This window comes from Idiotropiscis lumnitzeri, chromosome 10 (genome assembly GCF_059441095.1).
Source record: "Idiotropiscis lumnitzeri isolate Australia: NSW breed Sydney's pygmy pipehorse chromosome 10, RoL_Ilum_1.0, whole genome shotgun sequence".
In the NCBI taxonomy this organism is placed as follows: domain Eukaryota; kingdom Metazoa; phylum Chordata; class Actinopteri; order Syngnathiformes; family Syngnathidae; genus Idiotropiscis; species Idiotropiscis lumnitzeri.
The window spans coordinates 3,176,759-3,248,552 of record NC_142400.1 but is presented as its reverse complement, the minus strand read 5'-3'; the positions used below and the strand labels follow the sequence as shown (position 1 = coordinate 3,248,552).

The following is a 71,794-nucleotide window of genomic DNA, read 5'->3' as shown; positions in this document are numbered from 1 at the left end:
GCACTCGCTTCTCTCTGGGGGTGTCTCTCAACGCCTGCCTTTCTGTCGACGTGCCGTGGCCTCAAGCAGCGAACCACTGAGCCCACAAAGCCTTCAAATGCGCAAAGGAAGAACCATGAAAAGAGTGGCCATGAAAAGTCAGGTCGCTTCAAAAAGAAAAGCTGCGTCAGGTGTATCGTCGCTTCTTATAGTGCCGCGTGTACTCGACATACTGTATAGCGTACATGTACGTACTATGGAATTGTTTTCCTCTAAGTTCCAAGATTATCTGCGAGCATTCGAATGCTCTCTGATGCAAATCTATGTTCCAGGGTCACATGATGCTAATTGCTCTGTGCCGTCGCAAAACGTTTTTTTTTTTCCTCTGTTATACTCGGGTAAAATATTTTTTCCCCCTGAAAAAATCGTTTATTCCTTAATTTTAAATACATGGAGATGAATAAAATAAATAATTTTAATATATTCTTTTAAAAATTTGAAATGGTTTTGAATTTTGTTATTGTTTAATAAAAAAACAAAAACATAAATGGGGAAAAAAGTGTTCTTGTTAAAAGTCAACTTCAATTCTCGGCTTGAAATTTAAATTTTCCAGGTATATATTTGTAGTAGTACTGTATTACAGTAAATAAACTCACTCAATTTAATGGTTTTTAGTAATATTTTTGAAAAGAAATTCAAACATGAATAATAATTTATAGTATTTATAAATTCATAATTTAGAAACATGAAATATGTGTACTATTTTACATTTTATTCATATAAATATATAGATAAAATAATGAATGTTTCAAACTTTTTTTTCAATGATTTAAACAAATTTAAATCCTGAAAATATTTATAATATGCAGTACTATTCAAAATTTTGGAAACACCCTCAATTTATTTTTTCATTATTTAAACAAAATCATGAATTGCAGATTAATACTGAAGTCATCAACATGAAGAAATATTGATGGAATCATTTGGTACACACAAAAAAAAACAATCAATTTCTAATTTCGATTCTTCAAAGTCAGTACAATTTTGCACATCTTGGTATTTTCTCAGTCAGCTTTTTAATGTTTGTGATGCTTTATGACCTGAAATGACTTCCAGTTCCCAGCTGTGCATTATCAAAAGTTGATTTCTTGACCTCTTAATGTCTTGAAGGTGTTTCCAAACTTTTTCATTATATTTTTATGTTTTTGCGGAGTGGGTGGGGCCAATCCCCCCCCCAAAAAAATTCTATTGCCACACTGTATACAATTCTCACTGCTGTCCAGTCCAAGTTTGTGGATGCAACTGGCTGCAACACACACACACACAATATTCTTATCCTATACGTCTTTCCCGCCACCCACCAGCAGTTTGCGCCACCCCAGCCTTGTTCTACGCAGACTGTGGCCTGGAGAGATGCACGGAGAAGGGCGCCCAGCGTACAAACCATCCATCACATCCCACCTCGCAGTGCTGAAAAGACCACAGTTATCACTCACCCCTGACACGGCCATCGACGTTTGCCCTTAGAAGCGCACACGCGCACCCCCCCTACACACACACACACACGCCATGTGCAGTCACTCCCAAATGTCCCGTCACCCCGTATCGTTCCCTCCATTGAACCCTCATCAGCATCCATCAAGCGCGTCATTCACAAAAAATGCCAGCGCGATCAACTCCTGGCTCCGAAAACCAATGCCAGCGTGACAAATGGCAGGTGGTTGCCAGCAGGGACCAATCGCGTCTCATTGCGTCCTCTACCGGGAAGCGGTTGTTTGCGTCGCGGCAGTTTCGATCCGGGTGGGGAATAGTTGTCCTTTGTTTTGCCTTGTGATCCGAGTGCCACAATGGCTGCGATTGTCCCGTCGCGTTCTCAGCTTGATTACGTATGGATGTGTTGATGGGTGCGCATGGCATTAAGTGGCAACAATAACTGTGATGTTTGCAGCTCCTACTCGGCTTTGGATGTTTACTCAGGAAAACTCTTGTGCGTACGCCCAGGGGTGTGAAATTGCAGAAGAAGAGGCAAATGAGCAATGTCATGAATGGCCTCCGGCACTACATTTCTTGTTTATGTGATTTTGTCTTATTTGTTAATTGGGACTTTTCCATGGGGGTGCGCCAACTCTGTCAGGATGTTTAGTAGGCAGCATGAGATAAAAAGTTAGAGGAATTTGAGTCGAGGACAGTATACACACGACTGTATTAGGATTTGTTTTTTGGGTTTTTTTGGGCGGGTGTGTTGGGGTAAAAGGGGGTGCGCCAACTGCCAAGGATCTGGGGATCTTGAAGGGGGAGCCTCACTTGAAATGTTTGAAGACTTTTTATTAGAAAAAGTACTGCTTGTTTTGGGCTTTTTTTTTTTTTGCTCATGGGTGAGAGGGGGTGCGCCAATGCTATCGGGATGTTGAAGGCGTTATGTTACTTTGAAAGTTTCAAGAAGAAAAACGCTCTATTCTATGAAGTATTGTATTATTGTTTGTTTTGACTTTTTCGTTGGTGTTTAGGCAAAAGACGGGGTGCGCCAACTCTGTCAGGATGTTGAATGGTGCAAAGACTCGGCTGGTAATTCTTATTACTAGTAGTAGTATTTTCTTTTTAATGTGGAGAAGGTGTGCCAAGCCGAGATATCGAAAGCACCAGTAGACAATTTTTAAGGTACTTATTTGCGTGACAATTAACCAGCTAATTTACAGAAGATTTAAAAAAAAAAAAAAAGCCCCAAATGAACGTGTGGGTGTGAAACCGTAGTAGAGGGGCCACATTGTTGCCGCCGTTGAATTCCATCCATTCATCTGACTGGAGTGCGTAGGCCAGGCCTCCAGCGCATTTCCCCATGACCATCACAACAGTTGCCATTCATGAAGTGCTTTCTAGCTGAGAGGACATCTGCACCGCAGCGTTTGTCCCCCCCCCCGACCCTTCACACCCCCCCCCTGCTGCGCAAGCGTCCACATACGCACACACGCGGGGCTAAAGATCTGCCGCTAAATGCCAGAGCCAAGAATCAGAAGGGCATCAGAGATGGCCGTTATGTGCGGACGCCCATGTGCGGCTTTGGCGTGAATGGGATTGATTGGGGGGTGGAGGGGTCCTTTGATAGCGCGCGTCGACCGGCGGGGGTGGCGCATAGCGAACACTGGTTGGGTGACGAGCCCCTGAGGTTTTGCAGCGGAGCGACCCCGTTGGCATTCCACGCTGGCTTGTTGCACCACAGTGACGTGGGTGGCCCGCGGGGACCTCTGACCCAACGGCGCACCCCTCCCTTTGTGGGTCCATTGTGCCAATGAATGAAGTGTGTGGTAGAATCATGTGAGATTTTGTCAATGTTCATTTTGTTGGGGGGGTGTGAGGCTAAAATGCGCAGACGCTAAGGATGGACGTCAATATCTTGGACATCGAACTGGACAGACGGAAGAGGAACGGAGAAGAGGCTCCCTCGGGGTGTTTTGTCTTCTGAAGCATCGGTTGAACGAATGTGGACGTTGTCGTCTCAGTTCTGTCGGCGTCATATCTGATGCACGGACGTGACTGATGCTCGCTGACAAGCGCCTGACGGAGGCAGAGATGGATGGCATGTGTGCTCGGAATACATCCGGCAGAACGAGCAGCAGCTGGCGATCACGTTCACGACGTATAGTCAGGATACGCGTAGTGGTCCCCTTGCCTGATTTAAGTGCAGGTGGAGTCGGTTCAATTCCCCACAGTTAGAGTTCTGTCGATGTGAAGCCGCCGAACTGAATCTATGATCAACTACAGAACTTAAACAGTATCAAGCACCGGCTCTAAACAGTTCTTTCATTATCCATGGTTGTCGGTATTTGGTATCGGTGTTCACAGTTTTTGTACCGTTGTGAGACTAGGAAGTGGGGAGGTTCTGGTGTCCAACAACTTGGGTTTCACATCAGATGGCTGAGCAGTGATGAGGAATGTCACCGCGGGTCGCATATTCTTTTAAATCCCGAGTTCTGTAACAATTCCAGGAAACTGACATTCATGCGGTGCTTCTCAACTATTTTCTGTTACGCCCACCAAGCAAGAAGAACGCAATTTGTGCCCCCCACCACCACCGCCCACTCTCCGCCGCAATTCTAAATAATAGCATTTTCGTTGCAAAGCGAACCTAAACCTGCGCATAATGAGCAAGGAGAGCGCCACTGCCAACTACTGGAGTGGATGTGCAATTACACTTTAATGAAGTTCGGCGAAAGAAAAGCACGTTCCTCAGGGTCACACGTGCCCCCCCCCCCCAGGGGGTGGCTGCACCACTGCATTAATAAATGTAGAAGACTTGGGCCAAATCCGATCTAGTCCCGTCTCTTGGTATGAACTGATCTCGAACTGAAGTCTTCAGACCTTCTGCGAGTCTTCAGAAGTATTTTTTTCAGGGAACTTATAAGTGATTAAAGGGCAAGTTGTGGCACCCAATGGAGATCCTGAAAAACAACTTGGGTTTGACATCACCATCAATGAGGTTCTTGTTCTGACCAAGCAGAGTAAGGCCCTCAAATGACGAAATAAGCAGTTGACTATCGTGTATGTTCAGCGAAGACGAGGAATCAATCCCAGTCGATTTCTATGATTGGATGTCGAAGAAGCTGATCAAAGTCTTTGAATCCTCAAATCTCTAATCACAGCCAGGAAGAGGTCCAGCGAGAGAGAGCGAGACAAAGGAAGGCTTCTTGCCGAAAGCCGGAAGGCCTTATTCATTGGCTGCCAGGACGTGGGCAACCCAGGCACGGATTTGCAACAGGGAAATATTATCTCTCCAGTTTACAAGACCCAGTCTGGTTCTTGTTCGGCCATTAAGGTACTTGGTGTTCTGAGTGTCTGTTGTCCCCCATGAGAACAAAGTGAGCACTTGTTGGCGTGACACAGAGGGGTGAGTCCTCGCTTTCTTCCCAGTCCTCCTCCAGAACACCCCCCTCCCCCCGCCGCCCTCTCCGGATCAGCACCGAGGCCGGGTGGAGTTCAACCTCGGCCACGTGTCGGCCATTTCACTCCCACGATGACCCTGTTGAGCTCAACATTTGGAGTCCCATAAAAACATTATTGTCCACTCCTGGGATCATTTGTCCACAATTACAAAAAGCAAAATGTTAAGCACTACAGTTTGGCCGGGGCAGATTTTTCAAATTCTGCCCCCCGCCCTCTCTGCCATCCCGCCCACCTTTTACCCCAGAGCACCCACGCTGACGTAATTCGTTCTGGTCCAACATTTATCTCCTCCATGCCTGTATGCATTTATTATAATTTCCTCTTCTGGTTTGTTGTCATGCACGCATTTGCCCATCTCTTGTTCCCCTTTTTATGATGCGTCTCTACGACGAGGGCCCGGAACTGCTGAAAGTCCCTAATGGTCCTTTAGCCTCTAAATACGTCCATTCGGCGTCATCTGGGTCCTTTTACCTGCCGAGCGAACGGGCAAGGTCGTGCCAGCCGATTAGCCATATTAAAAAGCAGCCCATTATGGTAATCGGGGGAGATCTAATGCATGTACTGGTTGCTTAGCGCCCGCATATTAGCGCTGATAGATGACTCTGTGATGAGCACAGAGAGGTTCATCGCAGTTCAGCTCCCGATGCTCGGTGCGTTGACCTCTACGGTGGTCACTTAGGCCAGTTCGTTCCTGACCAAACATCGACGGCATTCTGCACAAGGACATTTGCAATTTGCTGCGACGATGAAAGAGATTTGTCTTGGAAGGCTGTTGTCGAGCCGGTGGGTGAATGGTTAGCGCTGTCGCCGCGCAGAAGGAAGGTTCCAGGTTCCTTCTATTGTGGGTTCTGTGCAGGGACTCCGGTTTGTTTGTTGATTGATTCTTAATTGTCTGTGATTTGGAATGGTTGTCTTTTACTGGAGCCTCATTTCCGCCAGGCAATTCGTTTTTAGTATGTCAACAATTGTCTTTACAGTCATATTTTCTAAGTGCCTCCACGAGGTACCGAAACACTGTATTCTGATTAATATTGTGCTTGTGGAATATGAAGTGCCGTATTTTCCCGATGTTGAGCCGCTACTTTTTTACTAGATTTTGAACCATGCGGCTAATACAACGGTGCAGCTTTTCTGTGGATTTTTCTTTCACCACTAGGGGCGCTCTATAGTTCAGAAAATACGCGAAATAAATCTGGATTTTTTTTTTTCTTCTCTAGGTTCTGTTTATGTTGTTGATCTGTTTATGTACCTTTTTGTGCATTCACAGTAAAAACATTCACGGCAAACTACTCATTTTTTTTCAACATGGAAAACTGCGGCTTATAGCCTGGTGCGGCTTGTATATCGTTTTGGATGTCACGGGACATAACCCAGAAAATGAGTGAGCAAGCGTTACATCAAGATACTGAAATATTCTGAGGGAATCTTTGCCTGGTTCTTGTATCTTGAATGCTCGCTGTGCTAAAATTATCTTCCAGAAGATTGCATAGTAAACGGATGCCAGATATACCAAGACCCTTTCTGCAAAATTGCGGAAGAAAGTCTAGCCCCCTCCCCCAGGATTCCTTCTCTTGGACTCTTGGTCGGGGGCTGACAATTTTTAGGAATGAAGCCGGAGGGTCAAGTTAATATTCACTGCGCACAACAGGCAAGGAGAGCACCACTGCCAACTACTGGAGTGGATGTGCAATTACACTTTATTGTAGTACGGCAGAAAAAAAGCATGTTCCACAACCCCAAAAAATCTGTTTATTGTTTAAATTGTCCAAATATTGGGACACGGTATCTATAGGTTCACTTGCAGTAGTACAAGTCGTTTTTTTTTTAGACTGTCCTATCTGAGAATTGTTGAAGGTTCTATAGTAGCAATCCAATCTGAAAGATGCTCATTAAGTAAATGGTGAGTGTCGTCGGCAAGTATCAAGATCGCATCCCTCGTGACGACAGCGCTAACACTCCGCTTACAAGGTTTTAATCTCAACATCCACAAAGGAAAACGCCACACAAATCGCACGTCATTAAACCCCACCATCTGTCCTGTGCCATCCTGTGCCCTGCATCCCGTTTTTTTTTCCCCCCCAGTCTCGCTGGCAATCCCGACCAGCGTTCCCGTTTCCCCGGCCTGGGAAAAGGGAGCGCATTCCCCTTTCATCCGCTCTTAGAGGACAAACATCAGTCCCATCTCGCCGCCCATCCATATTCATGAGCCGCTTATAAATATCTGATAGCGGCGCGCTACAGCTGTTTCGCTGGAGAGCGCACAAACAACACTTCCACCGAGAGTGTGCGTGCATTTTCGCACTAAAAACTGGTCGGAGACCCCCCCCTCCGCCCCCGCGCCCCTGTCCCCGAGTGATTCGACCCCCTCGCCTCCTGATAGCATCGGCTCATTGCAAGGATATCTGCCGTGTTAATTAAAGTGCGATGGCCAAAAAAAAAAAAGAGGGAAGAATCCTTAAGTGGCTTTAAGTATTTACCGTTTGTTCCTCTGACAGGCCTCGCGCTTATCGGCGCGGCGAGATAAGCAGAGTCAGGAGACTTCTCAAAAGGCCTGACTAATCGCTTTGGCCTCAACATTAGGTACCCAAACACAATCGAATGCAATCCAACATCACCAAAATACAGTTTTATGCAAAATTGACTTTTTAATGTTTGGATACAAATAGTTGGGGGCCTGCCAGGTGTGAGATTGAGCAACCAAGTAAATCTTTAATTATCCGCCTGTTTCCTGAAAACGTGTCGGTGAGCAAGCCAATCTGCATTTGGGCGCACTGTTACAAAACGGAGGAGCTAATTAACATAATAAGCAATCCAACAATTAAGTTTCCTTCAACAATGTCTTCACATTGGTGGTTGCTAGACTGTTGGATGACCTAGCTTCTCTCGAAAGGTCCGTCTTGAAAACGGCCTTGCAAGTGTATCTGCAATTAAATCCACACTTTTCCCTCCTTTGGCCATTGTGGCAAAAAGAAAAGCAAAAATATATTTTATATTTTCGAACGGTCGCCAGTGACGACTTTCGGGTGTGTTGATTCCGCATAGCGCTGCCCCCTCACGAGTGAGTATCCAATCACAAAACGCGTTCATCACTCAACTTTAGGCCAGCGAGAAGGCTCACTGTCACCAACTCGTGATCTGATTGGCTATCGCAACTGTCTATCAACGGTAAAAGCCCCCGTGAGACACAGAACAGACGCCCGCACGATTGTATCGGAAGGCCTCGGACGAATAGTGCGAGCCGCTGGTATTGTGAAATCTGCCTAGCAACACGAGCGAGCTGAATTCTGATTGGATAAAAACTCTAACCTCAAAATTCAACACTAGGATATAACATGACATCAATGTGAAGAATATGATCGTGATCTTTTGATTATGTTAGGCCAGCAGAGAAGGCCTTGAAGGCCCGCCTCTAGCTAACAGTATTGCCTGCATTAGTTTTGGAGAATAATAAAAGAAATACTTTTCTGTTCAATTGTCTTCGGGGCGCTAGTGATATTTGTGTTTGGTGACGTCATGTAGGTAACTGCTAAAATAATTGACAATTCATTTGGTGGTAAATTCGGTTTGTTTGTATCGCTTCTATTGTGGCCTGAGCATGACATTAAATATTTAGAATTATTTCAAGGATTTGCTATAAAAAGGGGGTGCGAAGGTGCTTTCAGCTTTCATTTTGCTTTAGAATCACTTTGCCCAATGAAGGAAACCCGGCTTTTATTTTTTTTTTCCATCTCTCTCTGCGCAATGAGTGTCAGAAGCGTTATTTCCTTTTTTACATAATTCCGTCTCGTCCTCACAGTAATTGAATTTGACGTTATGTTTGCCCATTTTGTTTGTGTTTAACCTTTCCCACGGGATAAAAAGCATGGAATGTAAAGTTATGTATCCATTCCTTTGGGGTTTGCGATGCAAGATGCATGAGAGGGAGGTCGGCCCCTGAGAGAGGATGGAGGGGTGTGTTGGATTTGGAATGACAGCATCGTATTGGCGGCGGGTGGGGGGGGCGTCGCCTCAAAGTGCACTTCTGAGCAACTTTTCGCTCACTCTTTGACTTTTTTTTTTTCATTTATTTACCAATAGCACACTGATTTGAGTCTCTCCTCAAACTCATTAAGAGCAGCAGAGTTGCTGATGCCGGCAAGAAAAGTAAAAAAAAAAAAAAATTGCACGTTTGGCTCGGGCCTGAAGGATGGATGTCTTTGTTGTGTTCCCAATACAAATAGATGGAGATTTGAATATTGCTCTTCCAAAGTGTGAGGGTGTTTAAATTGTGTGTAACTTGACAATCTGTTCCTGTGAGGTGAGCGAGAAGAAAAACAAAACAAGATTTTTGGTTTTGGCTGTGTTCTGTCACGATGCTAGGCGGCTACACATTTTATTTTTTTTTTTTAAGCGGCTACACATTATTAGCATGACTACCGTCACTGAAATGGTCATTTTTAAAAGGTCCCGCAATTTAAGACATTCTAATAATAAAGTTATGTTTCTCGAATGTCATTAAAACTTAACTAAGTTTTAAGAATTGAACATTCCTGTCATATGAGTGTAAAAATAAGTTAACCACGGTGAAATTACAAAAACTAAACTTGCTTACTGTAAAGTCAATTAAATGTCCCAGACTTGTTTGTGTAACAATTCACTTCATCTTTACTATATTGCTGAAAAATGTTCTGAAGTGTGGAGCGGGAGTTTGTCAGCAGCAAAAAAATGTTCAAGAATAATTGGTAAAAATAAAAAAATAATGAAATAAATATTTTTTAAAAATTACAAAATGTTACTTGCACTGTCTCAAATTCTAAAGGGGCATAATTAATAGAATATCGGTTTAAGTCAGTGTGTAATGGAGAATGTAATTCTCTCAGTTTATTTTTTTGTCTTGCTTTCAGTGTAGACGTCATTAAACCAGTTTCCGATTCCACAAAATATAACCAATTTCGCATTCCTTTACTGTACCCGATGCGAACCGAACCAAGAGCCATCTGTGAGTTTTCGAGGGCTCATGCAACAGGTCCATTCATGAAAAATCAAAACAAAACAAAAACTATTTTCAAAAATGACATTTAAAGGAAAGATTCAATGTGATAATGAAGTGTGTGTGTGTGTGTGTGTGTGTGTGAGGGGGGTGCGAATGGGAGAGTGAGAAAGAGAGGAGGGAGGGAGGGAGGGATTGTTTTCAGCTAGCTAGCGCTCCTCATTAGCCATGCACAGCATCTTGGCTCCTCTCCCACACCTCACGGCTCATCATCATCATCATGGCCTCGGCCCTGGCTGCCAGCGCACCCCCCCCCGCACACACACACCCAACCAAACGGCGCCCCATCCCTCCCCTTGCAGCCCCTATAATCACACCCGCAATCACAGCATCTAATTAGGTTAATTAATTTGTATCAGCCCTTGTAGGGACTTGGCTGATGAGCCAGCCATAATGGCCTCCATAGCGCACCACCCCACCCCCCTTTCGCTCCACTGCAACAAAAAAAAAAAAAAAAAAAAAAAAAGGGGGTGCAAGCCTCACAAGATGAGACGGGTCACGTTTACCTCCCCCACCTCCTACTTTATTTTATTTTATTTTTTTTTTTAGCACCCGCGCACCACACACATTACCCCGCTTCGTTGTGTCCACCGCAATGAAAATTTGCACATGGCCTGGACAAGTGCTTGTTTGTTTACACTGTCATCGTGGTGTTCCCAAAGAGACCCGGCAACACCACACACACACACACACACACACACAAATGTACACCAGCACACTAATGATTCACTTGGCAGTTTGTCTCTGCGGTCGTCAGCATCACATTACAATCAGCGGCCCTCATCAGGCCACTGACGAACAAACCCTGATTAACACCCCGCCCCTCACTCCCTCCCACCCTCCCTCCTTCGTATGATTACTGCAATCACCCGGGATAACCACGCAAGCACTGTACTGAATACCCCGACCCCTCACCACCACCCATCTAGTCATACACACATTAAAAAAAAAAAAAAACTTGCTGAGAAGAAATGCAGCGTTAAGTTAACATAAAAGACAATAACACTCAAAATCCATCCGCAATGTCATCAACACCACAGATGGCATTTTCTTCAACATTTCATTTTAAACTCAAATTTACAAATGAAAATTCAGATTTTGATGACATCATTGCTTTTGGGCCTGTCACTTGTTGCTAGGCAGAATTGCCTCTTTCACACACACGCGCAGACACAAAAAAAAAAGATAATTTACATCCAATATGTCGTTTCCAAGGCAACATGTGTGGCTGAGGGATCTGCTGCACAACAAAGCTGTGAATGGACAGGGAGAGGCGGCAGGGACAGGAAGTCAGACACGCATGAAATGATATCAATCAAAATAAAGTGCGTCTGAAGTAAAACATAAAAATATGAATAATACAATAACTCCACAATTAAATTGAAATTCTGTATTCTGAACATGTAAACAAAAAATGCCTTACATCTGTGTGATCTAAATAAAAAAAAAAAAAACCTTTTTTTATAGAAATATTTTTAAACTATAACACTGATTGAAATGTACTTATAAATAATTTTAAACAAAAAAATATGTATTAGAATAATTTCAAGATCGAATGTAAAAAAACAATGAGGACAAACACTTTTTAATTTTGATAAAATTTTGGCGATCTAATAAAAATATTTTTTATGAAGATTGTTTTTTGTGTTCTATTGAAAAATAAAATAATTGAAAAAGGGTGATTATAAAGTGCTGGAAGGAAAAAAATAAGATTTTTTTTATTTTTTAATATTTTGACCATTTTTTTATCGAATCAAAAATCAAAAACTCCCAAAATTTAAATACAAACATTGTCATCAGAGCATTTATTTGCAAAAAAATTAAAATACTTAGTTAAAATTATGTATATATTTTAACTAACCCCTTAATTTTCCAAAGATCTATTAGTAATATTATGCTCATTGTAATTTTTTTCAATATTTCTTAACATACCACATAAAGTTACCAAATATGCTCCTATTGAGGTGCATTTAAAAAGAAACGAGCATGTTGTATTAGGTTGGATTATAAACACACACACACACACACACACACAATCAAAGAGAGACAATGACACAAGGAGGCTGCGAGACAAGGACGCATCCGCTAGTTAAAACCTAATGAACACCTCCCCAAGGCACGCGCTTGGCATCTCCCTGAATGATGGCCTGACAGTAATAGCGAGGCAGATGGGAGCGTTACACGCCCTGCCTACACACACACACACACCCCTATACGCACGCACGTGCACACACACACACACACAAACACACACACACACCCCTGCTGCTGCCCCTCGCCCCTGCAGAGAGTTACCCCCTGATGTGGAGGTGCAGCGGCAAGTCACGTGTGTGTGCGGGGGTGCACGCGTGTGTGTACCTAAGGGCGGGTGGAGTACTGAGGGCCCCCGTCATGATTTAGACTCCCATGCAAATTTAATCAATTGGAGTACTTGTCGCCAGCCAGAGCTCATTAGCAACCCGTTTTTTTTTTTTTTCTTTTAAAAGAAGGTTTGGTGATCCCCAACCTTGCCAGACGTTGCGCTAAACACGCACACACATTCAAACGTTGCCAGAAAAAAAGAAATAACACGCGTCAAGGGTTTCTGTCAAGATTTTCCTTCACGTGTCTTCCCCCTGGCACGGTACTCAGCCCCCCTCCTCTTCCGCTTATCTACCTCCTCACTATCCGCTACTTCAAAAGGCCCGCGACACCCAACGTCAAGTTAAAGGATGCGAGGGGAGCCTGCAGGATCATAACCTGCCCCCTCGACCACCCAGATCCGCCCCCCCCCCCCCCCCCACTCACGTTTAGAGAGACTCAAACCTCACATCACCCCTCTTTGTCATCCTCGGTTAATTGGGGGATCGATTAGTAGTGTTCTTAACAGTCATTGACCTGCCGTCTGAGAGCTGGCGAACGAGTGAGGAGGAGAATAAAGTGGCAAAATGAAATGAGATTTAGAAACAATCACTGTTTTGTTCATAAAAAATTTTAAAAAACTTGCGGACATAAATGTGTTCCAGCCGACTTTCCATGTTCTTTTTCTTATAGCATACAAAGCTGTCAAATGCCAATTCCTTTATTGGCTCAAAGTCTGCCCGGCAACAAGTGGCCAATCAAATATGCAACATGAGCATGGTAAAAAAGGAAAGAAAAAAAATCTTCATTTGTTGCTGCTTCATCGAGATGATTTATGTTTCACTCGTGAACTTTTCCAATGAATTGCAAATGATTGATGTTGTCGCAACTGGAATGCAACTTGTCTCCAGGGTGAATGACGTCCGCATCTTTCGCACGTCACCCCCCCCCTCGAGAGAGAGAGAGAAAGAGAGAGCATGCGTGCATCGAGACCCTCCGTAAGCCGAGGGGGTGGAGGTCAAAACACTGTGTGCGCAGTTCCGGACCCCCGCTATCTCTCCCGGCACAACCACGCCACTGTTCATGCTTAGGCTGTCCTTTCATTGTCGTGCATTGCCCCCCCCCCGCGTCCCACCATCCCACCATCGCGTCCCACCATCCCCCGCACCCCATCTCAAGCCGTGCGACTCTTCGCAATGGTGGCAGTGGGCGACTTTCTGATTTTAAAGATATAGACGTGCATTCCTTCACTATTGCTTCATAATTCATAACTAGGAAAATCGTTTCTTTGTAGTTTGCTTGTTTAGATTTTGATATTTTCAGGAACTCATTCCAAAAGATTTTTTTTCTCACTTTCAGCTATTTTTTGTGACTTTGATTCTCAGAGGGACTTGCATATTTACCTTTTTTTTTTTTGGCTTTTTCTTCTTTTTTTTTTTTTTGCAACGTTTACTCCAAAAGATGTGCTTGTGTTTCACTTTTTAGTGTTTTATTTTTTTGGGAGAAACAAATTCCAAGAGGGATTTTTTTTTTTTTTGCATTATTTTAAAATTTTGAAGAACTCATTCAAAAAGACTTTTTTTTTTTTTTTTTTTGGTGACTTCGATTCCCAGAATGACAATTTACCTTTTTTGTTGGCTTTTCGAGGCTTTTTTTTTTTAAACACTAATTTCAAAAGATGGACTTGGGACTTCAGCTTTTTCTGTGGCTTTTTCAGTCATTTTCCCTAAAATCAACTTGTGTTAATTTGTTTTCTTTTTTTTTTTTTTTACACCGTCATTACATACGATCAACTTACACTTTTAGTTTAGCTTTTACTTTAGTTCATGTACTGCTTTACAAGACTAACTCCACAAAAAAAAAATGGACTTGCGCGTTTAGCTTCATGTTTGGCTTTTTTGCCTGCTTTTGCAAAATTCAATTCTAAAACAATAACCAACATGATGCATGACGGCACCATGACTCTGTTTTACAGAACCAATCATGTCACCACTGATCAATTCAACTTTTCATCTCGATGCAACCGAGCGCACGCGTTCTCTTCGGTCATTGTACGAACCCAAAGCGGCTCTTTCCCTCATCTGTCCCTTCATAAAGACACTGGCTCACCTTTAGTCCGATCATCAACGTTTGGACCGAGGCCTCCGCTTCCCTCCTCTCGCTTGCTGACATTTGTGCATCTCTCTCTCGCTCTCTCCTTTCCCTCGCCGAGGTTCCCGGGAGACTTTGATGGATCGGCCACGTTTATGAAGCCGCTGCCATGCCGGCGATCAATCACGCCTCGATCTGCTGCTGGGACTTGGGCTCGCCCTCACGCTGTAGCGCAGGTAGACACACATACACGTTGTTAGTACGCATCATCATGATGAATAAATCACATTACAGTCATCAAAAATGGAACGACTTAGTTCAGGTAGACCGGCACTCTCGTGTAATGACATCTAAAAGAAGAGTTGAATCAATGATCTGCCATTAGAAGATAATGCTCTTTTCTTTTACATCACAACGTACTTCGTATTGTAGGGGTGTACAATTGTATCTTATCATTCTGAGAGTGGTTACTTTGCCAATTGGGGAACGTTTCAATCTCATATGATGACGCACGTGTGCCTAATGTTGTGTCCATTCAGCGTTCAGATTGGGTTTTGAAAGTGACATTGCCAGACAGCCCAATGACGCCATCTAGTGTTAGAAAAATACAACTGACGGCAAAGGTGTTATTTTGCAGCCACATCGGATGAACCAATCACAAGTGAGTCATTTCAATGTAGAATATTTAATTTGTCAAGAAAAAAAAGAACATGGATGTACAAAGGTTGTGACACTGTTTGAGGGATAATGTCCACGATTGTGCAACTCAGCGTTTCCTCTTGGTCTCAAACTTGTAGATGGCCGCAGCATTTGGCGTCTCCTTCCTAACTTTGATCTTCTTGTTTTTATCCTGTAAGAAATACGGGAAATATTCACTTTATAGGTGAACCTTCATTACAGACAACCGTACGCAAGCCCGCGAAAGGTGGAAAAAAAGAAATGCGACCGCATGAAAACAAATTTCAGATGCAGTAATGTTTTCTAATAGTCAGTATTTTTCTTTGTTCCTGTTTTAAATCACCCAGTAATTTTCTCTACTGCTGAAGGTCAGCCTCCACCATCTCAGGAGACAAAGAAAATGTTTGTTTTTACTACTGTATTGTATTTATATTAATGAAAAAAAAGCTACATAAATAAATAGAACAATTAAATAAAATCTATCGATATACACATGTCACAAAAGTAGACCTAAAAAAAAATCCACAATATGGCAGGTCCGTGAGCTCTGTAGAGAATAAATCCTCATGTGAAAATGCGCTGCTGTGAGTCCTGACCTGAAGGTCCTTGCGCGTCTGGAGCTTCTGGCTGATGACAAACAATTTCTTCTCCCGGTCGATCCGTTGAGAGAGAAGCTGATACTCGTGCCTGCGTTGCTTGGCCAGCTTCTGCAATGCCCGAGCGGGAGGACATGAAAATGTCTTAAAACAGGGAGATTTTTTTTTTGTTTTTGTTTTTAAGGAGTGAAGAACATTGAAGCCCGGTGCAAACCCTTTGACTCAGAGGCTCCACGACTCCCAGGATGTGCTTGTTGATCAACGTGTCCATCGTGGGCCTGTTGTACACTCGATCGACCAGCGCGGGGACGGTGTTCAGGTGGTCGGCCAAGTCGAACGACTGCACTGTAAAACACAAGACAACATTACGGTACATGGTCCTAATAGTAGTTAACTACGAATCTTAGCCAACCAACATTATGCATATTAAACATTTGATTAATTCTTATGTGTAACGGCAGCTGATTACATGGCATAATTTAAAAGTTGACCGTAGTTCTATATGATAACATACCAACTGTTAGCATAAAAGCATCAAAATGTTTTTATTTGTAATCACACTTGACTATAGGGTAATTACAGGAAACCAATTGTTACCATTTGTGAATTCTTACCTTCTTTTTTGGAATCCACAAAGAAGGTGTGCTTGTTTTTCTGTTTGCTGTGCGCATCCAGAAGATGGAGACTTCCTTTCAGCCTCTCAATTTTCTGAAAAAAAAAAAAAGGGGGGTGAAACTGACATGTTACTCAATTACTCAATTTGGGAGTTCCACTTCCGTTCTATGGTTAGCATCACAATTTTTCACCAACCATATGAAAACTTACGCTCGCTTCCGCCACCCTCTTCATCTCTATATATTTAATATCTTGCGTGGTCATCACTTTCTTTTGCTCCTGCGTCACCACAAGCTCATCATCTTTTTTCCCCCTTTTGGACACGTGGGTTCCATCCTGTCAACAGCACAAACGATCAACTAAACCGAACAGGATCTATCAAATGGTAAGAACATTTCTGTTGTCATGTTACCTTTATTTGCGAGTTGATCATTTGGTAGTAGAACTCATCCGGGTTCTTCTCCAAAGCCTTCTTACGAAGAGCGAGGAGCGTGTTTTGTTTCTTGTGGTAGTCACTGGGAGAAACCAACATAATGAATGAATATCAGCGGTTTTGGATTGTAAACATGAATGGATTTCAGGTAACCTACTCTGCACGTTTTTTGTAGTCTTTCTTCTTCTCCAGTAAGCCCAGGTGCTTCCTAAATTCAGGCTGAGGAAAGAAAATACGTTCATGGGTCGATTTAGGTGCGTATGTGAATAAACTACAAAAACGCTCGTGGGGTATGATTGCTATTTACGTTTCCATTCAAATTTTCTTCGTCACATGAGATTCTCACGTGCAATAATGATGTTACAATGGGTATGCGTTTACCCATTTTATGGTACGTCCGGCTAGCTTAGTCGGCTAGCAGGTCGCCTAAACTCCTCCAAAAATCGTACCTGAGATCTTTCTTGGTGGTTTCTCTGCCGGGATTTCAGCGCTTTCCTGAACGACGACATGTCTGAGAAGTGTTCTAAACAGTTGCTTGAAAAAGATAACCCCTTTCTAATTTACAATTTTACACTTTTATTAATTCGAGAGGGACCTCTACTCCATGTTGTTTTCCTTCAAGCAGGCACACGTGTTTTCCTGTTTGCTCGTTTCCCTTCCGCATATTCGTCACAAAAAATAAAATAAAAATTAAACCGTTTATCGGTGATTGTTTATCGTGAGTGGCACGCCATGAATAATATGTATAGTCATTTATAAAGTGTCGTTTATAAAACGAACTTTTATAGCAGAATAGACTTTGAAAAAGTAATTTAGCCCACGTTTAAAGTGTTGTAATACTGCATTAAAGTCGAGAGAGGTCGCTAGTGTACAATTTTGTCCTGCTTCGCTTGGAATTTGAAGCAGGGAAGCAGTTATTGAAGCAAAAAGGTTATTTAAAAAAGTCATTCTATGAATACAATTGTGAATCTTCTTTGATTGAAAAATGGTTACAGAATTTAAACACGTGGCAGGCCCATTTAAGTTTCTTAAAAATAATCCTACACAATTCTGATAGTATTAAAATGATATTCATAACTAAATCCAGGTACAATATGTCCTTATTGGTCAAATATATTTTAGTTTTCCTTTAAATAATTATTAAACAATAGAAATGTGATCTATTACTGTCTTTATAGTTTAGAAATTATGACATCATTTAAATGTTGCTTTTTAGTGCTTTTGTGATGCCAATCAATCTACTGTACAATTTTGTGTGCGTGTGCGTGAATGATTACATTTGAGAGAAGGCGCATCGGCACCAGTGAGCTCATCTCACCCAGACTCCCCCCATGGATGTGATATCCCAGCAAAGTCAGCCCCCCCAGAGCCCCCCCCAAATGGCATCTCACTACAACCGCGAGGAATGTCTGTTACACGTGTGAGATTTGCCCAGCATGCAGAATGTTTGCGGCTGATGAGACCAATGAATGGGATCAGTGTTTCCACATGATGTCACATGCTTTGTTTATCGTCAGCACTGCCGGTTAATGACCCCCGAATCCTTGCGTGCACGTTTCAGCCCCTCTCTTAAATGTCTTCAATCAGACGTCTTGCTTTTTATGTTATAGCGGCGTAAGATAATCATATAAGATGTGATGCCAGGGCTGTTGCGCCTCTTCTGAGTCTGATGTGATGTGAATTTATGTAGTTTTGAATATCAATTTAGGATTATGGCAGGGACAAACGAAACCCTCTCGCTTAACTTTAACAAGTGACAGTACGTACAGTGATGCTTTCGTCTTGCATCATGAACTTTTATGGCACGCTTTTTAATCACATTTTAAGATTCATGACAGTCATGTGTCAACAGAAATTAACCACACTATTGACGTATAAAATTCTTAACCGCTAAAATAACCAGCAATAAAGGCCGTTTTTTTTTAAGTCTTATTTTTAACAGTTCTTCTCAATGGACCCAAAAGTGTAAAAAGAAGTTCATCCATAAAACATTCAACTGCTGATTTAAACACAAACAAAGTGTCCAGTGCAATGGCGTAAAATAGTGAGTGGAGCCGATGCAGAGACGTTTGGTTTTCTTTAATGAACGCAGAGGAAATATCAGCGTTGACATTTTGTTGGATCAGACCAAGTGTGTGTTGTGAGCTCAACACTTTGGTTTGTCTCGGTTGTATGATCGGGACTCATCGCGAGTGACCGACTCACACTTGGAGTAAATTCTTAAAATGATCATCAAATGGACAGATTCCATAGTAGGAGTAAGTCTGGAGTTCTCTCAAAAAGGTTGCAATCCTGTCCTGTCCTGTCTTTGGCGTTGTTGTGCCATTAATAAATGCCGCAGGTAAAGAAAAAAGAAATTAGCTTCACGTTTGGCAAAGCTCATCTGCCTACAATAGCCGCCTCCCATCGGGGCTCTTTTGGATAAATTAATCGGAGTTAGTTAAAGTTCAAATCCTGGAATTTGACCAAAAAGTGTTCAATTTGGGGCATTGGTCCTGGGGACTTTTTAAAGTTTCCTGTAGGGATGTAACGAGTCACTCAAGCCCCAATTCGATTGGATTTTCGATTTTCAGTTCCCGATTTCGATTCGATATTTTATTGTTCGATATTTTTTTTTTATTATTTAATGACTGCAGATGCTCGTTACAGTTCACTGCAGTTTATGTATTTTATTTATTTTTTTACTTTCTGCAACTCCTCCAAATGTCAATCAATGTTTAACACCAACTGCTTACAATCGGGGCTCCTTTCGTCGAATTACGTAGTTAAGGTTCGTAAAAGTACAAGCCATGGAATTCACTCATAATTGCTCCGTCAAAACAAAATGGCCGACTTGAAGCGGATGGGACGCGGCAAAAAAAGTTACCCTAAAATCTTTTTTTTAAGAAAGAGTACAAGTACAAATAGTAAGATTCCAATGAAAAGGCTTTGCTAAAAAAAAAAAAAACGTAACGTAACACAATTATAAGATCCAGAATCAAACTTTTGAGCATATTTACATTGTGGTCTTTTAATACCTCCTGTTCCGCAGCTCACTGGCCGTCGCCAGCTGCTGGTCCGATGCCCGCCGGTTGCCGAGCGCGTTCCCTGGGTGGGATATTTTTCACCAAGCGAGAAAGAGAGAGAGAGAGAGAGAGCGCGAGTCAGTCGCTAACGCCACAAAAACTTGTAAAGCCGAAATTGTCTACAATTAAGTGTAAATATACTGCTCATTTTCTCGGCTTGCGTTTTGAAAGCGGCTATTGCTCTGTGACGGTGGAAGACGTGATGGGTGGCGACGGGATCGAGCGCGAGAAAAGTGTGGCCATAAAAGTCACACGGTGGTGTTTTCATGACACATCTCCAGAAAGGACGTTTTGTTGTATGGCGGCGAATACCTTACAGCCATTAGGGACGCATAGTGTTACAAGTTGTACTTCTGTGTTACCGATTGACCGCTTTTAACGGTCTAATTGGTAGTTAGTTGACTGCTTGGGGGGGTCATGATGCTTGTAACAGTTCACTGCATTCAAGTAGTTCCCATAAAAGTGAGGATGGTATTTTGCTGGAATATATGTGACGGCCCATTTATGTGACACCGCTTTTAGCTAAAAAAGTATCAAAATCGTCGCTGTCCTGTGACAAATGCATATGTCCAAATTTGTCTGACCTAACATCATCAAGATATCATGATCATTTTCTTTACATTGATGTCATAAAATATCTTAGTGATTAATTTTTACCTGAGAGTTTTTATCCAATCAGAATTCATCTAGCTTGTGTTGCTAGGCAGATTTCATAATACCAGTAGCACTGGCCTAACATAATCAAGAAATCATGATCATTTTCTTCACATTGATGTCATATTATATCCTCGTGATTAATTTTTACCTGAGAGTTTTTATCCAATCAGAATTCAGCTAGCTTGTGTTGCCAGGCAGATTTCACAATACCAGTAGCTCGCACTATTCTTTCCGAGGCCTTCAGATACAATTGTGAGGGCATCTGTTCTGTCAAAGGCGCTGGGCTTTCAGATTTGATAGTTGCGATAGCCAACGAGAGAATAAAGTCGCGATATTACAAGACAAAATTGCGGCGTTCTGAAAACGTTTATTTTTCAAGAAAAACAAGCACATTGTGTCTTAATCCTGGTTCATGCAGAACTGGTCAGCGAGCACCAACATGCACACAAATAAGCCCCCGCCATCCGGGGGACCGAACTCGTCAAGGTCAAGGAGGGGGGCCGCTGATGTTTTGCATTCTCCTTAAATACACAATCGAGTCCCTCCAAGGTCGGAGCCATCACCGAAGACAAAGAGACTCCGCAAACAAGCCGCTCCGTTGTCACACGCGGCAGCTTCTTGCCTGACGGCCCATCGAGGCTCAGCGAGGAGATATACGATATATTCGTCTTCCAAATGGACTGAGAGCGTTTTATTGCTTTTTCCACTCAGCATGATGGCAAGCTTTGCCTTTACTCCTCATCTTCAACGTGTCGCTGTTTGGAAAATGAGACGGTTTATTTTAAATGGACCGTGCCTGTAAAGACAGACGTTTCAGTATTAAGTTCAGACCATCTCGGCACTCCGAAATGTCTGCTTCGTCCTCACATCGGATGGACTGTAAATATACTCTAAATCAGGCGTCTTCAATCCTGTTCCTCGACGGCCGGTGTCCTGCCTGTTTTCCATCTCTCCCTATTGTAGTGCTTCTCAATTATTTTCTGTTACGCCCCCCCCTAGCAAGAAGAAAACAATTTGCACCCCCCCACCACCACCCACTCTCAGGCCCAAATATAAATAATTGCATTTTCGTTGCAAAACAAACCAACACCGTAGAGTTAATACTCGCTGCGCAAAATCCGCAAGGAGAGCGCCACTGCCAACTAGTGGAGTGGATGTGCAATTACACTTTTTTTTGTAGTACAGCGGGAGGAAAAAAGCATGTTCCCCAGGTTCACACGCACCCCCCTCAGTATCGCAACCCAGGGGAGCCCGCCCCACTATTTGAGAAGCACTGCTCTACTGCAACTCGCCAGTTTATTGAGCTGTGGAGGTTATTTTTAATTGCATATTAATCGAATTCACCCTGTTATGATTGTCGGTTGATTCTCGTAGTGCAAACTCATGAAGATGATGACCTGGGGGAACACTGAATGAATTCCAAATTATAAACCGCACCCGGTGACTTGCTACTCGAGCGCAAACAGCAGCCAGTGATGATGTACAGTGTGTGAAACGATTTTACGTCATGACTAACTGTGCAACAATGTTATCAAATGGAGGTGGGGCTTTTGTCAACACTGCCAGCATGTTCTCGTGTTTAACCGTAATGAGTCAAATGAGCAAAATGTACCTTTCCTTGCACACGGATGACACAAGAACGGCCCCTGGCTAACTGAGTCATAACAGAAGTGAAACACGGCGTCTGTTCTTAAACTCGATAATAAAGAAGTGAAAGGTGACAGTGCTCTGACGTTCTGTTTGGAAAGAAATAATCCAGGTCATACATATTTTATGGATGAAAAGAAGAGATGATGATATACAAAAATTTGATTGAACGAAAAAAAAATAGCAGACATCTATAACTGTCATTTATTGGGTTATTTTAGAGTTCACTTAAGGTACTTCTTTTATGGCCCAGCATTCCTCTCTAAACTCCATCACCCCTACGCAAACACGGACGAAACTCCACATCCTCCCTTGCTTAGTTCGCCCTTTTTCCGAATACCTCTCGCCCCGCCCCTCTTTTTAAAAAATGGGCTTCCATCCGAAACGTACGGACGGAACGATTCCGTCCAGGGGACGGGATGCCCACTCTGCTTTTGCACGTATTCAAACAGATTGGCAGATTGTAACACGGAATATAATGTTTCTGATTTTACTAGTGTTAAATATACAAAAAAAAAACACGATGCGTATATGCGTGGTGTAAATAATAGTTCTCGAGGGGGGCTGTGCGTGTGCGCGTGAATAATTGCAATAACGAAGCGAGAGCGCGCAGTTGCACACATGCAAACACTTTGCTAGCAAAGCTCTCGATATCATGACCAATTACACAACAAGTCGTGTAAAAAAAAAAAAAAAAGCACGAAAACTGCAATCCACGAGGATGTTGCTCCACACAGTCGGCAGAAAGACACGCGGGGTGGGAGCGAGCAGTTCCTTATTTGGAGGGTGAGTGACAGGGGAGAAGTGGGCGGGCTCTTGTGACTCACTTCCTGAGTTGTAAAAAGAAAAAAAAAGTAGCCGGCAACTTTTGTCCAGTGCACACTCCACTCACTCGGAGGAAAGTTTTTTTCTTCTTTTTTTTTTTCATATTCACCAGCAGCAGCAGCAGGCGGGCGACGGCCGGCGACCTCCACACTGAAGCCCGCCCCGCAGTGCTCGACCGGCGGCTACGTGACACCCGGGCGGCCCGCTGTCAGCTCCCGCTTCGTACCTGGTAGGAAATCTACACATTTAACGAGTCTTGCTTTCATATTCTGACTCGTCCTCTTTGGGCAGCTTCGCTTCTAACGTGAATGCATCTTAGCACGCAAACTTCATTCAAACTGAACTTCCAAGTGCAAATGACTTGGAATGAAAAATATTGGAATCATAATACTGATTATTTGACGCGCTTTGGCATCATTAAAAAGTTATTGAGATCATCAGTAATCATATATCAATATATTTTGACTATTTTTATATATATATATATATGTATATATATATATATATATATATATATATATATATATATTTAATATAATTTATTTATTTATTTAATATAATTTATTTTAATATAATTTATTTATTTACTAAACTTTATTTAATATAATTTATTTAATAACATTTTGGGGTAGCTTTTTCATTCCTTTTTTATGCGCCAAAAGAATATTTTAGATGAAGTTATTTATTTATTTGTTTATTATTCTCTTTGTTATGCAAAAATCAATGAAAAAGTTTAGTGTGGAAGCTTTACAATTCTGTGAAAGATTATCTGCCAGATATATGGAGATTTGTCAATGAAAATCTGTAAACTCTTGAATTTTGTTTTGTTTTTGTCTAAAACCCCCCTTTTTTTTAATCCATCCAAAATGTAAAAAAAAATGTGATCAACAATGGAAAAAAACATCTTCAGCTGTCACATATGATTTTCATTCGACAACCATTTGGTCATATTGTTGCCTTCTGGCTACGTTTGCCACAATGAAAGCAGACGCGGGCATGCCAAGGCTTGATGAGGGAAAGAGAAAAAGTCTTCCTGTGAAGCGGGCTGGACATCTTCTCAGCCTTGCTGTTTTCCTTTTTCTCCCTCATTATTGATTTTCCTCTCCTGTCTCAAAGGTTGTGCACGTGTAAAGTAAAACTCCTCATATCAGACGATGTGTGGAGCCACTTTAGCTCTCCAGCTTGTGTGCATGGGGCTGGGTGGGGGTGAGGCGGGGGGTCCCATGGGCTAAACTGCTCTTTTATCCTGAGGCAGGAAGTGGGATATGGCCTAGCGCAATCACTGAATTACATTTTCAAACTTGGCATAATGTTACAGTGGCTAAAATTTTGTTTTTTTTAACCCAGTAATTGCAGCATATCCATCGACTCACAGATCGTCAGAACTTGTAGAACTCTTTGCACCAGTTCTTGTCACAAAAAAAAAAACACATTGTCACTAATTGCTCGGGTATCTAACGCTAAATTAGTGCTAATGCATATGTGGCGTTGTTTCAAGCGGATTGTCGCCAGGATTTTACGAGAGCAGACTGTCGGCGAGGCCGTGAAAGTGTCTGAATGTGATTTACGATTGGACGGGGTGGCGATGAATCAACTTCTGCCATCGTCGTTGTGCGGCGGTGAAGTCGACTCGTCGGTTTAACCCTCACGTAGCGGCTCGCGCGAGCTGTTTATGACACTCGTGTGTTGTGCGCTTACTCTTTGTTCAAGAAAAGAAAAACACACATTTTAGGTCCCGAGAGTCTGTTTTTCAACCACTCGGGACTGCCGGGCCACGCAAAATCACCTCCTGGCTGCCAAAATCCTGTCATCCTGTCCCCGTTTTAGCAATTTGGAAGCTCTGAAATGTGTTTGTTTGCTCGCCCGCCTCTTCTTCCTCTGGTGCTCAAGATACTTTCCGAGTTTTCCGAGGGTCAGCCCTGTGTGCTCGCTGGAAGCGAGCCAGGTGGCGAAGAGCCAGCTGGCAGCCGGGTCATGGGTTGGCATGGTTTAAAAAGCAGCCCCCAAAAAGAGTCGAGGCAATCAAGTGGTTGCAGGTGGTTCGAAAATGTTTGCTGATGACCGTACTCGGCGGCGTGGATTCAACACTGGAATTCCCTCAAGTGAATATTCAACGAGGGCGATGACAGGAGTGACGACCGTGAAGTACATGTTACATAAAACATCTGTTTCAACGACATCAACACTTATAAATCGACAGCGGTCTGACCAAGTGGGTGTGTTTAGTGTGTCGATAAGTTAAGACTTGCTGCCGGTGAGCGGCAAATTCAGTGAGGAGACGAGGCTGCTCGACTTGGCCTTAACCGAAAGCTCTAACCTTGAATTTAAATCTATCGCTATAAGACATGCAGATGAGCCTGGGACAGGGGTGGGCAAACATTTTTGATTGGCGGGCCACAATGGGTTCTAAAATGGAGTGTTTTGGCGACCTCACGTCAACCAGAATTTTACATAAAATTGAACAAAATCATATATGTCTTTGAAAAACCACATTATTTAGAAAATAAAACATTCACATGGTTTATTCATTTTTATTTTATTTGAATTTTTTTAAGTTCGCCGGGCCGGATTAAAACGTTTAACGGGCCGCATGTGGCCCCCGGGCCGTAGTTTGCCCACGCCTGAGCTCCTTGCACTTATTGTGAAACTTTTAAAACTAAACTCACCCGAGGTCTACCTCCATCCCTTTCTCTAACCCAGGCGTGAGCAAACTACGGCTTGGGGGCCACATGCGGCCCGTTAAATGTTTTAATCCGGCCCGCCGAACTCTAAGAAAATGAAATGAATAAACCTTGTTAATGATTTATTTTCGAAAAACTGTGGTTTTTCAAAGACAGATATATTGTTGTAATGCTTTTGTTCACTTTCATTTAAAATTAAATGTATTTTTTTTTTTTCTCCAATGGTCTGAGGTTACCAAAATCCTGACTCGTCTGATATTTCTTTCGCTAAGACTCTCGGCTCAAGTCGACTTAACACGATGTCAAGCATCACAGATTCGAGCGTAGATTCTTTCCCACCGTTTCCGCCGTTGTGTGCGGGGGCGCGTGGCTGACGGCAGGAGTGCGTCTGCATTCCCTGCAAGTGGGGGGAAGTGACCTCAGGCTTCCTGTGTGGGTGAGCACGGCCAGGTGCTGAGGGGTGTTACCGCGAGGGCACCAGACTTCCTTCGTGGAAGCTCTTGTTGGCAAACGTAATGTGAGACGTTTCTGCTATCAAAGCTAGCTTTTCCTTGACTTTTTCCTGGTTTGCCGTTGTGTGTGAAAGGTACTGATCCAGAAATAACCTAGCTTTGGAATTAATATCAAAACTGTGGTTTCTGTCAGCGACGCTTTTTTTTTTTTCGCACTTAATTTTGTCATGCTCCTATTCTGGTTGTAAAGTACCGACACAAAAGACGAAGGTGACCTGACAAACTACAGGCTTCTGAGGTCATCTCAGCGCTGTGTGAAAGGTATCGACACGGAATTAGTGACCTGACAATATCCCGATTGTCAGAGTTTTGCAGAGGGCCCTTTCACAAAGACGAGAAGGCGACCGGGCACATTTCACAGCGTCGGCGGTAATACCAGATGCCCCTTTCACACTGCCATCTCAGCCACCCTTTCTTCGCATTGCTGTGCAAAATTGAATACAGATACAGAATGACTTGTCCCTGCTTCAGTAGTAGTATCCGAGCTAGCATCAAAGCTAGCATCTGCGCTAGCTTATTCCATTGTTACTCCTCTGCGTGAAAGGCACAGGTGGGTCCACTTATTCTTCCTTTCATTCACTCGTGTCAGTTTTGCGCAAACCGCGCATGAAAGTGGTTCATGCTTCGATTCAGTTAGTCACTTATCAGGTACGCAGTCGGTAAATCGGCGCACATGGAAGATATTTAATGAGCTAATCAGTGCTTTCCCGTCTGCCGTCCCGTGTGTTACAGATGTTGTTTGGATGCGGTAATGGTCTGTCGAGTCACCGTCGTTGTCAATGAGTCAGCTACGACTGATTTCCCGCATCTTGGTCTTGAGGGATGAGGCCATCATCTCCTTGTCGCTCAGACTTTGTTTTCAAGCCAGGTTTTTGTTTTTTGTTTTTTTTTGGGGGGGGGGGGGTGTTGTACAAAAAATGAAGGTGGGGTTGGGGTGAAGCCTTAATATCTTTCAGTGGCTTAGTTGTTCTGCGTGTAAGGTACCAGCAGGGAACCGGTGCAAGAAGGTGGCCTGGCAATTTTTTCACACTGCCCGTCAAAGACTGCTTTGTGTTTTGTGCAAAAGGTACTGTCCAACAACTACGACATGGCAGTTGTTAGCGTTGGTCAGTGTTAAGGTACCGGTACATGGAATTAGCCTTGAAGGCGAGATGTCACTTTCCCAGATTTGGAGGTGTTATGAGAGCTGTCACAGAAACCCCTTTTGCTCTGGCTATCAACGACAGGTTTTTCTTTGTTAGTGTCCTGTGTGAAAGGCACAGACACAAAATTGAGGCATGAAAGCAGCCCTGCAATTTTCGCCTTCTGAGCTACAATATAACTAAAATTAAGTCCCTTTTTCGCTGCCCATAAGACAGTCTTTCCCATTTCATTGGTCTTTGTTAAAGGCACCGTCCTGGAATTTCCCAGTTTTGAAGGTAGTGTCAGAGACGGAAGCCCCTGCCATGTTATCATTCTGTGTGAAAGGTACCGATCTACGGCGTTTGGCCAAAAGGCAAACCGGCAGAGGTAGCATCAGTGGTGTAACAAAAACCCCTTTCACACTGTTCATCAAAGCCAAATTTTCCAGTAACGTTCTACAGCGTGAAAGGTACCAACCAGGCAATTTTGCCATTTCTAGAGGCAATTAGAGCAATAAATATCTCGCCATTGGTGATTTCTGTTTGTAAAAAGTAAAAACTTCAAAAATCTTTAGCTCTGAAGTGGTTCTTTGTGTGACAGGGGCTAAGAAAAGTTCAAGGTCATGTGCAAAGTAGTGAGATTGACACAGCACACCCGCAAGTACAGTATGAATGATGTCATCATCGGAAAACATGCTGCGCTAGCTGCTTCAAATAACTTGGCTTGAGGCACGCCGAAATCTACAAATAATCTGCAGTGTTTTTGGACGCAACCTGTAATTTGACGCGTAATAGTCGCCGTGGACTGCGGCTAATGGCCTAATCATAGCACACAGTATGGCTAATGGAGGAAAAATACTGCTGCGTACAGAGAATTCCTCGCATAAATGAGGTCAAGCGATGCCATTTTTGCCCCCCACCCTCTCCTCGTCCCTGCTAGGAGACAAATTGCGCGTGACATTGTTGCACCACATCGTTATAACTAGTCAAAGAAAGAGAAAAAACAAAAAAACGCTGGGTAATACCGTATTGAAGGGGATTACAAGTTTATCAAACTTAGTTTTTGAAGGATTTTACTGCCAAATGGTCCCTGTTATTATATGACGTTATGGTACGAGGCATTTTGTTTATATTTGCAATGCAGGAGAAATGAAACGTTGCGAAAACCTCATTTTATGATTATAGAAAAATGATCAGGATTATCAGAAACTTGAAATTGCAGAAACATGTTAGTGGGAGGGGCACCGGTCAAAATATTAGGTATAATTGCACAGTTGAATGAGTGCAAGTGCACTTTAAAAAAAAAATAAAATAATTTAGATCGAGAGGTACTAAAAAAAAAAAATTCCAGTTTGAATACCAATCGATTTAAATATCTCGGTTCACTTTAAACGATTTAATCCTTGAAGAGTCAAAGTGACACCATCCTTCTCCTGCAAGATGTTCTTGCCTGTTTTCTTCATTTTGGCAATATCGGTGCAACATGTGGTGCACACGCACGACCAAGGCCCAAATGTTACTTCGCAAACAATACAAAACAGTCGGAATGTTATTCGGCTTTGCCAGCTCGATGACATCGTGTTTGTTACACAATGCCTCTGCGCCCATGCAGGATTTGGACTTTATATGGCGAGCAACTGGAGTCGAATTAGTGCCGATGGCCGACCTAACCGGCATTGGGTAGCGTTGGTGCGCACAGCTGCAAGCAGGAGCCGCACTGTGAAATCATGCGGTCGTTCGAGGTTCGAACGTGCATCTGCGCTTTCTTGTCTCGTCAGAGTTCCGCGATTGTTGGGCAACTGTCTCCCCGCACGGAAGGAAAATAAGGATTAACTCACAAAAAAAAAAAAATATATATATATATATATATATATATATTCATATATATATATATATATTCATTTTTTTTTTACATTAAAATATTAAAAAAATTATTAAAATTGGAAAAATATAGAGATATTACAACAGATAAAAAAAATCTTTCTAATATGTCTCTCCAATGAAAAAACTGTGTGAAATATATCTTGATATATTTCAAAATGCAACGATTCGATTCGGTTCAATGCATCACTGAAATCGAAATACAATTTTTCCGATTCCCAAATATTTTTCCTACACCCCATATACCGTATTTCAACCAAAAAACGTCAAGAACATGATGTTGGTCGAATGAGATGCCCGTCATCCTGTTTGCGCGTACATTCGCAAACGCTAACATTCCTTTCGCTGACAGGACAATCGCAACTCGGCATGATGAAACTCGATCCAGAATGTGACTTCTTAAGCGGCGGTGTTCTCGCACAATCACTTCACCGCTGCTCTTTCAGTCAAGTATTTACAAGCTTCTTGGCAATGGCGCTCTCACTTTTTGTCAAAGCTACGCTACGCGTCGAGAGGCGTGCTTCGACACGCTCCACGCGGCTCGCCGAGGCGTGTGTTTTAGCCGATTGCACGATTGTAAATGAGCTCCGTGCACACCAATCGAAATAATCGTGAAGCAGGCACCGTGGTCCTCGTATTTATGCCCCCCCCCCTCTGTATGTGATGCTGGACTTGGCCTCCATAAATGGCAGAAAGTGTCCTTGGCGTGGCTATAAAAGGACTTTGGCTCCTCGACGAGTGGATGCTTTGCAGATTTACGACAGGGACGAGCTAAACGGGGATTTTCTTGGCTTCTCATGGGCGCTAATAGGAGAGAATGAAGGGATGACTAAAGGAGAAGAGAAGCCCGGGCACATCGTTGTCGCCCGCAGGCCCGTCTGTCATCAGCCTGTCAAAGGGGGGGGGCCCGTAATTGACGTCAAATACAAGTCCTGCATCGTGAAGTTTACTCAGCGCGTACCTCCTCTTCACCCTGGAGAGGTTCTTACAAATTTGTGCACTTGAAGCTAAGAAGGTCTTGAACCGAGCTGTGAATTTTTAGTCGCGGCACTTTTATGCGCTACTAGAGGCGGTAAAAGTACTCAAACGCTCTACTTAAGATGAAGTAGAGACAAAGAAGATTCTTTGGGGAAAAGAAAATCCTGTTCAGTTTTGCAAAAGTGGAGTTTAAAGGTAAAAAAATACTTTCTGTATCCACTTAATACAGACACCTAAAAAAAAGCCAATGTTTCCGACCGATTCGTTTGAATTGACCAATCCTAAAAGCCTAATTTAAGATTAACCCAAAATAATTGGCAACGGGAGTAAACTTTAAGTCACCCATGAGATCATTCCTGACCTCCGAAACTGCTTTGATTAACTCATTCACTACCAGCCGAGTAAAAAAAAAAAAAAAATGGATCTTCGACGTCTTTAGCCGTCAATGGCAGTAAACGCGTTAATAAAAAATATGTCACAATATTTTTTTGTTTCTGGTCGTTAGGAAGATATCTGTTTCCCGCATTATTAATGACGCCGAATCTGCCATCGTTTTTCATCTCAGATTTGATTAATCACATTTTGCGCGCGAAACCAATGCATTTAAATGTACTCCTCACAGAACAAACAAAATGAACGTTCTGGCAAATTAGCACGTTTGGCATACGCAATCCTCGGTTTGTAGATCAGCTTCAACAAGTTCGTTGCAAAACTTTTGTAAATCAGCTCCTAAGTGAGCTACGTCCGATTGAGTGTAAACATCCTGCGCGTGTGTGATTTGCACGTTGTGAACACGGCGTGTCAAACAGTGCAATATTTCACCGGAACGCTCTTTCCGAGCTTTGAGTCGCACTTCACATAGCGCGGCGTCGTTTCTTTCTAGTGTGTTGGGTTGGAGGGGGGGGGTGGTTATAAGTTGCAGGAATTTCTGCAGACTAAGCGAAATGTTTGAATAATGGGGAAGGCGGCGCTCGCTGTGTAAACGACGCGGGAGGAGGCTTGCTCGCTTAGCAGCTGTCACCACATTTCTCTGAAAGTAATCACTCGTAGATTGTATTCCGCAGGCCGGCCGGTGAGCCGCAAACCGCTCGTTGCTAAATTCTGTTTGTCAAAGCCACAAAGGCACAGATGCGCAAGTACTGTAACGCTTGATGAGCTTCTTTGGAAGAAAGGAGAGAAACTGAATCACCTAAGCTCCTGAACACTAAGATGGGTGTTTCCTTGCTCACTGTCCTTTGCGTACGGTACCAGTGTGGCATTGGGGCGTTTGAAATCGACCCATGAATTTGCCGCACTCAAAGAATTATATTATTGAGTTACAATATTTGTCCTGCATATCATTCCAAAGCCGCCCCAAAAAAAAAAAAATACAAATACAAAAAAAATAAAATATATATATATATATATATATATATATATATATATATATATATATATATATATATATATATATACAGCAGGATAAGAACCAATGTAAGTGACACTAAAACATGTCTACCATCTAGTGGCGATTGGTGATATTACAACTTAGAACTACAGTTTACCCTTGCATATTGGCAGATTTATTTTCCCATTTTTCTTGTTTTCATAATTTGGAATTTTTTTTTCTTGGTTTGCCCAGGAATTTTTTTCCCCATTTACCCAATTTTTACATGGAAAAGGCATATTGAAAATTTATCATTGATTTTTATTTTTAATAACGTTTTGGGTTTGTTAAAAAAAAATAAATGTATTTATATATATATATATATATAGTTAAAAAAACACAAAAAACATTTTAGCTCACGAGCTAGCCTCTCGACGACCTGGTGGGATAAATTCCAGCCTCTCTAAGCAAAGCAGATATATTTTCATGGCTCAAACGTGTGGATTTTTCGGCATAAGTATGATGCTAGGCGAAGTCGCATCCATTTTTCAGCATGGTTTCGTGCATTCAGCGGCCACGGCCACACCCTTTAAGATCAGAGGCTTGATTTTTGATTTTGAAGCCTCATCATATCATATACTTAGCGATCTTTTTTTTAATCATTCAGATTTGGCAGAGTTGCTAACAACATTCGGCTCTTTGGTGTGTCGCTTTTAGAAGATATGTATCGTCAACTTGAAGAGTTTGAGTAAACCGTTTGAAGCTTCACGAGCAAGAGACCAACTGGAATGGTCTGAGTGGCGGCAACGCCGTCCCATTTCGACGGGCAACTTGATCGAGTGAATACCTTTCGGGCAGCGGGCCAGAACACCAACAGAGACGCTGCTCGGCCATAGCGGTGCAGACGTAACACATTTCTGCAGCTGATGCGGTCGAAATCAAACTGGAAACAAGTGGCAAATATTTCAGCCACATTCCCGTTGTTATCGTTAAATATTTGCTTTGTGGGTTTGTCTTAAACAATGCTGCGCAAAAAGGAAAAAATAAAACAGCAATCTGCATTCCTGTCAAGGGTCTGGCAAACATCACCCAATTGTTTTCACCTCCATGTCTTTGCTTCATACGTTAGCAATTCTGCCCCCCCCCCGAGCCCCACTTTAATGGGCCAAAACATCCCCAGCTTTAAAAAAGAAAAAGAACCACTTCCAACGCCGGCCGTGGAAGTGAGATCAATGAGGAAAATCGAGGCCAGACGGTGAGCAAAGAAAAGTGAGTGAGGGTCTATGACACAAGCGGCATGACTTCACCGTGGAAGTATTCGAGCGCCCCCCACCTCCACACCCCACCTCCCCGTCCCTCCTCCCAACCGACACCATTCGCGTCTCATCCCTTTTGCATGGTGAATGGAAACAGTTTAGGCTTTAATTATCACCGGAGAACAAATGGAGGCGAAGTGAATCGAATTGACAAGTCATGCGTGGTGATGATCAACGGCTGCATGTTGATTAGTCAGGAGGGTGTCCACCAATCCCGCTGTTTTTTTTTTAACGTTCTTGTGCAACTGGATCGCGCAAAGGCCATTTTACTGGAAAGGGGCGCGTGAGGGCGAGATAAAGATGGGGAGAGAGAGAGAGAGAGAGAGAGCGAGAGAGCTGCCGTTATCACTGTTCAATAAAGCTTTTTTTTAATTTTATTTGTGCGTGTGCGTGTTGTTTTTTTTTTTTCTCATCTAGCAACAGTGACTTTTGCATTTTATCGCCAGTAATGAATTAGCCGTGGAAGACGAATGGTGTTTTGCATGCTTGCATGATAAAGAAAATGCGCGTGACGGAGAAAGATAAGCGCCTGATGGATTGCGATTCCACCTTGGCAAAGTCGACAAAGTCAAGATCTCGGCACTAGCGCCTCCGGAGACCCAAACAAAACCACTGATAAATCGGCCGTGATCTATCGTACACTAAAGGGAGTTTTGCTTTTTGATAGCATGGATCACTTTGAGGTCATTTTTATGTTTACATATTCCTCCCTGTCGCCACTAAATCTTGTGATTGAGTCAACTAAGCCCGCATTTAGGGTTCTCACTTCAACCTGTTTTATTTCCTCATGTGGCCTTCCTCGCCTGTGCGTCGCAGACAAAACATGGAATCGGATGTTCTCCAGCGTAATTGTAAATAAAACAGCAGATGAAATTGATAGTTGCGATATAAGCAGCTAGGTCGCGCTATCGTTATGAATCGGATTTGATCGAAATTTTCCAATTGCAGACGTATCCACAAATTAAACTTTCCAGCTTTTAATATACAGTCATGTACGAGACGTCGTTGATGTCTCGATTACCACCCGACACTCATCTTGCCGGCCTTGATTTCCGCTTGTTTTATGTTATCTTCGAGAACACTAGCGGAGCTAGAGGGGGGGCTGCAGGGGCACTACCAGATCATATAATTGAGAAATTTTTTTCCCCACAATTCCCCATGTCCTCCATAGGAAACGTATCAGGAATTTTCATCAGCATTTTCTAAAGAATTTTGGGGGTTTGTAAAAAAAAAAAAACGAGCAGCGGCATTTTGGCGCAACTGGAAATGCTTGATGGAGGACTCCAAAGTAAAGTGCATAACAGTGATCGAGCCTAGATGTAACAAAGATTGTTTTTGGATTGTTTTTCTAAGTTTTACTGTGAAAGAAAGAGCTTTACTCTGGCCAGCTGCCTAAGATGTAACAGTGGCTTAATTTTTCTTTTTTTTTTCTTTTTTTCAATTCCGAACAGTACATTTGTTAAGTACACTCCAGTTGTATTTAAACTCCGTCTTTATAGTTGCACTTGGCAAGCCACGTATTTTTTCAGATGGTGTAAAAAGTTTGAGAGCCAATGATTTATATGGTAGGAAAAGCCAGTGATGGTCATTATTAGTGGTTGGTTCAAAGCGAAGTCTCCACAAAAGTGCTTTCAACAAATGGTGGGTGCTTGTGTGCGCAGCTGTTGTCTGTCCCCTCACCCCACTCGCAACATTAGGACCGCTCTGTTTGTTTTTCTACTTCTACCAGCTGCAACCTCTGATTGTTCACGTTTGTTTGTGGCTGCAGGTCTACATCGCTAATTTAGCATGCTAACAAACCGTTAGCTCATCCCGCCGCCGTTATATGACACAACACAAATGTCCGGCGTTAGCGGCTAATACTGGCTAGCAGCTAGCTGTTAGCATTAGCAATAAGTGCTAGCTCCCCTTTCATTTTAAAACACTTCATCATCAAATGGCTTTAAGATTATTTAATTCCCAAGACTCTCCGCTACTTCTACTGACACTTGAGGCTAACGTTAGCTACATCTTTTCTATTCGCCAGAGCTTTTGCGCCAACTTGTTGCATTTTAAGTGAAAAGATTTTACAGTTAAGATGTGGAAGGTTTAACAGCCCGCCTTGCTAAACGGACACATTTACGCATCTCTGTGACCCGCTTCCCTGAATTTGCATCACAGCTTACGGCTCGTGTTGATAAATGCGCTCATGTGTTGTTTCTGGCACGGCCCGTCCGTTTGCGCATGGCCACGGCATCCCGCATAAAACGGCAGGCCAAGTGCCTCGCTGTGAAACGAGCGGCGAACATCACCCGCCAAGGAGTTTATGACGGTGTGGTGTGAGGACGGTGTTTGCAAGTTGCTACGGTGATCTGCTTGCAAAAAAAAAAAGAAGGAGGGGTGGGGGAGAGCGGCCCACATGTGCTGGAAATGACTTTGAAGATAGTCATCCTTTTGGTTGCGCATTTTGGCAGGTGACTTGGTGGATTGCGGGGCCAACAATGACTTGATGTCTCTTTTTTTTTCAGGCTAACAGGAAAATAAGAGACTGAGTTCATTTTCTCGGTCTTTTTTCTTCAATTTTTGGGGCGATTCTTTAAGACGCTTAATCTCAAAGTGGGTCAGCCTCAACAAGGTTGTTGAAGGACGAACCTGAGAAGAGAAGAAGAATACAAAGTGTGTCAGAAAAGATCCATCACTGGTGTCACTCCGGACGTATTTCAAATCCACACTGTTCTGAGCATCTGACCGTTCCTGGCCAAGTAAAAATTGCAGTGCCTTTTTTATTTATTTATTTATTTTTGGAAGGCAACCTACATCGGATATTTAGGAGAGAGCAACTTTTGAATTGCGGTCCACTTCGGTGACCACTGTCCCGGACGAATGTCCCGCTATCACGTGACAACGCCAGTCCCGGAACTTTTCTGACACACCTCGTTGAAACCAGAGGTTGCAGAAAACGCGTTTCAAGCTATCCAGTGTCCATTGCAGTTTCCCTCAGTCCCTTGTTCATGTCTCGTTTGCTTGTTGGGTTTTCTCATTTGTCTTTGTGTCGACCACGACCGATCAGCTACCCTTGGCCAATCATGTCTTGGCCAGGTACTGGAACGAAACTCCTCGCCGTCTTTTCCAAGCGATGCTATTTCTCAAATGAACGAATAAGAGCTTTTGAGAGCCTCACTGTTAAGACACATGCGGTAATGTATGCTTTCTAAATAAATTCTTGCGTCGGCATTAACCTTCAGGGTCAGCTTCCATCAGTGCCGCCACGAGCCGCAAGTAATTGCAAGCAGTTGTGTTGGTGTGTGCGCCGTCGACAGGTCCGATTGCTGAGTCGGCGGCGCTTTGAGACCTTAGCCCCCTCCCCCGCAACCCCTTTCACATCCGGGCCCCTTTGTGCTGACTCGGCAACTGGAGACCACCAGCGAATGAGCGGGTCGCGGGAGGTTGCTGGAGCCTATCCCAGCCGTCTTCCGGCAGTAGGCGGGGTCACACCCTCGACTGGTCGCCAGCCAATCGCAGGGCACACAGAGATAAACAACCCTCCGCGCTCACCCTGCCATGCATGTTTTTGGAATGTGGCATGACACCGGAATACCCGGAGAAAAGCCACACAGGCACGGGGAGAACATGCAAACTCCACACAGGAGCTAGAATCGAACCCGCAACCTCTTCCCTATCATCAACAGCCATCGTGCTAACCAGTTGTCCAACGTGCCGCCCATGTCATAATATGTCCCCTTGAATTTTTATTTATTTATTTTTTTTCATATAAGGCATTTCTGGTAACATGATCCTTAGATTTCGAGAATAAAAAAATAAACGACCAGCCGTGACGGAGACTTCTTGAAATGTAACTCTCACGAGCTGGACTCCCATTTTTCCATTTCAGCTCAGTGCAAGTATATTTTTTCCTGACAGCTTTATGCCGTCCTCCTTGTTAGGAACCGTCTTGGTGTGTTTCCCATCCTAAAGTACATCCAGTGGAGCAGGTGAGCGAGCTGTCAAAAACATCCCCTCATCTGCTTTTCCGATTTCCTCCGTCTTTTCTCGCCCGCTCTCCGCTACTTCTGTTGCCATCTAGACATATACCAGGAAAGATGGAAGAGTTTAAAAAAAAAAGACAACCTTGCATTCTCCAGGCAGTGACTCTCCCAAAAAGTGGAAGACACACAGGAGTCCGCTGCATAGTTTCTTCGATGCAAACCAGATGTCAGCCTCTAATGCATGGCAGCATTTTTTTTTCTTTTCTACTCAAAGGAAGACAAATGTAGGCCAAAAATGCAGTCGGTGTAAAAATAAATTCCCGTTCATTCCGTTGATCCTCAAACTTCCTTCGTGGTGGTTTGACAGGAACTGCATGATTTAGAGCCGTTCAGATTGTTTTTGTTTCAAATGAAGACAACAGCCTTTTTCGGTGCGTCGTCAAATGTGTTGGGTCAAGCGTGATTGTGTCAAATGGACGACGTAGAACTAAATTAGTGCTTTGACATTTTTCTTCTGGAGATTTGTTTCAAGCTGTTTGAAGGGGCATTTGGTGACAAATGAATTCCATATTTTATTTTGAACCATGCGGCTAATTCAACGGCGCGGCTTTTCTGTGGATTTTTCTTTCGCCACTAGGGGCGCTCTATACTTCAGAAAATGTGCTAAATAAATCTCGATTTTTTTTTGTTTTGTTTGTTTTCTCTTGGGTCTGTTCTGTTTTAATTATCAAAATTGTTGCCGTGTTTTAACAATCAGTTTATGTACCTTTATGTGCATTGACAGTACAAAATTGTTCTGCGGCTTACAGTCTGGTGTGGCTTGTATATCTTTTTGGGTTTTTTTCCCAAAAAGAGTTACTGCAGCTTTTATGCGGGTGCGCCTTATATTCCGGAAAATAGTGTAATTGGGTCGCTAGGGAGCCTCCCCGCCTGTCAAGAGTGAAATTAAACATAAAGCAACACATATAAATCTTATTATTTGTCTATTTCTGAAAATGCATCAGTGAGTGAGCACTTCTGCATTTTGGCAATTGGGAACAATTTCCGTTCTGTACATGTCATTCAGCACTCAGGGATTTGCTTATTCGTAGTTTTTTTTTCATATATATATATATATATTTTTTTTATATTTATATTATTATTATATTATTTTCTTAGATTTTGTTTATTTAATATTTTTCCCCAATTTTCCCTGTCAATTTGATTCACTCGTATCTTTTAAATCTCTCTCTCTCTCTCTCTCTCTCTCGCTCTCTCGCTCTCTCTCTCTCTCTCTCTCTCTCTCTCAAATTATGTAAGTATGTGACTTTTGTACTTTGTAATTATGATTAAGTAAGTTGTCGGGTCTGTGCTTGAGCTGCCTCCCAAAGTGTCACTTTTATTTATTTTTTTGCTTTCGCAATAGTGCAAATTGTGAAATTCACAATCTATAAAATTCAATATGCTTGAAAACTACAATGCCCGTATCCTGGCGAAAACACCCACAAAACTCACTCACTCGCACCCCTGGAGAGTTGGAAAGAATTAGCCCCCAGTTTCAGTTTCAGCAACCAGCACAAAATTTAGTCGACATTTCCATCATAATAGGAGGCACGGAAAAGTCTCAAGGACCCTGGCATGAAATTCAACACCAAGTAGGCCATTGTGGTTTCAAGTTGCTATTTTTGGCTGAAATCCAGAGCTCACACTGAGAGAAACTCCTACTTGGGAATTTAAAACAATGAGCCCCAAATGGAATTAGCTATCTTAGACAGATGGGTGAAGTTTTTTTCAGAAAGTTTCAAAAAAGTATATTTAAAAAAAATATATCCCGTATTTTCCGGACTATAAGCCGCTACTTTTTTCCTTGATTTTGAACCATGCGGCTAATACAACGGTACAGATTTTTCTTTCACCACTAGGGGCGCTCTATAGTTCAGAAAATACGCTAAATAAATCTCTATTTATTTTTTTTTCCTCTTGGGTCTGTTCTGTATTAATTAGCGAAGTTGTCGCTCTCTTTTTTCAACATAGAAAACTGTGGCTTATATACAGAGCGCCTTATCGTCCGGAAAATATTTAGACTTTAAAATGGGAAAATTTACAATAAAATAAAAATTTGACCAGTCAGATGCAAACTGGTAATCACAACAAATTAGCTAAAACACGTATTTTGCCGCATGAAAAATAATATTAATTTCATTATATAATCAAAACGTTGTTTCTTTATGTACATGTTAAATATCACAATATTATCGATATCACTATTGTCAACATCCGTATCGTGTATCGCATGTTTTTCCAAGATCAAATTTGTTCATATATAAAAAAAATTTATGTATTATTTTTTTGCCCTATCAACATAAAAAGCACCCCCCCCCCATAAAAAAAATCTTAAAATCTACGGTACCATTGTCTGAAATCGGGCAGAAAGTCAGCCATTTTGGCCTCCTTGTGTGATGAACGTCTGAATTTGCCCAAGTGACCAATGGGAATCAGAGATCATCTGATTCAGCCAACCGATTGTGATTTAACAACATCGCTATCATCTCATCATCGTAAATGTCCAACTCATTTCTTCCCATTAGCATTAAAATGTCCAATTTCAATGACCGGTGACCGTTCGCTAACCATTTAAATCAAAACGCATCCATGAATAATCTCCCCCTCATGTCTAATTTCCTCTTCGTCTCGTGATACCTCAGTGCGTTCCGTCAAATAAAGAGATGATGAAGGGCGCCGCATGCCTTTGCCAAAACTACATTGAATTTATTATTTTTTTTCGGACGTCGGTTGTGAGCCGACAAGCTTTAAGTGGACGTTCCTGCGAGCCATTTGTCACGCTGAGGAGAACCGCTGCGCTCGCTCATCCTGCAGAACCGGGCCTCGTGTCTAGAAAAAGAATAATATACACGTAATCCCTCGGCCGGTGAGTCATAAACGTACGTTCTGAACCATTAAGATCTTCGGGTGCAATTCGCGCGCTTGACTTTTCCCATTCGTCAGCGCATGGAACGTCTCCACGCTCACGACGGAATGAATACCTCCCTTCTTTGCGAGGAAGCAACGCATAAACTTTCTAACATGTGGGGGTTGTTTTCTTGACATCACTCCTTATTTTTTATACGCTCAACCAAAGCCCTCAAATGATATAGTCGACTGTCCAGATCTGAACTTTTTACCCAGCTCCGAGTCAGCCAAAGGAGCTCGACTGCGTTCTGGAAGCCGGCCAGGCACCAGACGAGAGCGCAAAGTGATGGTATGTGTGTATCCCAACGCCACCTCCTTCCCTCTTCCTTTTCATTCGCATCGGATTTAGGAGCGGCCTTTGCGTTAAAGCTCTTGCTTCAGCCTTGATTTATCGCCAAATGTGCCCGTCTTCAGATTCCTCACGTTCAGTTATATCCCCCCCCCCTACAGAGCTTTCCTCCTCGGTTCCTGGGTTAAAGTTTGCGTCTTTAAAGGGCTCTGTTCGCTGCCAAAATATCCAAGCGCTTAAAGGTGATTGAAATTCTTTCGAAGCAGCTCACTCATACAAATGCAAACCTCACAACGAGAATTACGAAAAGCCGTGCTGCTTAGCGACCTTTATGATAACTTCTGGGCTGCGTCCGGATCGTTATCCTGGCAGTCGGGTTCAGTTCAGTTCAGTTTTTTCCATTGTGTCCCTCCAATCTCTTCTAAAATTTCGTTTATAAATTGGACAGCGATTTGCAATTGGACCGACAATTCCGTGCTGTTGTTCGTAGGAACCTCTTTCATCGTCGGCAGATGGCTAAGGTGAAGCCCTTTCTTTCTCAGCAGCACTTAGAAACAGTCATTCATGCCTTCGTTCCATCTCAGATAGATTATTGTAGTGCGCTTTATTTTGGAGTCCTCCATGAAGCGTCTCCAGTTGCGCCAAAATGCTGCTGTTCATTTTCTAACTGGAGCTCGGAAGAGGGAGCACATGGACTGCACTTTTGAAGAACTGGATTCATCTAGACACTATTTGTCATAAATAAATAAATATAAATGAAATATATATAAAATATAAATAAATATATAAATATTAAAACCTACCGGCCAACAGATTTTTTTCCAAATTTTTTTTATTGCAGCCTCTGCAATTTCAAAATTGCGTTCTACTTGAACATTACGATGCCGATGTGAATTTCACGCAACACTTCATACATCGCGGTCGTCGTAATGCAGTTTGCTCGCAAACAGGTGCCAACGCAAGCCTGAACATGCCAGTGGATTGATTTGATTGCAGATTATTGCGAGTCATTTGTTGTGCTTGTTTTGATCAGACGATTTGCTGTCTGTTATGAATAACCGACAAGGAACGATTGCGTTACTGTAATTATCGTATAACACGTGGAATTTGCACCCACACATGCTGCTGCCTGACGCGGAATTCTTTGCCTTCGGGGAATATCTTCCTGTTTATTTCTATTGTGCAAGGTGGAGTTATCGTAAATCGCACATGCTATGATAATTTTATCGTGAATAACTAGCACGGAATGATTTTTTTTTTTTTATACTACTTAACACAGTCGGACCCACGCATGGGAGGCGCAGGTATTATTTCACTTTGGGTTGCCGTCATCTCATTCTAATATTGTATCTGTGACTTTGAGTGTGTATGGCTTTAAAAAGTGGAGCCTAGCCAGATTATTTTTCAAAAATTTTCATCCACGTTTCGCATTATTTGTACGTCATTCTGTTCATTTCTATTATGAAAGCTGAGGTTATCATTTAATGAGAGAAAATATTCCGTTAATCATATGACATGTCTTGCGATTTATTTTTTGGACTCTGCCATATTTGTATTATTTTTTTAATTTTTTAAGGTTATTAGGTTATCTTTACAATTTGGATAGCGGAGCGACTCTTTTAAGAATATAACACGTGTAAATTGTGCCCCACCCTGCTGTGTTTTGACTCAATGGAGTATTTTTGGCGGCTCTATTTATTTCTGTTATGCAATGTGGCGGTTATCATGCAAAATCGTCGAAGCATCACAGTCATCGTGTGCCATTTGCACAGGTAATAGCGCCGAGATCTTCCGCGACCTTGCTGTGTTTCTCCTCATGAAATTCAGCCGGCACACCCAAGCTTCATGTTTTCAGTCTGTGGCCTTTTCCCTGAAGCACATGTTGCACTTTGGCCTCGCCGCTGCGGCTTCTGGAAAACCAAAAAAGCCTCAGCGTGTTATTCCTTCCTCGCGACTCTTTAATTTAGCGATGAACCTTGCGACTTCCCGGCTTTTTCCACGTTTTATTTGTTTTCAAATATCCGTCTGCAAGATAGACGAGGAATGCCAAGGCCCGAGGATTAGACGAGTCGGTCCAATCCCTTACCCGATTGGCAAGCGAGGGAAAGTTCAGGGCCAATGGGGAGACAGCGCAGCCGTCTGTATGTATGCTGTCGCCGGGCAACGTAGCAACTACGTATGCCCTGTCCGGTCCGGTCTGGTCACACCGGCGAGCTTGTTAATCCCCGGCAGCCCAAACTCTTACGCTTTCCGCTCTGTTTGATTCCAAATGTGTTTGCTCCCGGCAGGAAAGAGGGCGAAAAAAAAAAGTCTGCTTGCTCATTCCTCTTTCCCTACTGTTGAGTAAAAATAATCAACTCCCGTCCTTTCCCCCCAAAAAGTGTTTTACAAGGACTAGACAAAGCATCTGACAGCCTGTTGTATCAACAGAGAGATCATCTTGACCGCAACAAGCATGACTGAGTCTTGCAAAAACAAAGCCACTGCCCACGTACTCGACTGCTTCTTCTCTCTCAATGGCAAAAAAGCGGAAGGATTTTCGGTAGTAGGAGTGTTTTGCTGCATGCGCCTCATACACAGATCAGCACACTAATTGAAAAGCGGCTTGGAAATGAAGTGCTGCATCCACTGGTGAAAATACAATCCAGGCTTTTTTTTTTTTTAATGGGAGGGGGGGTATTTTGCAATCTTGCTTTTTTTTTTTTTAATGCTTCCCCCTGTCGTCACGGTAACACAAAACCATTATAGGCCCGCCCCCTCTTCATCTTTGGGTTATTTTTATGAAAGAAACTAATTAAGATATTTAAGTGTTTACTTTTGTTGAAAATGTGAAAAATCAGTTGATCGAAATACGAATAATATACAAAGACCACGTGTGAGTGTTCTCTCTGTCACGTTTTGGAAAAACATTTAGCGTATTTTCCGGACTATAAGGCGCACCCGCATATAATATACAGCGACTCTTTTCTTGGGAAAATAAATAAATAAATAAATAAATAAATAAACGTTCCACAAGCTGCACCAGTCTATAAGCCACAGTTTTCTATGTTGAAAAAAATGAGTTGTTTACTGCATGTACAGAACGATTTTGGACTGTGAATGCACATAAATGTCCATAAATAGATGTGCCCTTTAACACGGCAACTACTTTGCTCATTAAAACAGAACAGACCCAAGAGAAAAAAAAAAATTATTTAGCGTATTTTCTAAACTATAGAACGCCCCTAGTGGTGAAAGAAAAATCCACAGAAAAGCCGTACCGTTGTAGTAGCCGCATGCTTCAAAATCGACACACAAAGATACGTTATTTGAAGTAAATAAATGCTCAGACGAATTTGGTGACACCGGATAGCGTTCTCGTGGCTCAGTTGGGCACTAAGACGTCACTTTCCACTTGATATAATCCCGTTCATGGCAAGTTGACCGACTAATCAATGTTGAAAGACTTTCAGGAAAAGAAAAACGAATATCAACATCCAGCAGAGTCAATCACGCTGACCCGTATTGCTGCGTTGAATATTTGACTTTCCATCTCGGAGGAACTCCCGCGGGAATCTCTGCAAAGAGAGGAATTCTTGATCCCGATCTCCGTTTAGCTGCTGCGACGTTGCAATTCAACGCCGTACGTGGTCTCGCGTGGACTCCGATTTCCTCGGAGAGCGCTCACAGCTCTGGTATTTAGCAACGTTCCTGACCCGCTCCGAGGTTCTGAGTCACCGCTGGACGCCAAGGAAGATGGAGCTTTGCCGGGAAGTTTGCACATATTCCGTCGATCCAAAAAGCCCTGTGAGGCCGGGAATCTGGAGTTCACCGTGACCCAAATCCAGCGCCTCAAGGGTCACCGTGCTGACGTCATAGCTCGCCCCCCCCCCACCCCACTCGTACTCTCTCTTTTTTTTTTTTTTGTTTTTTGTGGGAGAGCTCATGCCATCAGGAGTTCATTTAAACCCCGCATTGGCCACTCCAAGCTAAGATGGAAACAGGTCAAAACAAACCCCTTTTTGTTTTCTGAAGCAACACATATTTACCTATCGGGCTTTGGGATCTCCGCCAGAGACGTCCGCCATGTGTTGCTCGAAAGAGTTGACGGATACTTAATCGGAGGCGATTGTTAGTTATTCTTGCTCAGATCCGCGTGTCTCTGGGAAGGCTAGAAAAACAAACCAAGACTTTGTGGAAACACTTTGGGGAGGAAATAGTCCTTCAACTGTAATGGGAATTTGCAGAAAAAAAAGTTTCTGAGCAGACTTCCTGTCGAATTACGGCATTCTCTACGTCACTTGTGCAAAATACACACAGGAAGGCCAGAGCCGGAATCGAACCCTGCATCTCTCTACTGTGAGGCGCACGTCGTCCACCGGGCCGCGCTCTGATTTACCATATTTTTCGCACCATAAGGCGCACCCGCATATAAGCCACAGCAACTCTTTTTTAAAAAAAAAAAATATATTCAAGCCGCACCAGGTTATAAGCTGAAGTTTTCTATGTTGAATTTTTTTTTTACTGTAAGTACAGAACGATTTTGTACTGTGAATGCAAATAAAGTTACATAAACAGATTGTGAAAACGGTGCCTTTTAACACGACAACAACTTTGCTCATTAAAACAGAACAGACCCAGGAGGAAAAAAAAAAAATCGAGATTTATTTTGCGTATTTTCTAAACTTTTGAGCGCCCCTAGCGGTGAAAGAAAAATCCACAGAAAAGCCTCATTGTTGTGTTAGCCGCATGGTTCAAAATCGGGGGAAAAAGTAGCGGCTTATCGCCCGGAAAACACTGTAACAATTAATGGTAAATGACTGACAGATTTCAGAAAGAGGATCTTAGATTTTGGGGCATTATGGGGCAATATGTCCCTTTTATAATATTTCCTGAAAAATATTTTATAATAAGTGGCACTTTCGCATGCGATTAATTGAGAACGTCGAAATATTTGACTGGTGGTGTTATATGTTTTATCAGCAGTCTTGTTTGCTTTGAAAAAAATATATATATGACAGCTCGTTGTCAGCGCACCTTTTGCACCTCCCGCCTTTCTGTTTTCACACCTGCTGCGTACCTGGCAGTGCTGGCAATCCAGAGGTCACGTCAAGTCTTTAATTTCAACTCAATATTGTCTTGATCTGATCTTGACGTGGCGCTTCGGAGAGCCGATGACAGCGCGGCTGGAGTTCTCTGACAGATGGGGTGTCGAATAAACATCAATTGATTGTTACAGCAAACGGAATCCAAGACGAGGAGCTTGACTAACGCGGCGCAGGCCGAGCACGGATCCTTTTTAGACATGACGTACTTCAGTTGGATCCATTCGCTGGTGAAATACGCAATGGTCTGTCCGGTCATGTTGGCAATCACGCAGGGAGTCAAATTACAAACGGTAACAGAAGGCAAGCCAAGGAAAACATGCCTTCTATACAGCGGAACCATTGAGGTCAAACAGAATCCATTCCCCTGCTTTGCATTTATTTTCCATTGGAAACAGTATAAATACAAAGAAATTTTCGTTGCTGTATATTAACTCATTTACTGCCATTGACGGATAAAGACGTCAGAGATTTTTTTTTTTTTTACTCAACTGGTAGTGAATGAGTTAATATTGTGTTTTCAGAATATGAATGACTTAAAATCCCCCCGTTTTCGGTCCATCTCCAGGGGCGGCCATTTTGTCACTTTTTGTCAACTGAAAATGACATCACAGTCGCTCATTATATTGTTATTTAAGAGTGGAATTGCGTGGAAAAAAATTGGGGGGGAAATGTGAATTTTTGGGATGAGAAAAATTATAGCCCTGAATCGCGTGTATTGTTTAAGTGTGTTGAAATTTTAATGCTGAGAATCAGTGAATTAATTAAATTAATGAATTGAAGAAAAAAAGTGATTTATTTTTAACTTAGGAGTAAAAATGTTGAAATATTCTTGTGAAAAATGTGACATTTTTGCTATGCGTGAATTTTCTGTTGAAATTCATCTCCGAGATAAATTGAATGAGCAGGATAGAATTTTTAGAATTTTTAATCTGTCATGTTGAAGGTGTCACTGGGAATCAATGGAATTTTTGGGGGGGAGAGTGGATTGTGAAATATTGCAAAATAATTTTTAAAAAAATGCTTGATTCGGATGACAGGAATTTTCTGAATACTTTGAAATTGGAATGGAGTGAATCGGACAAAAACTGTGAAAGTCGATGCAGCACAACAAGTCTGAGACGACATTGTCTCACGTAAAAAAGTGAGCTCATCGTTTGCTGAACATTCCCAATCGTGACTGCCTTTAAATTCAAGCAGCGCTTCACATCGACGCTGCAGCGGGAAGTCCGGAGAGTCGTCATCACTTATCGCCGGGCTCCCCTCCAGTCGTGCCGTCATGTTTAGGCAACCCGATACTGTTGTCGCCGTCGGCGCCCTTTTAAGCCGTTGTTCCGCTCGCTCGTCCCGTGCCAAGTGAACGCTCGTCCTGTTGTCAGACATAACGCATGCTGCTCCCGTGTTACATGCTGACAGGATGGATTTAGCGCTGGTGGAGTTTTGCCACCTGTGTGGCCGATTGACACAAAATGTGTTCATTGTGACAGGACGCAGGAAAAACTCTAGCTTGTCTTGAAAGGTCCGTTATGAAAATCCACACTTTTCCCTCCTTTGGCCATTGTGGTTTCAAAAAAAAATTAACAAGAATATATTTTCGATTTTCGCCAGTTTCGACTTTCGGGTGTTGATTCCGCGTAGCGCTGCCCCCTCAAGAACGAGTATCCAATCACAAAACGCATTCATCACTTTCAATGGAAGGCCAACGAGAAGGCCTTACTGAAACCAACTCGTGATCTGATTGGCTATCGCAACTGTCTATCAAGTGTAAACCCCCCCCCCCCTTGAGGCATAGAACAGACGCCCGCACGATTGTATCGGAAAGCCTCGGACGAATAGCGCCTGCTACTGGTATGAAATCTGCCCGGCAACACGAGCTAGCTGAATTCTGATTGGATAAAAAACTCTCACCTCTCTTTATTATGTCAGGTCATCATGTGTTGCCACAACAATTCCTCTCTCCTGTCTTTCAGGCTGACAACCCGAGCGACCACCGCGATGGCCGACCGCTTCGACTGCGACAACTGCAAGGAGTCCCTGTACGGCCGCAAGTACATCCAGTCGGACGACAGTCCCTACTGCATCCCGTGCTACGACAGTCTCTTCTCCAACACGTGCGACGAGTGCAAGGAGCTGATCGGCCACGACGCTCGGGTGAGTCCGGATTTATTTTGCATTTGTAAAAACAAAAGATGGACATGCACGATGCAATTGTGTGGCGGTTTTGTTTCGGTGCGAACTATGATGTCATGTTCTTACCTTGTTTGCTTGTCGCATACCATGTCTTGACATGGCCATGCTGTGATTTCGCCTTTTCTTGGTTTGCAATTTGTGGTATGTTTTTCTAACTATCTCTCAGCTATTTGTTTTTGTTGTTTTTTTTTCTTTCTTTTTTTTTTTTAACTCATTTACTGCCAATGACGGCTGAAGACGTCAAAGATACTTTTTTTTTTTATTTTACTCGGCTGGTAGTGAATTAGTTAATGCTAATGAATGGAGATACCATTAATCCATTCAATCCTTTTTGTACCCTAAAAAAAATAAATAAATAAAAATTGTTGTAATGCGTCCCAAGTTCCCACATGAAACATGTATTCGGTAAGCATCAGGAAACGTTACTTTGGCTAAATAGCGAGCAGTATGCGCTTAGCGCTATGTTGAACTAATTTTGAACCGCGTTTAAAGTTTATTTCCAGAGGCTATTTTCAAACCAAAAACAATCCTTTATTGGTCTTTACTTCTATAAAAAATGTGTCGGAACTTTGCAACAACAGGAAGATGCGCATCACAGAGTGACAAAAGACAGTTGCTAATTAGCATTAGCATTAAGCTAGCAGGGCTTTTCCTTCGACATTTAAGTGGCCGATAGAGATACGATAAATGTGTAATTCTCTTTTGAGAATCACTGATGGGCGCGATAGTAATAAGAATCGTCCGTCGTGGCATCATGCTTGCCATTTTTCGCTACTTTATTTGTTTTCTAATCTGTGCCGAGTGATGATATTGACTTCTCCGTTAGTTTTTCCTGCTCGTCGCTAGCTGACTGCTTAGTCATATCCCATAGCGGTGATTTGATTTTTTTAGACTTTTGTCCCAACAATCAAGTCCATGTTTTGCCCTTATTTGGAGACGCATTCTTTTCATTGGCGAGCCATCGTATGAACACATATTCACGCCCGTTTTAAACACAAAAAAGCTCGTGATTTACTGCTTGCCAAATAATGAGCCCTATTGAGCGCTCTTGCTTTGAACCTTTACAAGTTATAAACAGCAGCAGCAGGAAACAAAGTTATTCAACGAGGCTCAGCGGCTATAATTGGGAGCAGCACAATGGAGATGATGGTAATAGATCCAATCTAGCAAATACTGACCCCTTTGCTCTTATTGTTGAAAGAAGTTAGCAAGACTTGAATTATGATTTCCAAGACTTTTACAAAAGCCAGTATTTATTCATTTCTAATCCTTTTCATTTGAAGTCTTCCACCCATTTATTTTCACTCACTTATCCTCATTGGTGTCGTGGGTGAGCTGGGCCTGATCCGGTTTCTGTGACCCGGCCAATAGGAGCTCTTCTATGAGGACCGGCACTACCACGAGCACTGCTTCCGCTGTTTCCGCTGCGACCGCTCGCTGGCGGACGAGCCCTTCACCAACCAGGAGGAGGCGCTGCTCTGCAACGACTGCTACTGCAACGAGTTCTCGTCCAAGTGTGTCGCCTGCGACAAGATCGTCATGCCAGGTGAGCGTCTTAAGTCTCAGAGATAATCAGAACAGTAATAATGACGATAACGGCGTTTGGTCGACTTATTTACAGTTTGACATTTTATTGCTCATATTGTACTGAGCAGCTATTTTATGTTGCGGTACCGGGTTCAATTTCTGGTTCTGTGCTTATTTTTTAATTGTAATTAAACAATTATTTTATGACATAAATAATACATTAAGTGTGTATGTCAAATTGTTTATTTTATTTATTTCCACTTTTACAATACTACAATACGCCATTTATTTATAAAAATGAATGTAAAATGAAAACTGTTTTTTTTTAACCCAAACAATTCTTAAAAAAACCTCCTATATGCGTCTAATTACCGAAAAAAAAAATCTACGAATGGGTAAATCTGTGGGTGCTCAACTGCAAAAATCCAAACGTCCACTGAATTTATATTTACCAATTTAAGGGGGGAAATGGCTAAATTAATGCTACAACTATGACCAAAATCTTGATTATATAAAAACTCAATGAGCTGACCTTCTTTGGCCCGCAGGCCACACTTTGCCCACCACTACATGCGAACATGCACGCCTAACTTCTGTTGCGGTCGCCAAACGCAGGAATAATTTGTTTTGTTATTTTCCAATCATGTAATACGTGTGAGTTTTCCATGGACGGAGAAGAAAAAGTCGGTCCGACCTCAAAACCGCAGCGTCACCGTAGGGCAAACCGGCAAGTAAAATAAAATAAATAAAAAAACAACTGCCAAAGTGGGAGAAGATGGATTGTTCAGTGACACAAACTATGAGGAGGAAAATTGCATGAATCCATCCTGTACGGCCAGCCGCCAGTTTCCAACAGAGTGTGTGGGCCCTGTGGTGTTTTCATTTGCAATAAATCAAAAGCGCTTTTTCATGCATTTGTGCAGTTCGAGCACATTATTTGAAGCCGTCCAGGAAGGTTACCTTAGTTGCTCTCTTTTTTTTTTTTTTTACATTTTGCATGTTTTCCATCGTCCCTCAGGTACTAGGAAGCTGGAGTACGCAGGTTCCACGTGGCACGAGGGCTGCTTTGTCTGCCACGCCTGCGAGCAGCCCATCGGCTCCAAGTCGTTCATCCCCGAGAAGGACGAGCACTACTGCGTGCCGTGTTACGAGGACAAGTTTGCGCCACGCTGCACGCGCTGTAAAAAGGTTTGTGAATACTTCACTGGATGTCCAAAACCTGAGTGCGAGGTGTTTGCGTTTTGGTCGGATTAAAATTATACCCAGCAGTAAAGGTAAAATCTGGCCTAAAAAAATCCAGCCCGAGGAAACCCCTCAATCCCAGCGTTTTTCTGGATTTGAACTGATTTTGCGAGGCCAACAGAATATTGTCTTCTAATGCTATAAAAACACGGAACTAAGACGCAAAAAAAAAAAAGACGTATAAATACGTCTTTGGGAGGCGGGGACTACGTTTTTGAAAATGTGATATGAATATGATCAAACCGGCCCAAACCCGAGCAATTAACTCATTCACTGCCATTGACAGGTATAGAGGCCAAAAAGGTGCATTCTCTTTACCTGGACTGGCAGGAAATGAATTAACCCGAAAATTTTCTTTTATTTGTGAGGGCTCAAGAGGAGGAGTTTGAGTTTGGGTGAGCTCACTGAAGTGTTTTCATCTTTTCAGACCCTGGCTAAAGGCGGCGTGACCTACCGGGACGAGCCGTGGCACAAGGAGTGCTTCGTGTGCAGCGGCTGTAAAACGCAGCTGGCCGGCCAGCACTTCACCTCGCGCGACGACAGCCCGTATTGCCTCAAGTGCTTCGGAAGCCTCTACGCCAAGAAGTGCGAGGCCTGCAGCAAACCCATCACAGGCAAGAGTCTTCTTGTTATCACCACTTGGGTGGTCTTGAATGTTTGTGGACGAGTTTGAGGTTTACAAACGCACAAGCTTTAGTTTAGTATTTGTTGCGTGGTCACGCTACACCACACAAACAATCGAACAAATATTACAAGTTGTATCAAATGCGTCAACAGCTTGGCAGGAGTATTTGCTGGGAATCACTCAGTGGTGGGCGGTCAAGGCCTTCTCTGCTGGCCTAACATCATCAAGAAATCATGATCATATTCTTCACAGTGATTTCAAAATATCCTAGTGTTGAATTTTTAGGTTAGAGTTTTTATCCAATCAGAATTCAGCTCGCTCGTGTTGCCATGCAGATTTCACAATACCGGTAGCACGCAATATTCTTTCCAAGGCCTTCAGATACAATCGTGCGGGCGTCAGTTCTGTGTCTCAAGGGGGCTTTTACACTTGATAGGCAGTTGCGATAGCCAATCAGATCACAAGTTGGTTTCAGTAAGGCCTTCTCGCTGGCCTTCCATTGAAAGTGATGAATGCGTTTTGAGATTGGATACTCACTTGTGAGGGGGCAGCGCTATGCGGAATCAACACACCCGAAAGTCGTAATAAAAAGCTGCCTTAAGAAAGTAAACCGAAGCCAGGCTGCCCCATTTCTTTGCATTGCCTTCATGACTCCAAGATAAAAACTTCTCCTTTGGGATTTATACGCGGATTCCTCATGGGATCGTCATCCTGAAATAAACGTGTCGTTCCGAACGACCGGAGGTTCCCTGATGGCTTTTCCCACTGGTGTCGAGACGGGAGTGCGGCGAGCTGCTGTGGAATTTTTCACAGACAGTCGGACCTCAGTTTCCACCCTGCGGAGATGATTATGTGATTTTTCAAATTGAATTTCAAATGAGTCACACTCATTTTGGGATGCTCGGAAAACACATGAAAAGGAAAGATGTGACGAGGTGGATTGCGCATCGTCACTTCAAAGTAGCTTCCATGTGTTTTATTGATTGTTCATTTTAGCCGTTAGCTTGTTAACTAGCCACTGACTGGCTAACTTCTGTGCTTATTTTATTTTATTTTATTTTTTTTTACCATGAACATTAATTACAAGCCCCTAACTTGGTAACTAGCCAGCAACTGGCTAAGTGCTTTACATGTTGATGTCATTATTCATCTGTGGGGTGTTTTATTGACGGCTAACATTACTAACATGCTATGCAGGTCGCTCGCTATCATCTGGAGGGCATGTTATCGATTGCTAACTGCTGTTTACTAGCTACTGGCATCATCACTTGTTTTCATTGGCTCAGACTTCTATATGTTAGCCGGTCGGTCACTAAATAGCCACCGAACGGCTAACTGCTCTGCAAGTCGTCACTTGCTATTATCAGCTCAATGTTTTATCCTCTTCTCGCATCGCTGCTAGCTTGCTAACTTACGGCCGACTGGCTAACTGCTTTGCAAGTTGTCGCTTGTCATCATCGGCGCGGGTTTTTCATCTACTGCTAACATTATTTGCTAGCCATTAGCTCACTAACTAGCTCCAAACTGGCTAACTGCTGTCTACACCGTTACTTTTTTATTATCGGCTAATTGTTTTGTCAACCACTAATGTTAACCTCTAGATGCTAGCTTGCTAACTTTCCACTGAGAGGCAGTTGAGGCAGCTTCACAACCTGAAGCTAATAAAGGCATTTTTTTTTTTTTCAATTGACGCCCATAGCCTTCATTACAAATGTCGCTGTTATTTTTTGACCATCCATAAACTCACATTTTCCGTCCGTTTTTCCAGGTTTTGGCGGAGGCAAGTACATTTCATTCGAGGAGCGCCAGTGGCACCAGCCGTGCTTCACCTGCACACAGTGCTCCGTGTCGCTGGTGGGCGCCGGCTTCTTCCCCGACGGCGAGCGCATTCTGTGTCGCGACTGCCACAACGGCCTATAAAGACCCAACACACTCCCCCTTGTGAATTCCGCTCGAATCAAGTCATAGCCAAAGTCTTTATACCCAGCGAGGTAATAATATTTTTTTTCAAAGTGGACCAACAAACTTCTTTAAACAGTGTAGTGCCTTAAAACATCTTATGTTATACTGTACAGTATATTATATCAAAAATTCTTGAAGAGACACACGAGTTCAGGTGCAGAACAATAATAATGGGCTCCCCCCCTCGCTTCCTGATAGCGAATCCTCGATTCATCTTAAAAACTTGTCACCATTTGCCTCATTTGGATGAACTCCAATGGCTGCTTCAAGCCAAAATGGAACATTTCCCATTTAATTTTGGGCATGAGTCTTTTGGAATTTTTTTTTTTTTTTGCGTCCACACAATCTTGTGGGGTTTTTTTTTTTTTTTCAAACATTTGACAATACTTCAAATTATCAATAAACATTTAAGCCATGCTCAGCTCACATTAGATTGTATGGACAAAAAAAAAATGGATGAGTTTTTTGATATTTTAAGACCCCCGCACAGGCGATTCATTTGTCAGGAGAATAATATACAAGGGGGGCCCTAATAATAATGTTTGAAGTTTTAATGCTGTCACTGCATTTTGAATGTCACTTCTTTTCTCTCTCTCACTTAATTGTCATGATGCATTATGTCTATGCATCTTGACCAGGTCACTAGATATAATGACAAAAAAAATGATACAAAAAATACAAATCCACAGTTTAAAAAAACAAAACTTCCTGATAGTTTTGTTTTCGTAATGAAAAAAATATAAATAAGTTTAATTTTGCACTTTTTGGACAAGAGAGTCTCATGCTACCATGATGTTGCGTGCACATGAAAAAAAAAAACACATACATGAAAAGATGGCACAAAACCACTTTTCTATCTGATTGCTGAATCTTTTCGCTTATTTTTTAATCCTTTATTTTCTCCTCATTGTATTTGATGAGTGGATCTTTTTTTTTTAAACAACTCCAAGGGAACTTTGTTTTGTTTTTAATTAAGATTGTCCTGCAATGCCAATTTGTCCCTCACAAAATGCCAGTGTGTCACAAGAGAAGAATTCAAAGGACATAAACATTTCTTCTCTGACGTCTGCATTTTGGGATCAAGTGTTGTTTGAGTCCAAAAAAACAAAAAAACAAACAATGTTGGATTGTTGTAATAAGTGTCATTTTTGGTTAACCGGCGTTCCACAAAGTCTGAATCATTGTATCTAAAATGAAAACATTTGGGACACAGTGATTCAATATTCTGGCACTCTGCTGCCTCCAGTTGGTTTGGAGCATTTTCCTATTTTCTTCCTTCACATTGTACTTTTTTTAAGCATCTGGCGATTATCGTGCAAAAGATGTTGCGTTACTTTTATGTAATGTCTGAGTATGCATGTCTGACTTTATTTTTCTTTTGTTGTGTTTGTCTGATTGTGGCTGTATCTCTAAATTTTGTGCATTTGTTTTTTTTTTTCTCTCTTCCCAACATATTTACAAATGCTTGTAAAGGCTTCATGAATCATTCTGGAGTATTTTATATTAAGTACAGTTCCCTATTTGGGAAAGGTTCCATTTTTTTTTTAATTATTATTATTATTTTCTTTTTGTTTTTATTTTAAATACCTATTTGCTTTCATTTTTTTCATATTTTCTGTTTTTTTTTTATTTTAGTTTGTATCATTTCAAATATAATTATTATAATTTGTACTTGTTTTATATTTATTTTTTCATGTTTATTTTTTTGTCAAACGTCTTATGTAGGACGTCTCATAATTAAGCAGCATGTAAGTATTTGAGGGTAACATGGGCTCACTATTTGGTAAGCATTTTGATCCTTGCAAACAATTAATACCCACTTTCAGAAAACCTTCATATGAGTATGCAAAATAACGGATCAATTTAGATTAAAAATGAAATACACAAAATTAGGAGATTCCTTTTGTTTCTGTTAAATCTCTTCCTGTTTACTTTCTTTTTTTCCTTATTCTATGTGACAAAGTATTAAAATATAAATTTCATTATTTCAGCTTTGATGCTGGTGAGTCAGAGTTGGCAAATGTGCCTTTGTTTGTTGTTTGTTTTTAAATGAGGGGGGCTGAGGGGGGTTAAGCCATTGTTGAGTATAAATCCAATTGTTAATGGACTCGATCCTGCAACGGTGGCGATGGAGAATTTTTGTGTACGTGTGTGGTAAATAAATGGAATGATGTGGATTATATTGAAGGCTGTCTGGTCTTGGAATATCCGTCAATGCTTTATGACGTCATTACAAATAAAAAATGTTTACTTGTTGTGTTATCGCTTCAAGTGACAACAAATTTGAAATAAGTGTGTACTGTCGAATACATGGCGATATTTATGCTGAGTCGTCAGTTTCACCACCTCAATGGAGTACACATGGAATAACAGATGCACACTCCCTGCCGCCTTTTGAGATTTTTTCACCAAAAAAGGAAATGGAAAACTCGGAGCAGCTCGGGTGGAGGAAGAGGAGGAGGGGGCGGTAGAAGTGTGGGAGCGAGGAAGAGGAGGAGGATGTTCACATCTGGACTCGACACTTTCAGCGGGGGGTGGGGGTGTCTCTTTTTTTTTTTTGTAGGTGGGATTTATTGACTGGAGAGGAAGGGTCAGTGGGAAAAGTCGGTGTTACGCATGCTAACTTCTTTGAGCAATCGTGTTGTTACAAGTTATCTTGAAAAAAGTAAATTCATTACATTTCTGATGACTTGATATTAAAAGTGACTGATTTAGTCGGCTAGTTTAGATTTGAATTACTGTATTAGGCCCAATACCCACACATGTACCCTTATGCACTTCAAGTGCGCGTTCTCGTCGAGGGTACGAGTGTTTCGGGTGTCCCAGTTCCGCAAAGGACTCTCTCGCCCCGCCCCTTTTTGCGCCCTTGTTCCGCACTTCGACTGAGGCTCCATCGATGCAGTCTCAGCCAAACCATAATACCCATAATTCATTGCGGATTTGCGCAAAAGAGTCTGTTTTGTGTTGTTTTATTCCCTTGCGCCAAGTTATTTTGGTCTCAAATTGTTAACTGTATTCTATTTGTTATTGTAACTAACATAAGTTGAATAAAGATATTTAAAGAAAAGAATAGCGGGAAAACGGCGACGTCTGGTAAAATTCAGGTGGCTGAACATGACTTTTCAAGTGTAAGTAACGAATTATTAACAAACACAACGTCTTGTTTTTTTAAAATCTGATTTTAAGCAGCGAAATTAGCCAAATGCACCCGATTCTGGCATCTTTGATGACGCACATCTAAATTGGCGCAAGTCGATGACGTACGACGCACTCGCTGAATCCTGCTATTTTCGTACACTTGTAGACTGCGCCCTCGGGTTAATGAGCGTTTTGAGGTCTCAGAATCACCCAGAATGCTGTGCTGGCGGCCATTTTGGATGTCATGCACGGCTACAGCTTCATTTGTTTACTGTTCACTGAAGTAAGAAGCACGTTTTGCCATGCCTACTACGTGTGTTGTTGGTGGCTGTACAGATCGAGGGCGCAGAGGTGGAAAGGGATTCTACAGACTCCTGCAAGTGATCACAAATCAGGGACTTTACGCCCAGAAAAAGAAAGCCGAAGACGACTGGATGGCTGCGATAAACAGAGCCAACCTACCAAAGCCTGACACTTTGTCACAGGTAAAATATTCTCTGCTTAAACACAAGCGCTCTTTGTTCTATTCTTTAATGGTAGTATTTTTATCTCATTATGTATGCTACCCTGCTAAAAAAAAAAAAGGATCCTTTAGTATAGTGTCTTTGTGTTGGTCTTGCTAGTTGCTCCACTGGTTGCTGATGAGACCAACATTTGAGGGAGAGGATAGGCCCATTTCAAAATGTTGAATGTTGAAACCAAGAATGTGATTTCATTCCAATCGAGCATGTATTTTATTTTTGAGGTAGAGCTGCGTTTCTTGGACATAAGTCACAGTGGCGCCTTCCCTAAGTCTGGTGCAGGGGTCCACAAGAGCCCTTATCCAGCTTTTAATTATTTTATTTTTTGGTGTATCCCTATTCCAATACACATGATCAGATCATTAGTAAGGTTTGCAAAAGCCTGATAAGGAAACTGATCATTTGAATCAGGTGTGTTGCAGTAGGGATCCGTCTCAAACAGCCTGGATGGGGGATCTCGAGGAGCGGACTTGGGCACGTCTCGTCTAGTCTCAACATAAAACGATGCGAGTATAGCACCCTCTGGTGGCCAGTCCTTCACCTACATCGACAGTGACTCCCCACTGCTGCACATATTCTTTTATCCTTTTTTTTTTTTTTTTCCAAGCTAGACTTCAATGCTTCCTGTGTGACAATGTTTCCAAATTCTTTTGGTATTTTTGGAGCTGCAGTTCTGGGTGTGTGCAAAAGGGGGCAGCACAATCCCAAAAAAGTCCAATTTTCATCAGGGCTTTGCCAAGTTTGTTCTTCAGTGTTGAATACAAATGTCGGCCTCCAAGTTCTGGCCCATAAAACTTAGTGTAATGTACTTTGAACCCCTAACCCTAATTTAAATTCTACTTTGAAACCCTAATCCGAGTTTAATAACCTGCTTTCAAGCCCTAACACAAGCTTGAAACCTTAACTGTAATTTGACACCCTAACACTAATTTAAAACCCTACTTTAAACCCATAGGCCTTGTTTAGAACCCTGCTTTCAAACCCTAACACTAGTTTGAAACCCTAACCCTAATTTGACACCCTGACACTAATTTGAAACTCTACTTAGAAAACCCTAATTCTAGTTTAAAACCTGATGTTGAATTCCTAACCTTGTTATGTTGGCGCATTTCAAGAGGACGCTGCTAACAGAGTTACATAACAATATTGCTTCACGTTTAATGTTGTAGCCACAAAATCCCCCAATTTTTGTGTTGCTCGTATCATTCACACACTTTATATTGTTTTTGTGGTCTCCTTTGCATGTTTAAGCGTTTCCATCGTGACCATATTGAAGCCTTGTTGGTGCTGCTCGTAAAAGGGACATAAAAATACACAGTGGATCGTAGCAATTTATGAATCAGCCAAATCCCCCCCCCCTACGCCACCACCGCCTTTCCAGTCCACAAAAGTCATGGACTCGTATGAACCGGTCCGCGGCGGTGAGTGAAGTGAAACAAGCTTTCTCCTTTTAATTTGGACTTTCAATGTGGAACAAAGAGAACATAGAAACCTTTCCAAAAGACTTGATCCGCTGTTCGTACGCTCCTAACAAGCAACAAACGGATGCTCGAGGAGATCGTCACTTATAAACGTTTGCATCAAAAAGTCCCGACTGTGCAAAAACATCCAAACCCTGTTGCAAAGAAAGCAGCATAAGAAGTGTTGATTCGCAGTGGCTTGCACTGCCTATTTGCTCCCAGTCACAAAAAGACACCCCAGGGATCTTTTCATCTTTTTTTTTTTTTTTTTTTTAAGAGAAGACAATCTGACCATCACCTCGGACAATGCAAACGAGGATCACATTTCCAATGATCGAAACTCCTTTCGTGACTGGGAAAACCTGCCGAGTCAGCATTTAGAAGCGGCCCTACGCAACGTTTTCTCATCAAGATGGCAGCTTGGCTTCAGCGCCATCTCGGGAGGGTTTTTCTTGGTGGGATCCTTCCGAGTTTAAGTTACGGAGCTGGTTGCCACGTTGGGAATGACGGTGGTCCTGCTTTGGCTTTTGCGCCTCCTCCCGCCGCCGCCGCCGCCTCCTCCTCCTCCTCCGGGTGTATTCACTGGCCAGCCTCCCTTGGTCTTCTTCTCTGATCCGACAAAAAAAAAAAGTTTTCATTTGTGGCGGTTCGGTACACCAAATACCAGACCTTGGTTTTGTGGTTACTGCTTCGGTTAACATTCATTAAAACAAGACAACTTGATAGCAGTAAAAATGTAAACGTTTTGTTTTTAAGAATATTTACCTGCATTTTTTTTTAAATGGTGGGTCTCGTTTCATGTGACATTGGATATATTAAAGGGATAAAATGCGAAACAATACTGCTTCCAGTGGCAGATGGTCAAGCTCATCTGAGTAATCTTGAATAAGACAAAATTTCAAATATGGAAACTTGGAATAATATTGAATGATGGTGACAAATGATATGGAGCAATGCAGAATATATCGAATGATATGGACTGATATTGCACGATAGAATTCTGTGGAATGGTATTGACTAACGTGGAGCGATATTGAATGATACGGAATGATCATGGTGAAAAATTTGCAATTTTTGATACATGGGCATTTTCGGAACGTTGAAGCTGCGCATTTTGTATTTCTAATGTGAACAATATGTTGGACGTCTCATTGGAAATGAATGGATTTCTTTTCATTAAAGTTTTGTGTGTGATGTGGATTAAATATTTTTGGGGGTGATTTGGGATGATACTGAATGATTTGGAAAAATATTGAATGATGTGGAAAATAATGAATGATCTGATCTGGTCTGGACTGTGGCAATTTATTTGAGTGCAAAATGTCAAATTGCGTGAAATATGCATTTTTTCTTTGGGCTGATTTGGCTTTGCATTGAATGATATGGAGTGATACTGAATGATGTGAAATGATACAGGTGACAACTGTGGAATGATACTAAAAGATACAGGTTGATATTGATTAATAGACGGATGTGGAATGATATTGGTTAAATATGTGGAATAGATTGAAGGATCTGGACTTGACTGGGGAACGTTTTTAAATGGAAAAATTGTCGAATTGCGTGAAAAGTGCTTCTTTTTTTTTGCTCATTTGGATGAGCACTGAATGATGTGGAAAGACAATGTTTTCCTTTCAAGTTTGCCTTATTTTTGAAAATGGAGGTGTTTACTGTATATCCACATTTTCTTTAGTCGTGTACTTGTATGCCCAAAGTAATTTCGTATGTGCCATGGTTTTGAGGTGATGGTTCGCCAAACACGGGTTCTATCCCACCTAAATTGAGTATGGCTCTCGTGACCAAGCCGACCGCGGGCGAACTGTCACAACTTTGTTGTTGAATTGTTCACTTCTCCACATCCAGACTGCAAATGATTGTGGCTTGCGCAAAGTAATTTTAACCGCATCACTCTAAGAATTTTGGAAATAATCAACAAACACAAGGGTCATTACTAAACATCGTCAAGTGGAAATGAACATGAGGTGCAGCGTCAGCCGGTTATTACTCAGACTGCACTCGTTTTGTTTATCCGAGGCGGGCTAGCTCGCTACACTGACTGATGTCTGTTATGAACTTGTTATGGCTCCGTGCGCCGCCTGGAAAAAAAAGTGCACAGTGCCAAGCGCTGGACAGTGTTTAGTGCGCCGCTGACAATGCAAAGGTCATCATAAAGGTCACTTGGAATCAAAAAATTCAAAAGGTTTGACTAGTAAAAATCTAATCAACGATGTAAAAAGATCTAAAAAAAAAACTTTTTTAAAATACATAGCACAGATAAGATGACATTGTAATAAAATCAATGTTATCTAAAACATGTTTTCCTTGTAAATTATAACATCTGTACGTCAAACATCTTGTAAAAATAAATCTAAAAAATCTTGGGAAAAAAAGGTTAAGTTTTAAAATAAAATTATGCATTAAAAAATCTTGGGAAACTAATAGTCTAATCTAGTGAAATATCTAAATAATTGAATTAAAAAAAAAAAAAAGAAATATAAACTGTGGAAAAATATAAATTTAAATAAAATAAATAAATAAAATAAAAATATATATAAAAAAATATTTTATAAACATTTTTGTATCAAAGTATTGATTGATTAGTTGATCAATGGATGGATAATAAAAAGCTTTAAGAAATAATAGTCTAACAAAATAAATTCTAACCCTAAATTTTATTGATTAATAAAAAAGTCAACTAATCAATCAATCGCAGCGTATGCCACCTAGTGGTGTTTTGTAGTTACTGCAGCAATGATATTGCTGGAGTCTTATGCTTTATCTTCTGACTGAAATTCAGAAAGCAAAAATGCACTCGTTTTATTTTCAGAAAAAACTTTAGGTGTCCATCTTTTGCGTTTCCTTTATATTGTATAATGACGTAATGACTCATCTAAGAAGCAACTAATGTGCTCAAGGTGCAAGGAGTCGCGACACTCCAATCAATTTATGGTTGCACCTCGTCTCCGTGCAGTCCAAACAATGAGCGCCTGACAAATGCAATAACACGTCCAGGGAACTGTTTTTTTTCCCTCTCCCCCCTTTTTTGCGTGAGACCCCCGAATGAAGGAGAGAGGATGATGTGAGTGCCACTAAATCACGCACTGTTATACAAGCTCTGCCCTTGGTGTGTTCCACTCCCACGGACAAATCAGCAGCTGCTCCCTCACTGGGACTTCTCCTCGTCCCTGGTCAGACTTTGGACGTGTGACGCGATCTAAATAGTCTGTACATTTATTAATAATTAAAAGTGGGAGTCGTCAGAAGTGAATCGCGATTATGTGAGGGAAGACTGTAGTCTTTATAATAAAAAAAAAAAAGCATTTTCAGAGATTAAAAAGTTGTACATGAGAATAAAATCACATTTTTACAAGAAAATAATCAAATCTATATTAATATAATATTAATCTAATAATTTCAAAAAGAAATATTATGATGGTATAATTCAAGTAACACCGGATGGAAGTCATATTTTTTTTTAAATTATTTTAAGGGTCATGAAAAAAATAAATAGGACTACATTGAACCCCTCCATAATAACGAGTGCCAAACTGTATAATGGCTGATTTATATTTTGCTAGTTCTGTTATTTCCTGACAATATCATTAATACGACTGATGAGCCTCATGCGACGATGGTTCGCTTGGGCAGAATAGTTCAAATCCTGAAGACGGTGGTTTATGTAACATGGGTTCCTGATTGTGTACATGCTAGATCAGGGGTGGGCAAACCTTTTGATTGGCGGGCCAATATGGGTTGGAAAAATTTGACAGAAGGAGTAGATGGATGGAGTGTTTTGGTAACCTCACCTCATTGGAGAAAAAAAATACATTTCATTTGAAATGAAAACGAACAAAAGCATTACAACAAAATATCTGTGTTTGACACACTAGAGTATTTATATAAATAAAACATAAAACATCAACAAGATTTATTCATTTAATTTTTTTCCCAAGTTCGGCAGGCCGGATTAAAATGTTTAACGGGCCGCATGTGGCCCCCGGGCCGTAGTTTGCCCACGCTTGTGCTAGATGAATGGAATTGATACCTTATGATCCTCCCCGTAATAAGTGCATTGGCGCCATCCTGTGGCAGATATTCACAACTACAAATCCGTTTTGGAAGGTGAGCGTTGATTATTTGCAGATTTTCGCACTGCCAGACATATTTTTAAGTATGTAATTTTTTTTTATGCCACAACATAATTTATCGCAAATTTTTGGACACCCCCAAGCGATGGCTCGTGGACTCGTTTTAGAATCACTGATGTAGCGTGTCGAGAAGACGCTGATATGTGCATGTTGGCACAAGGAGGACATCTGTGATTGCTCATCCGATGACACGCTCACGCCGCATCCCGAGCCTTCGGCAGCATCGGCACTTTGAAAGTTTTTATGAGAGGGTTTATAATATTTCACCGCTAATTGTTTTCCCGGCCCCCCGAGATGAAATTCTTTCCAGGGTGAATTCACACGCAACTCATTTCTCAACGGCAGCTGTCCGCCGAACAGCCGACTTCCCTCCAGACGGAATAAAATCACATGCGTGCACTGCGGCCACAATATTAGGAACACCTGAAAAGGAGGAAAACTATTCTTGACTTGATAATGTTTGGTTTTATGGAGAATTTACCACGAGCTAAAAATTTATTGACGTACACAAACGTTCATGCCATCAATTGTATCACATTTTCCACCGGTCATTTACTGCAAAATAATTACAAAATTTTAAGATCCATCGTGGTGAGTCCGAGCCAATCAGAAGTTGAGCCGGAAATACTTTTAGGAAAAAAATGGCCTTTGAATAAGGGTGTGTAAACTTTTTATAACCGCATTTGTATCACATCAGAATGCCCAAAAAAGCCAAAGAATAAGTTAAGAGCTTTTGGAATGTGTGTATTGTGATTGTATATCGCATACTGGGGGTTGTCCCTAATATTTTGAACATCCCGCATATAAACGTGGCCACGAGCGTTCACCTCTGATGCAGGGCGTCTTAGGAACGACGCATTTCCTCCTCTCGGTTTGCGGCGCGCACGTCTGAGAGGGTCCGGCGGCCGTGGGGGTGTCCCGCCGCAGCGGTCGTCGGACCCTTGACTGAGAGCCCTTTTTGAAGCCGCACGTCTTGTTCCTCTTCACGCACGAACCCCACTGACTCCACTCAGACAGCTCGCACTCTGGAAAAGAAGGGGAGCATGAAGGAGTGAATATGCCTTTCCTGTTAAAACTAACACAAAAGATGCCGAGGTCCCTTTTCTTTCGTTGCTCTCTCACAAACGGTCCGTTTATGTCCCTCAAGCTGTCTTTACCGTTAATGCCACTAGGGGGCGCCTCATTAGATTGTTGAAATACACCGGAGGGCTCTGTGAGCAGAAGTGCCAGCATGTGGCAACCATTTTGCATTCACACAATAACAGGCAACAACAATAGATGGGTTTATTTATTATGAATTAATATTTTTTTATATATATATATTTTTTTTTATAAATAAGAATCGCTGCCTGGAGTTGAATCTGTTGTATTTAACTTTAAGTCAAATTATTTCAAATATTTCAGTACAATTTTTATTTAATTTTGCTTATATATATTTGGAAGCAGAAATTGAAAATGCAAAAAAAATAAATAAATAAGATTTTCTTTTGTCATGTTAGTTAAAACTATCAGTATGACCATGTGAAATTATCAGGGTGTTAAAAAAACAAAAAAAAAACTCCCTCTTTGGCCTCATCTTGCGCCTCTAATTTGATTTGCAAGAAACCACTGCGCCCGAGGGAAAACAACCAATCAGAGACAGGAATAGTGTTACAACGATGACAAAAAAACTTCTTAAGTTGGGGCACTTGTAAGTCACGAAATGTCTTTATTTCAAAACTAAATTACTGGTGACTCACCCACGCACTCCATGGTGTCGTTGGCGGGGTGCAGGCCTGCAGGGCAGCTCACGGAACATTTGCCACTGTTCAAATACAAGCCCCCTTTGCATTTAATGCAAAACTTGCCGTCGAAACAGGCGTCGCAGTCAATTTCACATTCTGCAAGACAGAACGAGGAACAAATGACTTCAAAACACGCGTGCAGGTTGCCGTTGGGTGAGCACGTGAACGAGAAGAAGCAACTTTAGCCTTTGTTCCTGCACCGGACAACGCGTCGTGTAATTAAAGACATCAGACAAACGCCGACGCGCTCCTTCCTCACTGAGCCGGCGTCGGCGTCGGAATGCGGCTTTCCAGCAAGAGGGTTGATCAAAAGTGAAATCTTGCGATGTTCCGGCCCCCGATGCCAATTGGCACCTATTGGGGGGGAATTGTTTGTGTTTCTGTGATGAGTTTAAAGAGCGCTGACTCAGCTGCGTGTGGCTCGTCGCCACCGTGACGCAGGATCTAAACACAGCGCAGTGTTTAAAACAACAACATTTGTTTAAATGAATGATAAAGTCATTCCCAAGTGAAAGGGAAGTTTAACGGGGTGCGACGATTTTGTGGGAGATGCTTGGCTACTGTAAAGTTGTGATCGGCCCATGTCGTCTCGCATTCGGCGTCAAATGTGACATTTAGCCGGGGGGGTAGTCTGAAGTTTTCAAGAAAAAAAATGTTTTTTCAATAAAATCATTTTTTGGGGCGGGGTGGTCTTGCATAAGTGGCTCGGTGACTCACTGGTTGGCACGATGGCCTCACAGTGCAGAGGTCGTGGGTTCGATTCCGGCTTCAGCCTTCCTGTGTGGAGTTTGCATGTTCTCCCCGTGCCTGCGTGGGTTTTCTCCGGGTACTCCGGTTTCGTCCCACATTCCAAAAACATGCATGGCAGGTTGATTGAACACTCTCTAAATTGTCCCCAGGTGTGAGTGTGAGTGCGAATGGTTGTTCGTCTCTGTGTGCCCTGCGATTGGCTGACAACCCGTTCGGGTTGTACCCCGCCTACTGCCCAAATACAGCTGGGATAGGCTCCAGAAATAAATTCTGAATTATATTTCCGGAGGGGACTTTGTCCATCCCCCCAAAAAAAAAGAATAAGGCATTAGAAACATATTCCGTAATTTCTATCAGCATATCCACGAGGGAAGTTAATCTCAAATTAAATAAAATAAATGACAGATGCATAATTATTTTCAATATAAACACCTGGTTCGGCCGCCGGATTCACCTATTCTCTGATTTCTTTTTTTAATATTTAAAAAAAACAAATCTTTTCTATTCGTAATTTTGGGCGGGAGCAAACACATTTTTTTTATGTAAATCGCTAATGGCAGTTGATCCCCATTTTTTAAGACATTTTGTGGTCCACAACTTTTTTCCCCCCGCTTTTTTTGTCTATTGCATTTATAATGACCATCAATAAGATTCAGATTTTCACTCATCGCCTGCCAAATAGCGTCAATCCACTGCATTAAAATTGAATAAAAATGTCAAAAAATGAAAAGAAATCCAACTGGAAATACGTGCGAAAGCGATCACATAGCAAACATGGATTGTGGCTTTCTTTGGCATTTGCCTTTTAAATGAGGTCCAAATGGAAAACACAGATGTTCCCTCCTGAATTAAAAAAAAAAACAAGCAGACAACAATACATGTGTAAACTTTCACTTGAGAATTGCGTTCCAAGAGGTAAGCAGAAGCAGACGAGCTGCACACTCAGCTGCTGGCTCCCATCGACGACAAAATACGGGAATGCCGCCCTCACAAACTTTTTATTTTTTTTTTGGGCTGCAGATAAATACACAGAGCTTTTATTTTTTTCTTCTTAAAACAATAACAAATTGACATTTGCGAGAACTAAACATATCAAGCGAGCTGCACTCACGGGAACATCTGTTGTTGCCTCCCTGGATCCTCATGCCAAAGTATCCCGTGGGGCAGGAGGCCAGGCACACGCCCACTTGACTGATGTTGCTGCGCACCAAATAGATGAAGAGTTTGGCCTTGCATTTGATGCAGCCGTTGTACTCGGAGCAGCGCTCGCAGCCTTTGGAGCACGATGGCAGGCCCTCGCCGCTCACTGGCAAAAAAAAAAAAAAAGAATAAAACAATTTTGATCACATCACATTTAAAAATGGTTGAGAAAAAAAAAATCGTTTGTTTACAGTCGACCTGTTAAGACAACATTGTGATGTTTTCATATTTTACTGGCATGCCTGTGTAGAGCAAAAACAGATGAAAAAGAATTTTTAAAAAAAATTATACAGCTCTGGAATAAATTGTGAAAGACTCATAATGATCAGTTTCTCAGATGTGGAAAAATGAAAACGTTTGTTCTATTCTGTATAATTTTGACAAAATAACTCACTAATTCAAACTATTGTTAATGAAAAATGTTAAAAGGAACAAAACATTTAGATTATTCTTGGGCGGGGGGTTATTTACTGCAGCGTTTTAAGTTAAAACTCAGATTTATTTTCATGGAAATGACAAAAGCAGATTTTTCTTGAAAAGGGTTTGCTTTTTCTTATTTTGTAATACGTTGCAATATATTTTTTAAGACAATAAGTCACGTTTATTATGAAAAAAAATGCATTAATTAAGTTTTTACATAGTCATGTTAATATGATTCCTGTTTTGGGGGCAAAAATTGTATGGCATATTTAAATTTATTTTTTACATGTGTGAAGTCAAGTCAGATTTTTTGGGGAGGAAAAAAAATAAATAATCCATTTTATTCAAGATTTATTTATATTTTAATGAAAAACTGGATTTTATTTCCTCCCAGACAAGTACGATAGTTTTAATAATATAAATATGACATATTTTCTGGAGGAAAAAAAATATGATTGGCATATTATAAAATAGAGCAACAAAATTATTTGCTGGGCATAAAATGTCGCAATCTTGAGCATATTAAATCACGGGAATTTTCCTATTGCCTTTGTCGCTGTCAAATCAATACCGTGATTGTCCCACCACGTCAACTTTGTCACGTCTCACATGTCAATTCACGCACGCAAAAATGGCAAACATTCGCCAAACAAAAGTCTTAGTTGGGAGCAGTCATCCTTGCGGTCGCATCCATGCCGACCAAAAAGAATCTTATTGTGTTGACGGGAAACCACGTCAATGGGTCGTAGCCCGCATCCGTTTGTCCATTTACGGAATCAAATGAATACCAGTGAGTGTGAGATCCTGACGACAAACCAGAAACACGTTCATCAAGTTTTGCCACTTTCTCAGAACGCATCGCGCTCTTCCCGCCGTCGGGATGCAGAAACGGCATTGGTGGCCCGGCGTTGGCGAGACCTCCTGAAAATGCTTTGAACAACGTCTTTGTACGTTCACGTCGGGCTCGTTATCAACCCGCAGAGACAAACGGAGACAAACTCCTTCTCAGATGTCGTTGAGATTTCGACCTGAATCGCACACGGTACCGTCCGCAACGTTTTGTCTTGTCTCGCGTGTTTACTCTCGATTGCTGACTCACAAAACGGGAACAATCGGCAGCACGCAGGCGACAATGAGCATCAAATCAAAGTCAGATGTGAAACAGCTGTTTGCTAAAAATGTGTGAAATATGCTAACCTCGGAATCTCGGTTCACAAACTCTTCACTTTATGAACATGATTCTTAGCTTAAAAGCACAATAGACTTGGAAAAGTGGTTTGGATTTATAAGACGCGAGCGTATCGGATCAAACGGAATCGTTTTATTTCAAAATGTTTCAAGATCGTCTTTTATCTTTGAAAGAAGTGCCACATTCACAGCACTGACAAGTTAATTCATTCATCCATCCATTTTCATAACCGCCTTATAGACGTAAAACTGATTACAAGAAACTAGTAATCGTATTTTCAAATCGTAATTCCACTGGATGCAACCAAATTGAACCGGTGAATAAATAACGATTTGAAAACCGTCCCCTAAAAATGAGGGATATGGCCATGCTTAACTTACTTTTTTCACCTCGGCCACCCCAAGCAAGAAGAAAATAATTTGCGCACCGACCACCCCCCCCCACCCCATCCACTCTCTGCCACAATTCAAAATTTTCCCCCAATTTTTGTTGCAAAACAAACCGAAACCGTAGAGTTAATACTCGCTACGCAATGGGCAAGGAGAGTGCCACTGCTAACTACTGGAGTGGAGGTGCAATTACACGTCATCGTAGTACAGCGGGGAAAAAAGGGTCACACGCACCCCCCTCAGCATTGCATCATTGATCCATTTTCTGCACTTAGGTTCGTGCGCGGGTGTGCTGGCCAAACTTTCAACTTCCCCAAGCCATGACAATGCAGTCGTCATGAAGCTCGCTATTCAACATTGACGGCGGCAATCGCATGGCGCACCGGGGTGTTCATCCCAAAAATATTCACACCGCGACACAGATGGCTGCAAGCGGTGGCGGGCGCGAACGTACTCGACGGCGCGGAGCCGCACGTCTGGACGGTAAGAAGCTGATATCGCTCTGCTTACGTTATCTGCACAAAACTTGAACATAGCTAAATGTTTGAAAACTACAACCAGTCGCTACCGGGGGTTCGTGTGCACATTCATGCTCTTGTCCACTTCAGCCTCTCCAAGTAACAAAGCGATTTGCATTTATTTTATTTTATTTTTTTTGTGGAGGTGATCATGATTTTTGCTCATATGAGCGCAAGTTGGATCCAGAATTTGGTGAACAGCGCAGGTTGAAGTGTAGTCACGTGCAACTGAAATTTGATGGCGATGAGTCGTCACCGTGACAACCAAACAATATTGCAACGCTTGCCTCCCTGCTGTGACGGGAAAAAATATAACAAGCCGAGCTGTCATTTTTACACGCAAAGCTATTATGTAAGTGGCAAAGTTCAGCAAGTGTCCTTTAAATTAAATGATGGCATCTATTTATAGCGGGGGCAAAGAGAGTGTGGCTATTTTCTACACACTTCACTATTTCACTACATACTGTATATAATTCTGAATTTTCTCAAGTACGTATTGTTTAAAATCAGGGCCCTTTTGGCACGGCCACCACAATTTGGCTCGGCTCCCCGCCCAAAAAGCTTTCGTGTCAAACCCAGTTGAGTCGAAATAATGAAAAAATAGCAATGTGCCTGCTACTAATTTTGGTATTTCTTTAATTCTGTGTACATTGTCTGCCATCCAGGTCATTGTCTTTTCCAAAAACGGATACAAGCCAACTGGACACTTTTTTTTTTGTTGAATTTGTTTTGTTTTGTTTTTTTAAACTTGTTTCCTGAAATTATTCAGAAATTACTAAGGCAATCATGCGGTGAGGCTAACAAAATGTTGTCTCGGTTCATATGCTATTTTTGGCTCCCGAATAGTCTTGGCATGGACGCGGAGGGCGCAATTGTGCTTTTTCTCGCACTGCGTAAGCATTGTTGGCTCTGTTCGTCACACTTTACATGTATCTTTTTTTTTTTTTTCCTTGAAATTAGCTCTCGGTATCGCTCCAAATAAACTGAAAACTGCTAGCAATTGTGTGATTAGGAGGCGGAATTGTATTCCTGCTGGGGTAAAAAAACAACAACATGGAACTCATGAGAAACACAAGAATGGTGCTTGTGTTTATGACGTCGCATCCAAGCGTGGCTGCCGAAATCCACCATCGGTACGATTGCTATGTCATAATTAAATCGGATTTGTATAGCATTTTATACGTTGGTGCCCACAAATACGCCGATCCGATACCAGTGTTTTAAGGCAGTACCGATACCAGCATCGGTATCGGAACAGCACTCAGACCTACGTGACTGGGATTCATTTTAAATCATTTTTGAGATCTTTGTCATGTAAACGTAACCTGACTGAGAGTCGCTCACCGTGGTGCAAAGCACAAAATTTCTTGCTGTACTTAGTTAGATTTTTGCGTTATCTGTGCTTGATTTGAGTCTTTATTTTACTGACAACTTTTTACTTTTACTGGCTTCGTTTTAAAAAAATATCCGCAGTTTGCTTTCTACTCATTACTTTGTCCAAATTGGCTTTTTCAGCCTCTGTGGATGGATGACACAACATGAGATATAAATAGAGACGAGGTGAAGTCAAGCGCTGTTGGGATCTTGCGAGCTGATAAATGCAGGCAGCGCAGAAACAATGAGGAAACACTGATGACAACCGCAACAGATTCGAAGAAGCGATATTCTCCATCCCCACACATGGCCTTATTTAAGAAAATTGTTTCATGTTGTTTGCTCCAAGAATGATTTGTGGTGAATGCACTATGTCCTGTACCAGCCCAAATAAACACCCGCATCTGGCATTCAAAAAGCATAAAGGTAAGTTTTTTTTTTAATTCTATTTCAGTTTTTATCATGAGCTATTTTTTTATTCTTTATTTTTTGCTAATCAATTAGCAAAGTTTATCTGTTCAGATGGTATCAAAAGCTTAAGCTAACACTAGCTAGCTAGTTTTCCGTCTTAGCTAGCTCGTTTTTTGGCTTAGCTAGCTTGTTTTTCGGTTTAGCTAGCTTGTTTTTTGGCTTACCTAGCATGTTTTTTGTCTTAGCTAGCTTGTTTTTCGGTTTAGCTAGCTTGTTTTTCGTTTTAGCTAGCTTGTTTTTTGGCTTGGCTAGCATGTTTTTTGGCTTAGCTAGCTTGTTTTTCGGTTTAGCTAGCTTGTTTTTTTGGCTTAGCTAGCATGTTTTTTGGCTTAGCTAGCTTGTTTTTCGGTTTAGCTAGCTTGTTTTTTGGCTTAGCTAGCATGTTTTTTGGCTTAGCTAGCTTGTTTTTCGGTTTAGCAAGCTTGTTTTTTGGCTTGGCTAGCATGGTTTTTGGCTTAGCTAGCTTGTTTTTCGGTTTAGCTAGCTTGTTCTTCGGTTTAGCTGCCTTGTTTTTTGGCTCAGTGCTAGGCAATTTAATAAAAGAGAGAAACATTGCCAACCAAATCGTGCGAGTGACTCAATGTGGCCATCCTTGATGGGACAAGCCAAAAATAAATAAATAAAATAAACACAACATTGTTTTGTTCTTCAGTACATTTCAGTCAACTCTGGTCACTCACCCCGTCTCTGCCTTCTGGTCTTGAAAGGTTTCGCAACATCGGTGTCACCCATGGAACTGAGGAAGACCATCGCCAGCGCCACCAGTCTCAGCTGCATAGTCCCTGTTAGTTTCCCGGCCACGAAGGTTCCCCGGCCGGACTAAGTGGGGCAGAGGAATGGGTCGCTTCCTCTGCGAGACAGGTAAATCCGTTGCTTCTTAGAGGTGGATAGATGATCAGTCCTCTGTCACTCCGTCTTCATATTCCACTTTGTCGTTCGGTATTGTAAAAGCAATACGGAGCTGGAGCCTGTCGAACATCTGGCGTTTCAACCCATGAAGCTCATGGGATGGCTGCTCTTTCCTCTTTTCCTCTTCCTTGTCGGTGGTCAGAGATGGCGGGTCCTAACAAGTTGACTGACGCCTGGCCGTTTGATCGAAGGATGGACGCATGCTCCTCATGACAAGCTGCAAAGGCACAATTGGAAATAATTAGGAAAGGGTTTTGGGGTTGGACATGATTAATTTGGTGTTTTCCGTGAAGCATTGCGGTGTATGCACTGCTAATTTCCCACTAAACCGTGCGGTCAAACTCAAACTTGCACACATATTCGACGACTTAAACTTCAAGGTACAACTCTAGGGCAGTTAACGGTTTCGAATTTGAATCGCAGACTTTCTGTGTGGAGCTGGTATCATCTCTTGTTCAGCACTCTTCTCGAGAACAAGCGCGTTAAGGTTAAAGAAAGACTGAACAAACTCCGAACAAAACACAAACCCAACTCAGACCAGGTTAAACTGAAAAAAAAAACAAAAAAAAAACCTTAACCCCTAGCTAACTCCTAGCACAAGTGTAGCAAAGGTTTTAAAGTCTCTAAACCCGGACTTTAAACTCCAAACCGTAACCCAGCATCAACCCAAACGAGACCACAACTGTAGATTGAAGGCTATAGATTGCGCATTCCTTCTTCCAAAATGAGTCCTAACCAGAACACCTCCGGAACCCAAACCCGGTTTGGTGACCCAAGCTCCTAAACCTAACACAACCTTTGGTCTCAACCAGATCAATTAAAAAAAAGTTTAATTGGGTAAAAAAAAAGTGCTTTGCTGCCATCTTATGGTATCTATTGAGAATTACAAATCTTTTAGAGGGACGCCAGTTGCTCACAGATTTTCAGGGAGCGATGTATCGG

General features: G+C 42.0%; 3 protein-coding genes across 3 annotated transcripts in view; 1 reads left to right on the top strand and 2 right to left on the bottom strand.

Annotated features, from left to right (window-relative positions):
- Window positions 1-15,043: 15,043 nt before the first annotated feature.
- On the bottom strand, window positions 15,044-17,349 carry utp11 (UTP11 small subunit processome component). The gene is made up of 8 exons (XM_088307089.1): window positions 17,149-17,349; window positions 16,857-16,918; window positions 16,679-16,781; window positions 16,477-16,602; window positions 16,266-16,359; window positions 15,866-15,996; window positions 15,652-15,762; window positions 15,044-15,227 (listed from the first exon to the last, which is right to left on the bottom strand). The coding sequence occupies exons 1-8, from the start codon at window positions 17,206-17,208 to the stop codon at window positions 15,144-15,146; spliced, it is 771 nt and encodes a 256-aa protein (XP_088163215.1). The 5' UTR covers window positions 17,209-17,349; the 3' UTR covers window positions 15,044-15,143.
- A 5,513-nt stretch (window positions 17,350-22,862) lies between these two features.
- Window positions 22,863-54,812, top strand: fhl3a (four and a half LIM domains 3a). The gene is made up of 6 exons (XM_088307128.1): window positions 22,863-23,122; window positions 47,006-47,186; window positions 48,597-48,771; window positions 49,771-49,940; window positions 50,422-50,608; window positions 52,388-54,812. Exons 2-6 carry the CDS (start codon window positions 47,031-47,033, stop codon window positions 52,537-52,539), a joined length of 840 nt encoding a protein of 279 aa, XP_088163254.1. The 5' UTR covers window positions 22,863-23,122; window positions 47,006-47,030; the 3' UTR covers window positions 52,540-54,812.
- A 3,339-nt stretch (window positions 54,813-58,151) lies between these two features.
- rspo1 (R-spondin 1) overlaps window positions 58,152-71,794 on the bottom strand; it is a 20,977-nt gene continuing 7,334 nt past the window's right edge. Inside the window, exons 2-7 of the mRNA XM_088305933.1 lie at window positions 70,624-71,069; window positions 68,139-68,144; window positions 65,494-65,688; window positions 63,588-63,728; window positions 62,676-62,873; window positions 58,152-58,309 (exon numbers count right to left, since the gene is read on the bottom strand). Coding sequence (XP_088162059.1) covers window positions 58,173-58,309; window positions 62,676-62,873; window positions 63,588-63,728; window positions 65,494-65,688; window positions 68,139-68,144; window positions 70,624-70,720 — 774 coding nt within the window. The 5' untranslated portion in view covers window positions 70,721-71,069 and the 3' untranslated portion in view covers window positions 58,152-58,172. The remainder of the gene's footprint in view (window positions 58,310-62,675; window positions 62,874-63,587; window positions 63,729-65,493; window positions 65,689-68,138; window positions 68,145-70,623; window positions 71,070-71,794) is intronic.

Excerpts from the sequence above, each read along its gene's own strand:
- utp11 (XM_088307089.1), bottom strand. The coding sequence starts at position 17,208 with ATGTCGTCGTTCAGGAAAGCGCTGAAATCCCGGCAGAGAAACCACCAA. Across the intron at positions 16,782-16,856 it reads GACTACAAAAAACGTGCAGA|TGACTACCACAAGAAACAAA; the intron begins GTAGGTTACCTG and ends GGTTTCTCCCAG. Across the intron at positions 16,603-16,678 it reads TGATCAACTCGCAAATAAAG|GATGGAACCCACGTGTCCAA; the intron begins GTAACATGACAA and ends TGCTGTTGACAG.
- fhl3a (XM_088307128.1), top strand. The coding sequence starts at position 47,031 with ATGGCCGACCGCTTCGACTGCGACAACTGCAAGGAGTCCCTGTACGGC. Across the intron at positions 47,187-48,596 it reads TGATCGGCCACGACGCTCGG|GAGCTCTTCTATGAGGACCG; the intron begins GTGAGTCCGGAT and ends CCCGGCCAATAG. Across the intron at positions 50,609-52,387 it reads CTGCAGCAAACCCATCACAG|GTTTTGGCGGAGGCAAGTAC; the intron begins GCAAGAGTCTTC and ends CCGTTTTTCCAG.